At 48.3% G+C, this 60,948-nt stretch overlaps 2 protein-coding genes across 5 annotated transcripts; both read right to left on the bottom strand.

The window, feature by feature from the left end:
* Window positions 1-1,761: 1,761 nt before the first annotated feature.
* Window positions 1,762-29,956, bottom strand: LOC128270626 (protein crumbs). Its single transcript, XM_053008035.1, has 10 exons — window positions 29,902-29,956; window positions 17,297-17,437; window positions 10,788-11,999; window positions 7,272-8,002; window positions 5,055-7,198; window positions 3,495-4,645; window positions 3,309-3,433; window positions 2,982-3,226; window positions 2,748-2,919; window positions 1,762-1,992 (listed from the first exon to the last, which is right to left on the bottom strand). Exons 1-10 carry the CDS (start codon window positions 29,954-29,956, stop codon window positions 1,762-1,764), a joined length of 6,207 nt encoding a protein of 2,068 aa, XP_052863995.1.
* A 1,821-nt stretch (window positions 29,957-31,777) lies between these two features.
* LOC128274821 (uridine-cytidine kinase) lies at window positions 31,778-37,956 on the bottom strand. Of its 4 annotated transcripts, none has more exons than XM_053013137.1 (7): window positions 37,765-37,956; window positions 37,560-37,625; window positions 37,132-37,468; window positions 36,969-37,066; window positions 36,832-36,880; window positions 34,602-34,721; window positions 31,778-33,209 (listed from the first exon to the last, which is right to left on the bottom strand). In XM_053013137.1, exons 1-7 carry the CDS (start codon window positions 37,879-37,881, stop codon window positions 33,187-33,189), a joined length of 810 nt encoding a protein of 269 aa, XP_052869097.1. In that variant the 5' UTR covers window positions 37,882-37,956; the 3' UTR covers window positions 31,778-33,186. The 4 variants fall into 4 exon arrangements, with proteins under 4 accessions (XP_052869097.1, XP_052869096.1, XP_052869098.1 ...); XM_053013136.1 differs by having other exon boundaries at window positions 31,778-32,458; XM_053013138.1 differs by lacking the exons at window positions 31,778-33,209; window positions 34,602-34,721 and adding an exon at window positions 35,073-35,344.
* Between the last annotated feature and the right edge of the window lie 22,992 nt (window positions 37,957-60,948).

The raw sequence follows: 60,948 nt of genomic DNA, 5'->3' as shown, positions 1-60,948 counted from the left end.
GACGACGATCTTCCACACGAGAAGCAGAATCCTCCACTCGGACCTAACCGAATACGGAAAATGGTCAGGCACGGTGCGGGATTCCACGGTGGACACGGTGGACACACGGAAAGTGGTAGACGCAACGGGTTGTTAAGCGGGTGGAGCCTGAGTCTTGGAGAAATATGGGTAGTCCTTGTCTTTTATTTCCTTTCCCCTGTTAAACCTATAATCAAACTCGCCCCTGGAGATCTACAATACACAGAGATACACAAGTTATGCCTTTTTTTAATGAAAAAATAAAACGACTTTAAAAACACACCTGCGGTTTTGATTATCCACGATCAGCACGATCAACCGAAACTTGAAAGAATTCGTTATCTTTTCGTTTTCGGAAAACAACTACACGGTTCGTTCGAGAGGAAGAGAATCGGTTATCAATTCCGACTTTTATTACTTTGTTTTGCACTCGATTTCGCAATTTTTCTCTATTCACTATCATCCTATGCTACGTATATTCTTACGTTTCTATCGTTTTGCTCCATGCATCGCATCGCACCGCATGTTTTCTGGGCCTACAGAACACTGTCGTATAAAGAATGGGCCCCACTTTCGTTCAATGCAGTATAAAATGTCCATCACTACGCTGCGGTCACATTGTGATTGTGGAGTGTGTGTCGGGTAGTTTTGGTAGTCCCCCCGAGGAATGTTACAAGTTGAATGTTGAATTACCAAAATATGGTTAACTATTGTATTGGTTTTCAGCATATCAGTTAGCTGCTTAGTATGCTAGAAGTTTCGGTTGGGGACTGCTACTTGCCATTGGTATGTCTATTGGTATTTCTGGTCATTACTCACACGTACGTACGTTCGCCAACATAAGCTCGATTTTCCAGCCTTCGCGGGCGTGGAATTCACGGGTTAAAATTTCTAATCTACATGAGGAAAGGCCCCTGCTCTTTCTCTCTATCTTTCTATCATCTGTGCATCGTGAGCATCATTGAGGATAATTAATGAAAGACGGAAAGAGATCCATATACTGCCAGAGTGTTTTTTCTCTTTCGTTCGATAAAATAAAATTTTGAAGGCACAGTTCGAAGTTAGTTCGCGATCCTCAGCAAATACCACAAACATTTAGATATCGATCTGGAAGAAGATGATTATCGGTTTCGCAGTATCAGTGTGCTTTCTTGTTTATTACTCTTTCCTGCGTCGTTCTCACTTAGTCTTTTGCAGTAGTCATTTGTCTCCGCGGTACGATCGGAACGAGATCGCCCGACGAGCCAGAGTTTCTTGATCATCTTGTCGTGTGGATATCACAATATTGTTATGATTAGTGGCGAAATGAAAACGTAAGATAAAGATAAAAAGTACACGCCCGCACGTCCGGCATGGATGTGGAGCAAAAAACCGAAAGCACCTACGCCACGCCGCATTTAACCGGAACTTCGCAATAACTTAGCCTAACTTTATACAATCGATCCCGAGCGGTGCCGCGGTGACACCGCGCAGTGAGTGAGTGAGTTGATCAACCTTTTCTCGATCGTTCGTCAAACGGTTAGGTGAGGATGGATATTACGAGTCACCCATTCCTCCCCTCCCCGTAACGAATGGAACTGGCATTCGGCAACCGAAATTTGCCTTATCTAGCTTATGCCAAAAACCGAGATACATTTGGACGGAAATGTTCAATTTCTTTTGCGCAAGGAAAGAAACGCTCACGCTCAGGTCAGTGCGAAGGAAGAAAGAGAATTGGTGTCAGATACGTTCCGTCTTCGCGAATTAGATTAGTCGCTCCTCCGGGGGTGGTTTAAGCACGTTGTCCATCTCCAGTCTTGGGTTGCAGTACTCCTGCGCACTCGGGCTGTAGGTGCCTCGGGTGGCCCGCTTATTGCGCGCCATCACCAGGAACGTGCCAATCAGTGCTCCGGCTATCGTCAGTATGCCGATCACGACCGGTACCACGATCAGGACGATGTCGGCCCCGGATGCTTCTTCCGCTTCGAGTGTGGCCTGTAGGTGGTCAGAGCGAACATTGGGATCCCATTATGGCGAGTGTTGCGGTGGTTTAGATTAGATTTTAAGTTTTGCTACATTTCGATTCATGCACCGCATGCAGATGGTCGAACAGGAAAAGAATGAAAATGCATCTATGGTTCTAAGGCAGGTTCTCTATCAGGAACATCGTTTGAGTCCTTTTTTGAAGGTTTACGAAATTAGTCGAAATTAAAGGTTTGGGTTTAGGGTTTTTTAGGAATGATAAAATACATGTTAGTAAGGTGTTTTATTAATAGTTAGTTTTCGTTTCGTTGACCGAATTAGTATTGTGTTAGAAAATCAGTTATCATAGTAATATTTGTAAGTAAAAAAGCAAAAAAACCGTTACAAAACCATATACAGAGCAAAGCGGCGGTATTCGTTTGTTCTGAGAAACTGTCTGGTGCGTGAGTTCATGGTTTTTGAATTCAGTTCCGTATTAATTTTTGGCAAACGAATAACGGATCTGGCCGTAATAGTGCGTGCGTAAAGAGGCTGATTAGAGTAAGAATAGGACACTCCCCACAAAGTTATGAACATAGTAGTAAACCGTATCCAGATAGCTTATCTCATTGAGACTGTTATCGGCCTAGGGTGTGAACGGGAAGAGATGAGAAGAGAAGAGAGGTGAGAAAAGCGGTGACGATGATGTCGCTGACATGAGACGAAGCAGATTTCCATGACGTCCTCTCCTAAAATACAAAACTCCGAAGCTCTCACGACGCTCGTACCTGCTCGGAACAGTTGAAACCCGTGTAGCCGGCGGTACAGTTACAGAAGTATCTCCGTTCCTTGTCACAGTCCTCCACGCACGTGCCACCGTTCAGGCAGATGTTGCGATTCTGCTGGCACGGATCAAACTGGGCACAGTCCTTACCGCACATTCCTTCATCGCAGCGACACCTGTAAACGATCGAGGTGTTAGTTGCGGTGATTGATTCATCCACTGGCGGTTCCATTCTCACCGGAAGGACCCTCTCGTGTTGATACAATCGCCGCGCCCGCCGCAGCTTATCCGCTCGAGCACACACTCGTTGATGTCGTGTTCGCAGTTTTTCCCATCGAAGCCCGTTCCGTTGCAGTTGCAGTGGTACTCGTTGATGAAGTCGATACACTGGCCACCGTTGAGACAGGGTGCCGATTCGCACTCATTCAGTTCCGTTTCGCAGAACGTACCCACGTAGCCCGGCAGGCAGTTACAGTGCGGAATCTGCGGGCGAACGAAAAGAAGGACGGCCCGATTAGAGAGGAAGGACGGTTCCGGAAGGACGTCTCTCTGTTGAGTTACATACCGCGGCCTCCGTTTCGCAGATGCCACCGTTTTTGCACCGCTCCAGCTGGCAGTACGGTACGTCACACAGGGGACCGGCAAACCCGGCGCTACACGAGCACGTAAAGTTGTTCCCGGTGGTCATGTCTGTAAGCAAAGAGCCCGGGGTCAGGGGTTAAAGAATACGTCGTTTCATCCTTTCACTCACTGTATCCATCAATGCAACGCGATCCGTTGCTGCAGGGTGCATTTTCACACGTCACCAACCGGAACACGTCACACTGCGGCCCAGCGTACTCCTCCGTGCAAGTGCAGGAAAACCCGGCCAGCAGATCCACACAGACACCGCCATTGTGGCACGGGTTCGAAGCACACTCGTTGATCTCGATCTCGCACAGCTGGCCTTCGTAGCCTTCGACACACTGACACGTGAAGCTGGCCACTCCATCGACGCACGTCGCCCCGTTGGTACAGTTGGCCGACAGACACTCGTCGATGTTCTGCGAGCAGTCATCGCTCTCGTACCCGGCCGGACAGTCGCAGGCGTAGCGTTCCGAGGGGTCACTGCAAACACCACCATTTTTGCAGGACTGCTGGAAGCAAAGGATGCAACCCTGGTCCGGTTGGCTCGAGTTGAGCGTAAAGTGGGCCTGTGTAAAGTTAAACGTGTCCGGGTAGATGGCATCGTGCGGGAAGTACGGCAGCAAGAAGCCCCCGACACGCGTCTCCCCGAGGCAACCCTTGAACGATGAGCCCTTGTCGATGCCACCGCTGACGACCGAGTTGTTCTCGATGTGCGCCATCTCGGGCATACCGCCCAGATAGATCTGCTGCCGGCCGGAGAACAGATGCCGGTACGCGAAGTAATCGATGTCGAGCGACAGGCTCGGCTGCGGGTCGATGGCCGTCTCCCAGCCCTTCCAGCCGGCCTCCAGTTTACCGTCCTGGCTCACCTTCACCAGCACCGTGTGCCAGTCGTAGCTGTCGTCGTCGTCCTCCGCCTCGTACTGGAAGCGGTGCGTTTCGGGCAGATCGTTCGACAGCAGCCACGAGATCGTCACCAGCTGCCGGATGGTGGAGATTTCGAAGTACATGTCCGCATCGTGCACGTACAGCAGGGTGCCACCGAACTTGGTGCGGTACGAGATTTCGATCGTGTCCATGCTGGTGTCCTTGCGGTCGGCCTCGTCGAACGAGAACACCAACGGTTCCTTGTCCTTGTCGTGGAACGTCATGTTGGAGATGCACTCGTACCCGGCGTCCAGGTTCTGGCAGGTGGCATTCATCGGACACTTTTGTAGCTCACAGAACTGTATGTCCTGACAGTATTTGCCCTTGTAGCCCCGAGGACACGTACATCTGTGTGTGGAGGAGCAAAGAAGCGAAAGATCAGCAAACGGCCGTTCTAAGGGAAAATATATAAGCAATGGCCAAAAAGAATTCCTAGCGGAGATGACACTGAACCGAGCTAGCAGCTAACGGGGGAAGGGGGAGTTTAAGGGGCTAGACGACACGGGCTAGAGGTACTGTTGTTACCTAACCGTGGTAAATCTATTCCAGGCATGTTTGATGGCAGAAAACGATTCCACGACCTGTAGCCATTTGCACTGGCTTTAACGCGGTTCGCATGAATGCAGCGAAGAGAAGAGAATGAAGAGAGCCAGATTAATGCGCTTAAGCTACCGGAGCCGGATGAGACGATGAGCGCAAAACCGGAAGTTCTAAGTCCCGCCAAAGAAGGAATACGCCCTCAAGGTGGCCGACTTACATGAAATCGTTCCAAGTGTTCTCGCAGTACGCGTCATGGTAGCACGGCTGGCTGCGACACAGATCGTCCGAAACGATGCCCTCCAGCACGGAGTTCCGATCGATCGTGACCTGCCCGAAGGGGGGCGGCAGCTCAAGCCCCTCCTCGTTCAACGGGTACAGCTCGACGATCATCGCGTGCGATCCGTTCGACACCTGCACGTCCTGGATGATGCCCTTGAAGTACTGCTTCTCCGAGTCGTCCTTGTACAGACTGTTGATGGTGTCGGCGTGCGGCGGTGGTCCTCCCAGGTACAGCACCTGGGCATTCAGCTGCCCCGAGGTGGACAGTGTTTTGCGGAAATACTCCGTCCCGTTCAGCTTCACTTGAATCAGGTTGGTCGAGGTGCGGATCACCTCGATCAGATGCAGATACCCGTTGTCCAGTTTGTTCCCACCGACCGTGTACCCCTCGGGCGTATCGTTGAAGATCATGCGCACCAACAGTTCACCCTTGGACAGGAACGCGGCCACGTACGAGTCGTCTCCCGGGGCTCCTCCCTGGTTCGTGGTGCTTTGATTGTCCGGATCCGAGCCGAGGTAGAACACCTGGCCGGTCGGTTTGCGGGTGCGGATGAACATCGAGATGTACAGCATCGAACGGATGGCCCGCCGGGCCGAATCGCTGACCATCACCTTCACGGTGGAGTTGGTGGTATTTTCATGCCCGAACGTAGCGGCCGTGATGTTGTACTTGCAGGTATGGCCCAAGTGCGGTCGCTGACAGCTGCAGGCGAACGTGTGCCACAGATCGGTGCAGTGGCCGTTCGAGTGGCACGGATTCGGATCACACTGCGGTGTTCGGGGGCAACCGGTGTCGATGTTGTGAAGCGTCGTAAACTCTTGCTCCTGGCCCGGCAGCACCCACTGGCTGTTAATGACCACATCCTCCATACAGCCGACGAAGCTCGGCACGGCCCCGGCGATGTGTTTGAGGTACGGTTGGGCCAACGTCGGTGTCGTCCCGCCAAGGTACGTGATCGGGAAGGATGTGTTGCTACCGTTGGTCCCCTCGTACGAGTTGATGGGATAGATCGTTTGCTCGTCGTTGGCCGATAGCACCAGGTGCGAGGAGTTGATCGCCACAAACACCTTCTGCCACTTGCTGTTGTTCAGTTCCGAACCGATAAACACTCCGTCCCAGCGGTTCAGCAGGGCAGAGTGAAGGTTCAGACGCCCGTTGTTCAGCACCAGAATGTAGGATGTAGCACCGTTCCCGAACGCCAGGATACCGTTCGGGAGGGTCGTTTTGAAGCGCAGCTGTATGTCGTATCCTTCGACTCGGGTCGTGTTGACCACCAGCAAACTGCGGGCCACCAGCGACATCGTCGTGACCGTATCGCACGTCTTCCCCTGGAAGCCCTGCTGGCAGGAGCAGTTGAAGATGTGCTGCGTTTCGTCCTCCAGGTACGGAACGCAGGTTCCACCGTTAAGGCACGGTTCGTTCACGCAGCCCGTCAGCTTCACCGAGCAGTTCTTGCCGCCCCACAATCCATCGCAGTCGCACGTGTACATGTTCGGTCCATCCATACACGTCCCGTGGACGCAAGGCCGGAACCGGAGGCACTCATCGATATCGGTCTCGCAGTGGGCACCCTCGAAGCCGGAGTCACACTCGCACGAGTAGTTGCCGATCCCGTCGACGCACACCCCATTCCGGCACGGGTGGTTTTCGCACTCGTTGATGTTCGTTTCGCAGTTCGTCCCGACCGTGCCCGGCACGCAGATGCACTCGTAACCGGCGGCGATCGCGTACGAGAACGGTTGGCCAAAGTGCGCCGGTAAGCCGCGGGCACCGGCGGCCGCGGCCGACGACTGGTACAGGGTGTAGTTTGAGCGCTGCAGGCAACTGCCGCCAAACAGGCAAGGGCCACTTTCGCACTCATCGATGTCCTCCTCGCAGTTCTTTCCGGTGTACCCCGGGAAGCAGTTGCACTGGTAGTCGTTGATTTTGTCCACACACTCGGCCCCGTTCGTGCACGGGTTCGATTCGCACTCGTTGATGTTCGTCTGGCAGTAGATACCGGAGTAGCCGGTCGCATTGCAGTCGCACTGGAAGCCGCCGAGCTGATCGATGCACCGGCCAGCGTTCTGGCAGGGTTGACTCTAAAATGCCCGGTAAGAGAAACAGATTAATACCGGGAAAGCAGAAGCAGGGAAAAGGATCGTCCCACATTACCTCACAATCGTCAATATCGATCTCACACAGCCGCCCCGTCATGCCGGGGATGCACATGCACGTAAAGTTGGCCACCTGGTCGAGGCACGTCGATCCCTTCGAGCACGGGTTGCTCTCACACTCATCGATGTCCACGCTGCAGTCCTTGCCGGTGTACCCGGCCGGGCAGATGCATTCGTAGTCGTTCTGCTTGTTCTGGCACTCGGCACTGTTCTTGCACGGGTGGCTCAGGCACTCGTCGACGTCGAGATCGCAGTTAAGCCCGGTGTAACCGGGCGTGCAGAAGCACCGGAACGAACCGGGCGTATTCTGGCAGATGCCGTTCCCGCAGATACCGTCCCGCTTGCACTCGTCGATATCGTTCTCGCACCGCTTGCCCTCGAACCCGGACGCGCACTTGCAGCCGTATCCCCCGGTTTGGCCCTGCGGATAGCACGACCCGTTGTGTAGGCACGGCGACGACGCACACGGATTGTCGCAGTTCATGTTCTCCGGACACTGGCACTTGCCGGCGACGCACCGGAACGGTTCAGCACAGTTGGACGGATTGCAGTTGCTTCCGGCCGGAGGGTTACCGTTACTGCCACCCGTTTCCCGCTCACACCGTGGCCCATCGAAGCCGGCCGGGCAGAGACAGGTGGCCGATCCGTTCGGGGCGCAGCTTCCGCCGTTGAGACAGGAGCACTCCGAGTCCGAGTACGGCAGCGCGATCGGTGACTCGCAGCGAGTTCCTGTGGGTGGGGGAGGGGTCAGTGTGAAACCGGGTCGAATGAAACACGGGCTGACGGGCAGGCTGGCCACATGCAATGCGGTTACTGCGCCGAGCGGGGTCCCCGTGGAAAGCTTTTCAAGGTGAGTTATTTCCGACACACGAAAAGCAGCGAGAAGCTGCGCCGGGTTGCTTTGGCAAAAGCTGGGGGGGACATTGGCACGCGTCTGAGTAAGGGATGGACACAGCGAGGCTTAGCCACGGTAAATTCACTCCTATTTCTATGTTTGTCGATATAATTTGGTAAACAATGCCTTTAATTAAAACTCATAGGACCTGAGCAGAAACATACGTTCCGTTGATATTTACACATGTTTCAGGAATTGGATTGGCGTTTCCTTACAAAATGTCGTCAAAAAAGGGAAAAATGTGCCACACGTTTGTTTGAATAGTGAACAAATGAACCGGTTGTAGGGTACAGTTTGCATTCCGGAGTTGAATTTTTCACAGCAATACAGACCGATATCAACTATCCTTTTATGATAAGAAGTGCTTTCGCTGAAATGATTTGATTCGGAAGCCACTATGTAGAGTGGACAAAACAGTCTAACAATTCATAGCTTCAAGCTAGAAAAATCAGTAAGTTTACGCCACAAAATACCTTTGTAGAATAAAGCATAAAAGATATAGTGGCTAGTGAAACAAAGTTCATCATTTGAATATTTGAATAATCGCTCTTTTGAGATGTTGAATGGTAGTTTAAAGGTCCAAGAGCAACATTATGATTTTTACATGGTATTTCATTTAACCACGGGTACTGGCACTTTCATTCGCGGCATATGTGAGTTTAAGAGGTGCGAAAAGAGTTAGTTTGAAGTTTTCGGTTCTTCACATTAACTTTTTTCGTTTTGCCCGATATTACAGCGACTGGAGTAAATTTTAAAAATAATGTGATGCTATATGTTTGATATTCAAAATGAAAAATTAACGGAAACGCTCAAGAAAGAATTGATAAGAAATTATTCTGTTGCTCAGTTTGTATAAAACTTAAAATATTATAAGCCAAACGTAAATTGAAGAACGTTAAATTGTCTTAAGTATGAGTTTTAATGGTAAAAATCACAGGAATATTTAAAAACTAGGCAGCAATTGGATTAATAACTCGATTGAAAAAACGGTAAATAAAAATGAACTTTGTGTTTATCGTATTCAAGCTGTTGGGCGTAAAAAATCAACACCAAAACGATTTGCTAAAAGTATAGTGAACATTCAAACTACAAAATCTCTTCAATCCATCCTTCAAAATATTCAATCAAACCGTCAATCAAAATACAAGTCCTTTCTGTGCATGTCATCCAACATAGACTATGAAATTTAGGTAAATTTGGTATTGTTTTCAATAAGTTGCCGAATCTAATCATACTAATGTGATAAAAAGGATAGCATTTTGCCATCGGCATGCTTTGAAACCTCTCTGGAAACCTTGAAACCTTTGGGCAAAAGTGCTCTGGACTGATGAATTTTTAGTAAGACTGAACTACAGTAATGAGGAATGGGGCTTTTCTCCCACATGGGGTCAACATCAACATCAACATCAGGGAACAAATTACAACGAAATTATAGTCCAGGGAAGTTTTTTTTCTATGAAACTGGCAAATTGAGGACTTTTCCTGTTCGTGTTGACTCGAAAGCTCACTAAAAATTGAAGAAAGAAACAATTCGTTTAGGAAACCGTCTTATTGGTCAAGATCTCACCGTGCAACAGGATAATGAAACAAAGATGATTGTTGATATTAAGGTTTTGGACTATCCACCCAAATGCCCACAGCAATCAACCATTGACAACATGTGGACATTGATAAACCATGGTGTATTAGTTCAATTTATCAAAACAATCTGGTCCACAAGAGTACCTGAGGACTGTAGAAAGAACCGCGTAACAAAACCACGCCGTTTTGGCAATGTTTTCTGAGTGCAAAGGAATGTTTTGCCAAAACATAACGCATTTGTTCTAAATACAAATTATCATGTGTATCAATGGTCCCTAAAACGCAAAAAATATTTACACGACTGAATTGATGCTTTTGACTGACTCGAAATACATTGTGATTGATTAACTGATTCGAGAATTTAATCGACCAAAGCTGAAAGAAGAGTTCCACGATCCGAACATGATGCCAAATGATCGCTGTTTTAGGATGCCCTTGTTAGTTCGCTTCTCCGCCGTGTGTCCATCCCGTCCAGCTAAAGACCCCAAGACCCGGCTCAACTCGACTCGGCACAGTAACAGCATTGTTGGGCTGAGGACGACCTCAGATGGGGGGGGACCTAGGAGAACCTTAAGCAGTAGTAAACGGTTAACAAGAGAATATGGTAGCCAACCTGTGTATCCGCTAGCACAAATGCAGGTAAAATTTTGTTCGAAACCGGCGCCGGCTACAGTCGGCGGGGCGCAGCTGGCGCCATTGTGGCAATAGCTAGCGCATGCATTTGGGGTTTGGGCCTTGGATTTCTGTGCACTTGTGCCGGCGGTAATGGCGGTGTTGGTGGTGGTGGTGGTTGTAGTGGCGGAGGTGGCAGTAGTGGCGGTGGTGGTGGTGGTGGTGGTGGCAGCGGCCGCAGTTATTTGCTCTACGCAAAGCCCTACCAGCCCTACAACGAGCCGGAAAGAAGCCGATGGCAGAAAAACCGGGAATGCATTGGGGGGGAAAGAAAGGGTGGTGGAGAGAGAGTTTGTTGTAGGTGTAATTTAGAATTTTGAACGTGGGCGGGAGTGGCGTGGGAGGTAAGGGACAGATGTGGCCTACCTGTGGTTCCGGGTTTGCAGACGCACCGGCCTGCGATGCACTCCGAGTCGGATGGACACTGGCCGCACCCAGGCTCCAGTTCGCAGTGCTGGCCACCGTATCCGGGCACACACCGACAGTCGTAGCCTTCCCGCGTGTCCACGCACGTTCCCCCATTTTGACATGGCTGGGAGATGCACTCGTTGACACTTAGCTGACAGTTGGAGCCGGTGAAACCGGTTGGGCAGTCACAGAGGTACGCGCCGTAGGTGTCGAAGCAGGTGCCACCGTTCAGGCACGGGTTCACGAGGCATTCGTCGATGTTATTCTGGCAGAGCGTTCCGGCGTACCCGGTGCCCTTGCAGTCGCAGGTGAACGCGTCGACGCCGTCGATGCAGCGGCCCCCGTTCAGGCACACGTTCGACTTGCAGTCGTCCCAGTTGATCTCGCACCGCGCCCCGCTGAAACCCTGCAGGCACTCGCACTCCACACCCGGGGTTCCGGGCGCAACCCGGCACGTGCCATTGTTGGCACACGGATTCTTCTCACACAGCGGATGCACGCTCAGTTCCGTCTCGCACAGGGCGCCAGTGTACCCGGGGGCGCACGTACACCGGAAGTCGCCCTTGGAGTCCTCCGCACAGGATCCACCGTGTTGGCACGGGAACGACTGGCACGGGGGGCCCATGTCGATCTCACAGTTTTTGCCCTTGAACCGGGCCGTACACTGGCACTCGTAGGAGTCAGTGCGGGAGATGCAGGTACCGTGCTGCATGCAAGGATCGTGCGAACAGTAGTCGACCGGGACACCGACCAACACGTCGTGGTCCGGGCTGCAGGGACCGTTGGCCAGCGGGCAAGGGCCGAAGACGACCGCCTCGGCGTTCATGGCGCTCGCGTTGAACACTAGGCCGGGTCCGTGCAGCAGACAGCCGGAGTACTGCTTGCCCAGGATCAGGACGGCTGCCTCGTTCTTGATCTCCTGATCGGCGATCAGCGGCGCGTTGTACGTCTGGTTGGCCAGCAGGCTCGGTTGCTTATCGATGACGAGATACAGCGAACCGAGCTGGTACACCAGCTCCAGCGTGTGCCACCGGTTGTCCAGCAGCCGGCCGATAACCCGAGCCTCCAGTGGAGCCTGCGCCGGCGTTGACAGCACGATCGACACCCAGTCCGGCAGGACGGACAGCAGCAGTGCGTGGCCGGAGTAGCGTTGCGAGAGAATCTCTCCACCTGCGAAGCGATCGGAACGGGATTAGTCGAGGGTCGGTTCAGGAATCAGAGCGCAGCTCGTGCCCGGGCATTGTATGGTAATACGGGCGATCAGTTGACCCACTAAGGCCCACTGTCACTGTCGGGACAGACTTGACGGGAAACAATTGGCCCAGGAGATCGCCGGTGATCGGAAAGCGGGCGGGATTTGAATATGCGCACCAAGCGTGTCGAGTCCACCGACAGGACCGAGGAGCACCAGACCTGACAGCAAAAAGGCGGTCAGCGGTTTAGTACGACTATTTACGACCCTCTACGCCACCACTCTCTCTGTGTGAGGAACCGGGCAATAATAGGAGAACATATACTCCTCTCAGGGCACAATGGAAGTTCCCGACACGTTTTACGGTCTCCAGCGCCCGAGAAGGCATTTTTCCAATTTATTGATTTACAGCCACTAAGACGCCCTGTTGGCCATCGCACGAAGCGGATTAGCGATGGATCGCCCGTTTGGCATTGGCAGGCCCATAACACCACATCTCGCGGGCCATGCAAAACATGCATGGAACTGTCCGTTTTGGTCCATAAAATCTCTCCACACGCGGGGGAAAGCCACCATTAAGCGGTTCCGACGGTGTAGTACCTAGCGCCGTGACACCGTTTCTAGAGGGAAGCCCAATTTGTCATACCTCGGACGGACGGACATCAACGCCGCGCGTCGATCCGGAAGAGGAACTTGCCGAGTGACAGCGCGATAATTGGCACAGCACAAACAAAAACATGTTGCCACAGAAAGTTATGTCGGGGCCATGTTGAAAGCGTTGCCCCGGTGTGGTCACCATATTGCTTTCGGTCCCACAGAAATGCACTTATCGCGCATTTGTTGAACGTCCAGAAACCGTTACACTGAACACTTTGTACACATAACCTCACATAACGGGTCGTGAAATCCGGGGAGTGGCCAGCGCACTAAAGTGTCGCGTCCAAAAAGCGGTTCACTTTTGAGGCGCGACAAATCGTCCAAGAATTCCAGGGTGTGTCAGGGAAAGCCAACCCAACCGATCGGCCAGCGATCGGCGCCTACAATCGGGGCCTACGTGAAGCAGATCGCTGGGGAAGCCACAAGCACACGGGTTAACCTAAATGACGACGATCGGGGTCACTGGCGATGGCACACCGGAAAGCGGGAAACTAGTGTTTGATTTGAGGTTGCGAACGATCGCGGTAATGAGATCGTGTGTGACGTGGCGCCCTTCCCGACATGGTGACGGTATCGTGGACCTAATTTAAGAACCCCTCCTTGCTCCTGGAACCCGGCTATCCCGCCTTCTTACTTCTTGATTTTGGGCCTGACCTCGTGTTGGCCACGGCGCGTCTAGAAATCCGGTTTCTTGCCCGAGACGCCTCGTTGCGAAAGAAGGAGCCGTAGGATTGCGCCGTGAGTCAGCAGCAGCCGAGGCCGACCCGAGTGGCAAGTTTCGCACTCTGCCCACACCGCTCGGCGCCGGTGCTAAAGGAGTTCTCGTGGCCCTCCCCCTTTACGGCAGCACTCGCGACCTTTCTCTGGCCCCATGAGCCCCACGCACGTGAGGGCTGAATTGCAGGGCTTAGCACCACGATGCGCTAATTTGTGCACCGTGTGCGAGTAGAGTGTCTCACACTTGGGTGCCGTTGCTCTGGCGCAACATAAGTACCAACCTTCGGTGCAATCGATCGCAACCGAGAGGGCGCATCCGATGCCAAAACCGGCGCATGTGGTGGCGGCAGCATGACTCAATGATGTGTGTAGCCCGGTGGGATTATGACAAGCATCTCAAGCACCGAGGGAGCGAAATTGATGGACGATTGCCGTTACCGGCTGCCTGAGCTTGAGCGCCCTTGCGCGGTGCGCGTGGAATTAATGGCCGATGCAATGGCTGCACGCGGCTGCCTCACAGACGGGCTGGTCCCGAGTGACATTCCGATTGTGCCATTCTATTTAGCCGAGCGACGGGCGGGCAGCCAGTTGCAATTCATACAGTACAGTGCAGTAGTTTATGCAGCACTGTAACTGAGTGAGAGATTCCAGGAAAATATGATAAATTCAACGATAATCGATGCTTTCTATCCAATCGAATAACTAGTTGGTCCAATCACGGTTTATTAAAATAGAATAGAATAGACAGTTAGTAAATGAGCTGAATTTGTAAAAGACACGCATTTTTATATAAGTTAGTCATCGCAAGTGTTGTGGGAAATTTTGCCTATAATTTATGTGAACATGCTGATTTTGAACATATAAAAACGCAGCAGTGATTAGATTCTAAGCAACAAAACTTTCCATTTAAATAAAGTATAGTCAAACCTCAAAACCTCAAAATGCTAACTCTCCAGCAAACCTAAGACCTGTTCGATGCTTGCGTTTGAGCAACAATGGCCCCTAAAATTTTTTGGTACGAATACTTCACAACTATAGGGTGGTCAAATAAGCGTTCTCTTTTCCATTTGGTTATACAAAATAAACGGCTTAATATTTTTCGATGGTTGAACATTTATTCAAAAGGTTCATTCATTACATTTATGTATAAAATACAATTTTGATTGCAGAAAACAGGAAAATAGGAAAAACTTTTTTCCAAAGATGTAGGTCTTCAACTCAAGCTTCGGAAAACCCACATATTGTGCAAGAGAAGCCAATGCACCCAAAACGAGTGACTGTTTGGTGCGGATTTTGGATGATTGGTTCTTCGGGGAAATTGAAGCTGAGAACTTGGACGGCATTTGGTATCAACAGGATGGCGCTACGTGCCATACAGCGAAAGCCACAATCGATATTTATGTTATGCAAACAAACCAGCAACTATTAATAACCTAAAGACCCAAATTCATGTTGCTATTGCCGAATTAGGACCAGCTACAATCGAAAATATACTCAAAAATAGGTCGACCGAATGAGCTACTGCCAAGCTCCAGCTCCAGCACGATTGGGGCAAAATTGTTGTACATAAAAAAAAGAATCAACTTTTCAAATAAAAGTTCAAGGCCGTTTATTTTTTATAACCAAATGGAAAATAGAACGCTTATTTGACTACCCTATAGAAGAGCCGTATATCAGGAGTAGAGTCCACTTTTTTAATGTTATTTCGCCAATTTTGTTGCTCTGGACCGGCCTTGTTTGTGTTAAAAATTTAACGGTTAAGACTACAACGATTCGGTAAACTAAAAAAAAGTGAGTAGATAGACATACGACCAAACGATTAAACCGGAATCTCACAAAACTTGTTACAAGGTCCTCAAAAGCAAATGGTAATAATGAAAAGCATGTTTAATGCTTGTATCCGTTTAGAAGAATGTATCCAACGACATAAAAAGTTAATCTAACACTCGCAGCTCACAACGTCAGTAACACCCGATATGCACATCAGATACTAACCAGATGGCCGGCCAGTCGGCTTTCGGCCCAATGCAGGCGCAATGTATCGAAGCAGCATAAAAACCGAAACTTCAAGCTGCATTCCAGCGAGCGATGTATGAGTCAGCGCAAGTCAGCGGCGTGAATGTTGCAGCTGCCGCGCACCACGTAAAGTAGTACACGTCAGGGCGCTACCGGTGGTAGGGCGCATTCCCCGCTACGCAGAGCTATGCCCAAGCACCGTGGCGTATCAATTATGGGTTCCCTTTTTGTTATCTGCAACGACGTCGACGTCTCCATCATCATCGACTCTGAACGAACGTTGTGCGTACCGCGTACTCTACTGGCCGACTATTGTCTCGGTATCTCAAGTTGGGATCTTAAAAACATCTTCGACCGTCAACTCGCGATCTCCGGCAGTAAATGAGAAAGCTTCTGTTCCTGAACGGAGCCTTTTACCGTTTGGGCTGCCGCGGCGTAAGTCACCGGAAATGACTAGCTTCGTTCGGGGCACATGACATTTTTCCGCTCTATTAACCGCGCCTCTGATATCCATCACCCATCATCATTCATCGACAAGTGACCGGGAACCGGGGTGTAATTGTTTTTTTTAGTGCCGACGCCGCCACTGCAACGCCCAAAAAGCGAAACGTTTTCCCGAAAATAGAAACCTAGCCGAAAGTGAGAGGCGTTTGCGCGGCGGCGAAATGGAACACTTTCCGGCGGGGGCCTCAATCTGTGGGAGAGGAATGTTATCGACGGCGCCCAACATGGTGAAAGTGTGCGCCATTGGCCTAGGAGGGAAATTCAATTATTTCCACACCAAATGTCCGGCGCGCATTGTTCGGATTAAACTATTTTTCTCAGCCCAAAATGACGGTGTCCCGGTATCGCACGTCATTCAGTCACACTTCTGTCAGTCGAGGCGACCGATGGACCGACGTCTGCTGCTGCTGCTGCCGGGTGTTTCGTTGGGAATTTTGGGAACCTATGCTAACAATGTTCGACGCGGCGAAAAGGTTGGACATGGCGCGCCATTTTCCGGTGCCCCGATCCCGGCGCATTGTTTCGGGCTCCGTGGGAACCGCTTGCGATTACACACTGCCGCAGAGCTTTTAATTATAAACCGGTTCTTAGGCCGATTTCGCCCAACACAGTTGCGGTCTCTCGCCCGTAAGTGATAGCTTAACACCATCCGGGCAGAGATAGTAATGTTGATTGCCAAAGCACTGAACCCGTGCTGAATACGGGGCCTCCCCACTGGAGAAAGCACAAACATCCTCACCCAACTCCGCTTGGAGCTTCCCGCGAGGAACCGCAATCAGGTTGAGGGTGGTTTCGATGGTGCATACCGGTCGTTGGTGGGAATGGATAATAAACATTCAATCGCAAAACGCAAGCCTTTTAATTGAAGTGAAGTTCTGCGATTCCACCGCACTACCGTTACTTTAACCATTAACCGGTGCGGTTACCACTTGGCCGCCATTGCATCATTCTAGTCCGCGCCCCGGGGCCTGTGGCCGTCATCTTAATCGCCGACCATTGTCGAGTTGCGCGCCTGCCGGTCTTCTTGTTTTTGGTGGGCTGGTGGTTCAATTTTATGATGGCTTTTCCATTATTTAACTCGCCGCCCACTGCCACTGCAACGGTTTTCCGTGCGGCGTTCAAGTGGAACCACCCCTCGGTAGGGTCCGCGCTGACCACGCTGACGAATAGCCTGATGGGTGGAAAATGCAGGCACCCGCAGTAACAGCCCACTTCCCGTGTGGCCGACAATCACTCACATTCCGACCTCAAACTCGCCTCAGCGCGCCAAGGCCCCAAGGAGCCTTTGGAAGTTTCTAACCCAAAGGCCGGCGGGTCGGGTCATGTCGGTAGTAGCATAACTTCTTCATAACTCCTCTGGTTCGGCCCTGGCCTTACTTACCTCGACACGTCTTAAAGCTAATCGCCGAATAGCTCCATAGGGTCATTGGCGTTTTTAACCGAAGGTACGCGGATCCATTGAAGTAGGCTTCCTTTTCCGTCTGCACGGCCGTCACGGTTGGCGCCGTGCACTGAAGGATCGCTGAAAGAAGGAAAAACAGATAATGTTAGGCTTGCGGCGAAGAGGAGAACGTTTTGGGTTGGTCGGTGCGATTGCTCATTAATTTTGTGCGGCAATAAACCCCTTGCCGCTGCCTATTCGCGGCTCGTTTTGCAGAATCTCCGCACATTCTCGGCAGCGAATTCGGTGGAACTCGAAAAAAGCTCAAATTTATGAGTGAGCAAATGGTGCGTGTCGTAAACAACCCACAAAGGATAACTAGATGGCGTGAGAGATGAGGTCGAGTTTTTGGAGTGGAAACGAATTTAGCTTCACAAAAAAGTGTATCAAAATACGAAAACACATCTCAGCAATGTAGTAATGCAATGGAATAATGGAATAATGCAAAAGAAAGTTTAAAACGAACGCTCGCCAGTAACTTAAAATGGATAGCGTAAAGTGAAATCAATAACATGATCCCTGAGGCTTCAGAGGTCCGTGCAGGCTTCGGTTGTCTATATTTTGGTCACCAGCCTTTTTCCAACTAATGCTCCAACTCCACGTTGTTGGCAACATCGCCTAGTTACTCAAGCTATTGGTTACCCATTTTACGTTAACTTAATCACTATGTCAAAGAAGGATGTCTAGTGACGGGTTTTATTGCACTCGTCATAATAATGTAATAAGAGTGAAGGACAATTTTCCCTAAAAGAGAAGCCGCCCAAGGACCTTCGCTCGTGTTCGGTATGGACTGGCGCCTTGGCGTTGCGGGGAACCAGGCAACGTTAAACATCCAATTTATCTGTCACGCTTGACAGAATGCGGTGCTTCAGCAACTCCCGTGGTCGATCGTCGGGTTATTGGTGATCGTAAACCGGCGATGGCGTAACGTGATGTAAAAGTGAAAAAAATACATCACTTGTAACACACATTTTTTGCACCAAAAAACATTAACGATTATTATGGCTTCGTTCGTTACGGTAGCCCGTAGTAGGTTGCCTGTGTGAAGTGATTCAATGTGATCGCCACGGCGTTCGTGTGCCCCAAAAACTTTCGCAATGTTTGCACAGACGCGGACAATTTAACATTATTTTCGATGCTTTTGTCACGTGCTTCACCCATAAAGCCACCACCGAGAGAGCGTTTAATATAATTGAACCAATTGCCAAAAACACAACACAATTGGATACAGTTTCTAATTTTTAACCAATTTTCCCGTTTACACGCTCGGGGGACAATCAAGCGAATGCCGCCGCCCATAAAATTGAAGAAGCATGAGTTAGCAATAACAAAACTCGATGTTTAAGCCGCAACAACGCTAGTCGTGCCCGACAAAGGGATGGCTGGCGGCGACGACGAAGACGACGACGACGACGATGGTGATGTTCTGAAATGTGTCAAAGTACCGTTGCCGTTCTTTCACATTCACCCAGTCCCATGAATCATCATTCTGCTCTGCCTTCGGACCGCTGCTCAGAAGGTCCTAAGGGACAATAACATATCACGACCATCGCGGTGTCCATCAATCAACGAAGCCCACGATGAGCCACGGGGGAGAAAGAAAGAGGCTTGTGCTAGAATTTGCATGGACTGCGGCTGCTGCGGAGAAGCTGATTCTGAACCACTACACAATGTGTACCCCGCAATCGACCCCTTGCGAGTTCCATGCCACCATTAGATAGCTTTTTTTGCCGGTTTGGGTGTCTTGAGATTGGTTTTGAGGTTGCAACCTGCACGCAGTGCAGGGTTTCAGCAATTTCGCAACATTCAGACCCCCCCCGCCCGTCTTATGCAAACTCATTGTTTCCATTTTCCACAGAGGTTCCACCGCAGCAGGTGTAGCCCCCAGGAGTTATCAAACGTGGTGGTGGTGCACAGTTTCATGTTGATGAACGTTTTTCTTTCCGTTCCCACAGGTGCTGGAGCAGAACCGCGCGGAACAGCCCCAGGCAAGCCCCGCCTGGCACCGGCGGCAGCTGCAGAGCATTTTCATTAACATGATCGGCTCGGATGAATGTTGATAGTTTGTTGTGTAGTCGCCGCCGGCCGCGAAAGTGTCCGCCAGCCGGCAATTTGCTTCGAATGTAGTTGTTTCGCACCACAAATTCGCAGCCGCTCGGCGGAGTGAACATTATAGAGGGAAATTTCTACCTTCCGTCGGGAAGGCCAACATCCACCGGGCTTGTCCGGTGGTGCGGTAAGGGAAAGTGAAAACCGTCGCGTCACTTCGTCTGCACCGGGCCACGTTTGACAGTTGAAGACATTTTCCGGCACACAGATTGAAGGCCACAAAACAAACGAACGGCCGTGGGAAACGTGACAGGAAAAATTAGTGATTAATAGATGTTTTTTCGCTCCGGCGATAATCCGGATGCTGCGCCGACGTTCGTCGCTTGTTGACTTTGGGTTGAAAAGACGTTGAAGTCTTTTGATTCAATCATTCGACGATTGGTTTATTGAATTAATTTCAAGAAAGCGGCCGAGGTTTCAAGGTTCAACAAAATTGCCTTTTGGTCACGTCAAAACAATGAGTTGGGCGGATAGTAATAAGTTGAAACAATAAAATGATCGGAAACGTTCGACAAACACTGTAACGCGAAACATCCAAGCTTCACAGATCAATCTTTGGTGCTGCTTTAATCCGATCCGCTTCACTTTTAGCTAGTACCAATTCGTGACTGTCAGAAATCCCGAAAGCTACAAAGCCTTTCGGAAAGGTCCGTTTTACGAATGAAATATGCTTCACTACTGGCCCCGTGCCGAGCGCCTGGCTCTCGCGCAGCATTCCATCAAACATATTTTCCAAGCTGACTCATGGCACGGATTCGTGCAGAGGTCCAAATGACCCCAATGCGTGGGTGCGTCGACGATCATACTCACACGCTGGCGTCTCACGGACACAGAGAGTCTTTGCTGGCCGGGAGTTCAATCACGGGCGCCACACGAGTCTGTTAATGAAGAAACGCCGACCCGGGCGCCGAGAAAACGTTCTTTGCGGGCGTCTTAGAGTGGCCACCCACAAAAGGCCCCGCGAAGGTTTGGGGTCATTACCGTTGTGGTCACGGTTTTGTGGCTCTTACCGATACCACACCGATACGCACATTGAAAAAAAGGGTACGCGCAAAAACCTAGGCAAAATTCCGCCCCGTGATTTTCTACCGTGAAGCAGAATGGTCAAAATTCCGGCCGACCAGAATCGCGCGATCCTATGGTGGAGCTGGGCATTGTAAAATGGCCTCTGAATAGTAAAGAATCTTACAGCTTCGCCTATACCCTAACGGTGCCGCTTCGACTTTAATGTACACCCTCGGTGGAATTCATCATTCCGAGTTTAGGTATCGGTTGGCAAGTTTGGATTCCGATGGTACTCACAAGCATTGTTTGCAAAATATAAGTTCATACTTTTTGCACGACAGACAGTACTTCTTGAAGAGACTCGTACGGCTCACGCTACGCATAATAAAACGAACCATTCTCGAGAAGATTACCTTGCAGTGAATAACAATTAGTGCGTCAAGGATCCATTCAACGATCTACTGTTTAATCAGTAAGACGGAAGAAGGAACTCATTACGAACGTTGACGTTTTCGCCAGAGATTAACGCATTTGTGAATATCGATCTGTGATCATACTGTGTATATTTGCATATTGATTTGATTGAACTACTCTCAAAGGTTACGAAATGCAGATGAAGCTCCTTAACTATGCGTTTAACGATGGAAGTTGCAACGAGTACAAACATAGTTAGAATGTATCGAGCAAATTTAGAATGTCTGGTGAGAAGACGCGTTGGCTACTTACTGGCCACTGACTGCAAGCGGCGGCCGCGTGGCCTACATTCTAAATGGCGGATCGTTAATCAATCTGATCGCGCAATCGCTGCCGCCGGAGAAAAACTGCTAGCTTTGTGTCACTGCGTATTTGCACACCCGAGCAATATCGCGACAGCGATCGAGCGACATTGACCGTGTCCTACCGCCGCAAACACACACACACACACACGTTCCGGAACATAAACCTTAAGAAAACCTTCAGCCGCCCCATCGTGGATGCAGTAAAATTGGTAGAAAGTGCATCACGTCGTACTTTGCGTTGGGCCGATTTCCAATGCCACCAGTGAAATGTGATACGGAAGGTCAAATGGTTCGAGGTGAAGGCAAATTAATTCCACCGTTCGCTTTAGCGCGAGAGGAACTCTGTTATGCTACGGTCGCAGACGCAGCCGATGAAACATGAAACAAACTGCACAATTCTCACTTCATTCGGGCAGCGGTCGGCGTCGGCGGGCGATAATTGCATAATAAGATCGCTTTTCACTTTTTCTAACCTTGGTCGGTGCCGGAATGGATTGGATTGGCGAGAGACTTGCTGTTACCGCGGCGCACACCGCGCAAGAGGAGGCAAAACCGAAACTAAACGCAAAGCAAATCGAATGTTTCTTTTCGCTCCGCGCCATCGGGTGGCGGCTTTGGCTTAATTTTCCCTTTTCTCACTTACATTTTTTGGGCGCGCCTCGCGAGTAGGAAGTGAGCTTGTGATCGGGCGAAGGGAAAAACAAGATTAATCCCACAAAAGAAAAAAAAACTTCGAGCTCCACTCCAACGAAGCCTGAGGAGCTGTGAACCCGGGCGCGAGCGCGCCGTAATAAGATTATTGGGGAAACACCTTTACGTGTTCCTTCTCGAAGACGCCTCGGACGGCAAACCGCGCGCCTGGAACGAATCCGTGGCATTTCGCCACAGAACTGAGTACAGAAAACTGGAGCCGCGAGCAAAAAGTAAACCTCATCCAGTTACGACGTGCGCAGCGAAATGCGCTTCTGCGGGGAGAAAGCACTGACCTTGCCGCTTACGGCCGGCACAGGAAAAAGGGAAAAATCGTTTCGTAAAAATAGTTTAATTTGCGCCCAACATTGCGTGTGGCTGCAGTGGAGTGATATAACGCGCGCCGTGACTTCGAAGGGTTATTTATGGACAGGTTGTCTCTGGTGCCTAGCGGGGATCCACAGAACTTATCGCACAAGTTGTGCCCCCACAAATTTGTTCGTAACATGAAGCTTTAAAGATACATTTGGTGCCTGGTTACCCCTTTAAAAAGCAAAGTGAATGAAAAGTAGAAACATAAAGCAGTTTGTGCATACCGTTGTGACACACTTTTTTGCCTCAGATAAGATAACGGGCTCCTGCTAGTTGGACAGCATTGTGGGCCGATGAGTACAGCCCCAGGCCTGGTGTTGATATCAACTTTGGCATGGTCAGGAATTCGTCTGTTTTTTTGCTTGCAAATGGTTTGTCACTCAGCCCGCGACCCGCGGAACACCAGATAACGTTCCAGATTTAATAGCCAGCGTAAAAATTTATGCCACCTCATAAATGAAGGCAATATATACTCGATGCCAGTGCCGGACGTGCCATAAATGAGCCGCGGTTGAGCTTAGTGTATCGATAAAGTGCCTGATTTCAGTTTGAATGGCGAGCTCATGATAAGCAGATAGTCCTTATCGGTAACCGCGGAAAGGGTGTTTTCAGTTTAGATTTTTATCTGGTTAAAGCGGCCACTGCAGGGCCTATTTGTAGTTGTGTGTACATTCGAAAATCTAATCGAAACGCAGACACCGCGGCGCGCATCGGATCGTAAAAACATTTGAGCAAAAAGCGACAACAAACGCGCTCAGCCAGTGTGGACTTGTATCCAATTAGTGTACGACCGGAAAAGGCTGCGCCAATGTCGAAGGCGATCGCGCCCGACAGAAGCCTACACGTTCACGTGCTCAGATTCGTCACATTCACCGGAAGCGCAAGAGATTGTTTAGAAAAAAGGCAAACGGAAAAAACAAGCCGCGAAACTATTTGAAAAAATTAAAAGCTTCACGCGGCGCATTGGCTGTTTGTGGCTGCGTATTAATCATCGGATCGAACCGGGTGCCCGGGGTGCCCGGGGTGCTCAGGGCGCGCGCGCGCAGAGAAACAAGACATAACAAACATCGAGCCTGGACGCAAGAAGGCGCAGACACGAGAGGAGGCAGTGGCAACATAATTACGTGCTCGGCGAAGCAAAACAAATGTCGTGGTGCATCCGTACGCCGACGGCGACGACGACATTGCGTGACGCGGGTGAAGAAAATCTCGCGAAGCGTAACCTGGCCAGGCACCAACCTTAACACCAAACGGCAGCAAACGGAAGGACGGAGTGCCCTCGACACAACGTGACGAATTCGGCCAACCACCAAAGGCTGCGGGTGTGACGGATCGTCATCCCAAAGGTGCCGAGGTTCAACGAACGAAGGTGCTGCGCGTCTCTTGAGATTAAGAATGTCTCGTTTCTGGAGAACGCAACGATTTTGGGGAATGAACTTTGACTGTCGGATTGAAATCCGCAGCCAGGTTATGATGGCTGTAGTCTTTAACATCAGCTTTATGCTCACCCAAACAGAAGTTGCGACGCTAAGATCTCAAACTCCATTCTTGGTGCTTCTTTGCAGTAGAAAGGTAGTACGATCGTAACATCCCGTAGCTTCCTTCTTTAGTCTCGTGATGAGAGATCATTTTCGAGAGAGATCGAGCCCATTCGACTACCGAATCCCGTTGAATTGTAACATGCCCTTGCAAGAACAGGGAATAAGATAGGAGGCAATTTGCAACTAATGGTGCGATGTTGCTGTCTAAATTCTCGGTATTATTGGGCTTTACCAAGCCCCACGGCCCCTGGCTACATTGTAGCGATGCACCTTCGTGTGTTGATGCTCGTGTCATCGTTTTAATGTTTGCTTCAGCAGCATGGCACAGCCTCGGCGGTGATCACGTTCCAACGGGTGTAGTTGAGGAAGTCATTAGACGAGCTGTTAATGGAATGCGCCACTGCAAAGCGTTGCTAATGATGGCGGCTCTGCCCAGACAACCTTCGAGGCAAACGAAAATCAGGCACGAAAACATGTTTGGTGGGCGATTCCGAAAGCCCGCTCGGGGGAGGAAAGCGTCCGATGAAGAGGAAGTCGTTTCTGGGTTTGTAAACAAATGATGCCCTTCCTTTCTTGCGATTCGGTGGCTGGCTGAACGCCGTTTGCGGGAGATTTGTTTTCTAATTACATTTTACGGTCGGTCGACGAGGTTGAACACTATGCATGTCGTTTAACGGATTCAATCCGACACGTAAAAAATAAGTTGTTTAATCAACATCGACAGAGGAACGTGATGGTTTATTTTTTAAGGTTGGCAATCCTCTTGTTATTTGTGTGTAATTGGTAAAAGTTATGGTAATATGACGAATGCTAATGAAGACGATTCACTGATCGTTTTTATCAAGCAGTGATTTGAATTTATTTTAATTTTGGCCTCTTCTCTGGCCTCATTATTCACGAAAAACTTAACTCGCACAATTTTTATTTACCGCTCAAATGCATTGAAAGGCAATTGTGAGCTAAACATTATAATCTTATTTCACCTTAGAAATGCTCCACAATGTCTGGCCATGTAGTGGTGCGATTCCCATAGATATACGAGAGAACAAGATTGCCCCATTGACCGACCAGAGTTGGTCAATCGGATTAGTGATCTATTTATGGATTGAATCTATTTGCTACGGAACGGTATGGAACCGTGTACTGACAGCTGCAGTCTTACGTAAGACCGCAAAAGTGTGGCGTCACACGGGGACATGCTGAATGAATGATTGACGTTGACGTTGAGTTTCCAGCGAGTGCTTTAGAAAGAGATTCGTCGGTGCAAGTGTTTTACGCTTTCAATAACGCAGTTGAGGCGATCATTCAGGTGTCAACGGAGATCTAAAACTTATGACTACCACTTACGCAACTTGAGTCGAAACTATTATTCCAGACCCATGGAAAATCCCATACCGATCCATCATAAGCATCATGAATCGTCCCTCTAGAAACCTTCAAAAACCATTTGGAAAGAAAACTCCAATACCAAACCACCATTCCGACTGCACTCTGTAAAAATTGACGCATAAATACAGATATAGTTCCAAAACTCGTAATCATTAGCAACCAGCACGTGGCCAGCACATTACCGCCGATTAGCTTTCACACCTCACAAGAATGTCATTACCTCGAAAAGAAGGGGTCATTACGGGGTGGCCAACTTTGGACTCTACCGCAGCATAAATTACACTTTAAGTGTTTCCCGGCATGCGGTGGCCCTAGCCGTGGACATTACAGCAGCGATTGGCGTAGAATCGGCAACACGGCCGCCTCGATCGAAATATGTTTTTTGGTCCAGCCCCCGGATGGGAACTCGTCGGGGGGTCAATTTGTAATCGCTCGCCCACGAAAACATGTACCTCAACGGACGGCCACGAATGGTCACGTGACGGGACGGATTTTTCGAACAGCGTGTCAACTTGCGTACGATATTTTCCAACCAATTGCAAACGTGTTGGAGTGAGTGAGCGGTCTTTTTGTACGTTCCTTTTGACCCGCTCCAGACATAGGAAGTGAGCTCAGGCACGAGTGCCCGAGTTGGCATCGTGCCAACGGTAGCATATGTTGGTCAACCGGCGATAAAATCAATACTTCAACGAAAGAACTGTGAGAGTCGGTGGTGGCCGATAGGTGCCCGCCTGATGCTGAACATTATCCACTTAAAGTTGGTTCATGGTTTACGCGTCCAGTCCCGTTGTGAGGGTCGGTCCAGCGTGTGACAGAACTAAATCAAAGCTTTGACCAAGCGCCATGAGCCACAACCAGTGCCAGTGGTGCGTATCAGTTTGCATTTCCCGCCGTTGCATGTTGCAACGATATGTGGTGTGGCACCCACATCGACACGGGGCAATGAGGACGACCCAGTGAACCGGATCCCAAGGGAAACTTTAGAATCTTTTCAACCATAACCCCGGGTGTGGCGTGTGTCGGTCCCCCCGGTCGCATATGAACCTGTTCGAATGGTAACAGAATATCGGCGAAACAGGTTGACGGCAGGTTGTTTATGAGCACTTACACCGCTGCGGTTTCCACAAACGACGCGAAAGTGAGTTTTAAAGTTTGCCTAACAGAACTTTCTTTACATCCATAATTATTTCTAATAATTAAGATTTGAAGTAAAATGGACGTGACGTGTCCATGGTAACGGGATGACAAATAACACATAGTTCGAATGCTACAAGCCTTTACCCGGCCGGATTTTTCCTACTGATAGGTTTGCCCATATTTGTTGACACCGGAAATACCATCTGTCCCTGAGGGCGGGCAAGCAATTGCCCTTTGTTTACCGGTCGCGGTTGCTACTACTCCGCCGCTGGAGACCGTGGAGACCTGTCGAGCCGTAGTATAAATAATAAATTTCAAACATGGTCCAGACATGACGCATCGCCTACCATGGTAACGCTGGCGAGGCACACTACGTTCGCGCTACTTAGAGCATGGAACTGCCCGCAGCAAATGCGCGTAGCTTAACAAGTGCGTCACTAGATAGACGACGATTCTCTGTAGGAATTAGTCACCCAAGCGGGTTCCGGTACGGTAGCCGTACGGCTGGAAAAGAACGCTTTTAGCAGTTTAATTAGCCAAGGTCCGGAACCACTACCTCAAAAGCCACCGGCCACATCCATTTCGTAATTTGATACGAGCGTCATAATTAGCATTATGAACTCCACACCCGCGAGGGGACCTTATTGTTGCTGTTTTAGCTAAATTCTCTTAAATCCTCAATTTATTGTTATACAATTTCTGTTAAAATACAGTACATACAATGCAAAGTAAAAAGTATCACAAAGTGCAGCAGCACAACTTCGCTTCCATCGCATCGGCACCCGCGCGCTTGTCTCTACCCGAGAGGATCGTGTTTCTTTTCCGTGCGCCTTTAACCCCAAAAAATATGGAACGAGAAAACGAGTTATCGGGGGGCTTGGCATCGTATCATTCCTGGCCGTTGACCGAACCGAGGCTCGAAGCCGCACCTGAGGGTTCGGAAAAGAAAAGAGAAGCATGCCCCAGATTAAGAAGCTGACGCCGCGCGACGTCATTTGCGTGGTCACCGCGGACCGAAGGCAGAACACGCAGCGTGAAGGTCCACCACAAGAGTTGACACTCTTCCCGTTCCTCGAGAGAGAGTTCCTTCGTTCGATCGATTTCGGGCCACTTGTGGTGGCCTCATTTCTGGAGGAAATGGGGAGAAAGGTTGTTGGTCGCGCGGATCGCGATTGGCGTGTTCTGCAAAAGAATTTCGCAGAGCGTAGCCGAAACCCGAACGAACGAGGACAAGAACTGGCGAGGCAACGACGAAGCGAAAAAGAAAGCCAAACATACGCCGCGGATTACGGCATGTTACCGAAAAGCCTTGTCACCTTGCTCGGGACCGGATCGTGCGTTGCTGAACATAACCTCAAGCGGGGTGCAAAGTTATGCGGTGCAACCGTGCACAATACGCAACGATCCACTACATAATGTGTGTGCGTCTTCAGGTGTTCTTCGTGCTGCTCCGGGAACTACAATAAATTTCGGTACGTTTCGGTCGCAAAGAAAACATTCCATTGTAAGCAACGTTTATTGTTTGGCACATCTGCACCAAGCGATGGTTGCACATCAAATTCCTCACAAAGTATGCTCGACGAGGAATCGTTCGCCTTTTTATTTTTTCAGTTTCCTTTGGGCGGACTAATTGTATTATGTGGGACGGTGGACGTCGGTGCGAGACACATGAGCAGTGCGTTTGGGACATGTTCAGCTCAAGCACACATCGTTTTCCGGTCCTGTAATGGATACGTGGATAGCCAATTGGCCAGCAAAGGAAGGCCAATTCATAGATATCCACAGAACAAATTTCTTATTGAAGCATCGGCTTATGCAGCCATAGAAGCTATGGAGCCTTTGGTCCTGCGAACGGCTTTTAATCGAAAGATTAGAGCAAAGAAAACGCTCCTAAAACAAAGGGCATGGTTGGATGGTTCCACTAAGATTAGCATTCCGAAGCATACGATTTGTAAATGACTTCATTCCAAGTGTGAGCCGCCATTTTCTCATGCAATAAAAAAGTCTTAGTTACTGACAATAAAAAACGCCATTGCTAACAGAAGTGAACCGATGTGAAAGGAAGTTCTTTCCCACAGCCACTCGCCCTTATATGCTCCCCAGAGTTTTCTTGCTTTGGTTCGGACGATACCTGCGCGAATGAGTTTATTTAAAAATGTAAATTTTACTGCTCTGAATACGTTTATCGCAAGTGGCTTCCAGTGGCATCCCTTGGTGCGTTCTGAACGGTATTCCTTCGGGTAAAAAAAACCTTTTGCGCGGGCGCGTTTGAATGGCAATTCGGTTTTTGGGAAGCAAAAGCTTCCAAATGCCCTTCCACACACTGTGCGCCATAAACAAACCAATTAGCTCCGCCTCGGGATGGGTTTTCCTGCAAAACGACGCTAGAATTCTCGAAGGCGAAAGCCGGGGGAAGCGGAAACGAAAAAGACTAATAATATTGTGAGCGCTCAGCGCAGTTCGCAGCGAGGCCAAGACGCGGCGCAAACGAAAGACTTCAATCGGACGGCGACAGAAGACGAACCTCTGCCCCGTTCGTTTCGATGATTGTCTTTGGCCTCGCTTCACACCGGTTGGGATGTTCTTAGAATCTTCCACCCGTGGGCTGTCTTTCTTCGCTGCGTTGTGCGTCCTTTCTTACACGCACACCCTCTCTTGTTTTTTGTGCCCCTCCATGTTTTTCTACCGCCCGCGGTTGATGATGATTTCTAGTTTGGAGTTTTGGTGTTTCTATTTCACTCGTGTACATGCCTGTGCCTGCCACAGCCTGTGGCTTTAACGATCATTGCCATCAGCGTACGCGAGAACGCAAGCCACGGTCACCACCACACTGAAAGAGGAGAACTTTCTTAACGATCGCGTCTCGGACGAAACTGCAACAACGTGCGTTTAACGCGATCGTGCGCTCATCTTCGGCGGTTTGTGTGTTGGACCGCGGGGCACAGGTATGCTCTGCGAGGGTGTGCGTGCCCTCAGCGACACCTGGCTTCTCGTCACATGCGTCGATCGAGGCACTTTCTGCCAGCATAATACGACGATACGAACCTCAATTAAACCATCTTCCCATGACATAGGTTTGCATACATTTGCCACATCGCAGCAGAAGTGTCTACTCCTGCTCCTTCCGAACAGAGGAATAAGCAAAACAAAGCACCCTCCGCCAGGGAGCATTATTGCGTGTCGCGACATTTCGTTGTCTTGGAATCTGATACCCAACCCTCGTGAGGATCGTAGTAATGGTGCTGGGTGGACGTGTTTGAGCGGTCCTACGGATGACTCATAAAAACCGTGGCTAGACGGTGACCGCCGCCACGGCACATCCCCGTTGGCGAATCTCACCGTTGGTCTGTTTGTTTTTGCTCGCCTCCGCACACACGGTTGCGGTTTGTTGATAAAGCTCTCTTCGAATGAAGCGATAAAAAATAAGCCTTCTGTTTTGTGAGTATGTTTCGAGTATGCTCCGTGTCTCTGTCCCTCTCTCTCACTATCTGAAGCCGCGAATGTGTTCCCTCGTTTCACTTACCGATGACAAACAACCCGAGACTGGCCGGGCCGACCAGCAAACTGCGGATTCTCATTTTGCTCGAACCACCGCAGGCCACTGTTGCTGTTGTTGTGTTAGACTTTCACGCCACGCGATCGCGATCGCGATCCCCTTCTTGCACACTCGCGATATTCTCTTCTTCTTTTGCCCGCCTATTTTTCTCCTATTTTGCACCCCTCGCCGATTTCACGCCGATACACGATCGAACCGCGCGTTCGCACCGATGTTGCTGGTTGCTGATCGTTGTTGTTGCTGCTGTGCCGCCACTATCGGTGCCCGCAACCCGGTGGATCGTGGTGGTGGCGAACTGTGGGGTGCTCACACACCACTTTCTCGCTCCTTCCGAGCCTGGGAGCGGGTGAAAGTAAAATTTCTCGCTAAAACTGCACCAAACCAAACGTCGGTTCTGCTGACCGAGAGGACCGGGGTGGTGGTATGCTGGCAACGTGAGAAGGGCGGCTTCCAGAGCCGTACCGTGGTGACGATGGGACCGGGAAAAACATTGAACGCAGGGAAAACACTTATGCTGCCGGGCTGCGAGGAACTAGCTAAGGCTCATTTGGAAAATATCAACACATACACACACCGGCACCTGTGTTGGCACCCGTTCTAAAGATCACACAGGTAAGCGTAAGCGCACACACAAATACACACAAGGACGCGTTAGGGTTGACTCTCCGCCACCGGGGGTGGGTGGCCACAAAGCGCGGTACGCACACGCTAATTGAGGCGTAAAGCGAGGCTGCGGTGGGGTATGCAGGGGCCTTTGCGACTTTTTCCACCCACTTCGCCACGCACAGTCACAGTTGGAGGCGCGAACCGGGGGGCCACTATCACTCGCGATTGGAACCACACAAAACAGCCCAAGAACACCGGACACGTTTCTTGTATCTCATTTTCGTTTATCGCCACCGAGCGCCAAGACAAAGAGGCACACCACCAACACACGACAACCGTTGCCGCGGCATAAATGGGAACACAAAACAAAACCGGAAAAAAATAACACAAACACACTGATCCGTGGAGGGCGGACCGGGACGGTCGTCGCGCGAAGCTAAGCAACCGAACACGGGCGGATCGCGGTCCCACGGTCCGTACGCGACCAGCTTTCGAACTCAACTGACTGGCGCACGCAAACACAGGGCCGGAGCGCGAAACCCGACGATGCGTCGACCCAACACCATGACAACCGGACCAACACGCCGACGACCGCGAGGTGGCCACCTCGCTGTTGTTTGCCGTCACTGGTGGATCCTCCCGGTGCGTAGCATAATTCTATCCGAACACTGCCGCCACACTGTCCACAGGACGACGGTGGTACCAAGGATCAACAATTCTGGAGACACCAAATACAAAAACGAAACAAAACCCGGGCCACGGATTTGAGGGCTGACCAGCCACGCCGAGAGTGCGGGACAGGTATGCGTAGCTGTGCGGCCACGTGCGCGCTGGTATTGGTGTCGGTGGACAGGTGGTACGACGCTACGGTGCAGGGTCCGGCCGCTCGGAGACCGTTGGAATTTACTTCAAAAATTAAAACATTTACACTTTTTAGGGCAACCCAATGAACGCAATTGGGCGTAAGAATTTTATTTAATTCAATCGAAGCCCCGCACGGGTTGGGCGCGCGCTGGTCGAATATTTAAACGCAACATCGAAAAATTACTCAACAACCTGTGGCGCTCCGGTCTGCGGACTTGTCTAGAGCAGTTTCGGTTGCGGTTTCGAGCGCGCTACGGTGTACAGTGCTGTTCCCGTTGGGCGCATCATGATGAATCTTCAACGTTAGAATACAACATCACCTCTTCGGGATTGCTTTACCTGAAAACGGCTCAACAGATGACTCAAACTCTAGTGCGCATTGCTTGAAATTGATTTATTTCCGAACAGTGTAGAAACATAAACCATTGTAGCTTCTGGTTGTACATCGGCAACTTGTACGTACGGTGTTTGGGGATGTTTGTAATTTTGTGTAAAGTACTTCCTCCGGTTCACACTACTAAACGGCCGAGGGGGAGCTTGGGGATTGAAATGAGATTTGAATTTGACGTTGGGAAAAATCTCTTTCCGCAGCGTCACTATTACTACATTGCAGTTCCGTCCGAAGCACCTGAAGCTTCGCTAGTCCCCCGTTTGGTGTAGTCCAACCCGAAATGAGTAGGTGCAGTGCCTGTTGCCTTACTACCTTACACAACAAAAAAGACGCACATCAATCGTACCCTAATCGTAAACGATATATTGCTCTTCACTGGTTATTGTATGCTTAAATCACGCGGCCCCGCGAGGGACGGTCCGCCAAACGGTCGCCATTTGCATTTTAGTGTGCAGTGTAGTTCTACTGTGATCAATAGCACTGCGCGTTTGAATTCGTTCGTTCTCGTTCGTTCGTTGAATTTATGTGTTTGCATGGTGACGCTACAAAACTCTTGCTTATCACATTCACGTTGCTACTCTGCGTTTCAACTGTAATCGTACAGCACCGAATAGAGCTGTCTACTGATTACCGAGGTGGAAATTGTTTGTAAATTTTCTTCGGCTGCGAACGATACGAAATAACGGACGAATCAATAGGGCTTTGAAGGGTTCGAGAAGGGTTGCTTTTTTGTATGATCTTTCTTGCACGTCCATTGCAGTCAAACGTTCGCTTTTGATGGTCATTGGTTTGATGTAGGAACTACAATACGCACACAAATGCAACTGCCAAATTGCTAACAAATTACGTGGGGCTGTCCGAGCGTCGAGAAGTGAGACAGTACAATAGTGACAACGAATATAGCAACGAAGCACAGTGAACTAAACAAATGGCACAACGACACTTTCCTTCTGGAAAGCGATTCTAGTAGTAGGCTCATCTACTTCACTCAAATGGTCTTCCTGGCCTACTTATGATTTTTAACGATGTTTTAAATGAACAAACCTATGAACTCATTACCTCTACCAGAACCAATTTGTTGTTCCGATTATAAAATTAGTGTATAATAGTTTTTGGCTTCATGTTTTTGGTTCTTCTTGGGGGATGAGGTACTGACCAAAGTACGGGCAATTTTGATTCAACCAAAATCACCTAAGACGGCTCAGCCGTACGCGTTTGTTTCGTAGTTTCAAATTTGTCCTCCTGTTACAGATGTGTTATCCTTCCTGTTACTACACATGCTTAGGCACCCGTACAAATGATTCGCTCGATTGCGAGCATTTGCTCGCAGAATTTTGCTCGCTCGAGCAGAATGATGGCGAGCATTTTGCTAACAAACGTACTCTTGGGTTCTAGTGGAACACGAAGTAACGAACTAGAAATATCAGATTTGGTACAAAGAAACAAAACGAAACACAGTTAATAATGTCCTCATTGGAAGCGGTTAAGGAAAGTAAACAATCAGAGGCATAAAACAAGCAAAGAGAATTGTTAAACCAAAACAATAACACAATTAAAAACTAAGATAAAAAATGTTGAAACTTAAAGAAATAGTTCAAAACTAAAAAAAAATAAAATGGCAACAACGGTAAATTATCAGTAGCCTACTGCATCCTACCCTTTGGGTACACGGCCGAAATTAAATGGTGGGGTAAATATTTTACGAAAGAACAATTTTCCATACACGGCCTCGCCGTTAGTTGTCTGAGCGCAGTGTTGTTCAATAGATCTAGCACTCGAGTTACGTTACTGCAAAATGGAAACTTAATACTAGTGACTTCTTAATGATTACGCTAAAACCTTTGCCCTCAAGCCATTATAGTGAATGAGTTGTTTCATTTTCTTGGGTGAAGCCTTGTTGGTCTATTTTTTGTTCAAGTTGTGCGTGGATTTGATTTCGCATTTCCTGTACGTGCAACGACAAAAGTCTATGGTGTGGTAATGAGCGAAATCATTATTGTATGACCCTTTAAGGCATTTAATGCAGCAAACCATGAAACTGTGTGAGGCACTATGGAAAAATCGTGCTGAATGAAAGGCGTTATAGAACGACATTAACGTTACTGAATCAGCATACTTTTCAATAGAGTGTTAAAGTAAAATTTAAAACCATTGTGTTCAATCCGTTATGCGGTTTGTTTGGAAACGTTACTCAACCTTCTCTTTAAATATTTGTTTGGCTAGGAGTTAGTTGCGGTCAAACGGATTAGAATCAGGCTTTGTGTTTCGTCCTGCCTTTGTTTGTGAAACTGAACAAATTGCAAAACACCTGCCATATAGGGGTATTTGATGGTATTCTGAGTGCATTAAAACGAGAAGTATAGTTGATAGCGTCCTCGACGATCGATTCGGTGTACCAATGTAAACTAATTTCATTCTGTTGGGCTTGGGGTGATGATCTGACTTGTTAGTTTTTTCTCTTTCTCGATTTTTGGATTTGTGCAGATTTGCGTGAACGTTTAGTAAATTAACTACAATTAAATACACTTTAATCGAACAGTTGTCTACCGAAGCTTAATCTAGCAAAGAAATTGCCAATGGCTAGAGAAAGATAATGTTGTTTGCTGTATTTTGTAATGTTCAACGAATCGTGTTGTGGTCGAGAAAAGGTCGTAACAGAATGAATGTTTTCATGATTTGAGTTGTCTAGTAAGAAGGTGGACGAACGGGTACCATGAACGGCGCTTGGGTACACGCGGTACGACTGCACACACAGTGACTCAGTGTGGCCGATAGTGCGCTTCCGAATCGTTAAATGATGGCTTACCTCGACCGCTGGCTAAATTTAGCGCACTCGTGCCACACGTTGCCAGCTGAGGACTATGCTCGCTACGTGTACGATTATTCAGGAACTCTCGAATATGCTGAACAATCAGATCAATAGCAACTGGAAAGACGGAAAGGAAACAAAGAAATGGCTTAGTAGAACGAAACGGCAAAATCAGGTAATAATTTACTTGTTTTAATCATTCCCATCAGAATATTTTGAAAATCAACCACGGCACGGCAACCAGAAGCGCTCTTTCAAAAACTTCTGAGTCAAATTTACCGCAACCCAGCGAAGACGTACTACAAATACGAGTGCCTATAATGCCTCGATATCTGTATACGGATCGCCACCGCAGCGTGGAGTGCAGTAAATTTGCTTTGCGACAGATGCTACGAGGTGAATGAACACGACAAACGAAAATGAAACACGCCGGAACGGTGAAAGGGTATTTGAAAAAAGTCCGTTTTATTGTGCCACACACTTAATCATGCCTTAGGGTACTTGTTTTATGATCGCCATCAGTTCGATAACTTGTTTGCATACTTGATAAATATTTTCGTTTCTTATTCGTGTAACTTGTGGTACCTGACCACGCTAGTGATCAGACACTGCCTAACATTGTTTACCAGTCCTGTAGACCGAGGAACCACACGATTTGGTCCGTAAACGTAACCCACTATTCGATGTTAAGTACGTAAGTGCTATTTTGTAACGATAGAATTTTGGTTGGTATTGGTTTGCTGGCGGAGAAAGGAAAAAAATCCCAATGAATAAGGAATGTGTCCAGCCCCTACGTGAACAACATGACACGGGAATGTTAGAGGAAGCCAATTGATTGGTTATCGAACTATCGCGAACAGCATCTGTTCTTTTGGTGCCAAATTAAATGCTTAGTGACGTGTGCCTGTGGGGGCGCCGACCAACGAAGATACATGTACCGTGTAGGGTAAGTTGTTAGTAAATGATTTTTTGCTTGAACGGTAAATGTGTAATCATCACAAGAAGGTTAAAAATATTAACTGGGCTGAAGAATTGACTATATATAAAATCGGAACTGAACCGTAACAAATTTTACCGAGATTCTGTTCAAACCTTTAATCCCAAAAATATGTTTATGAAATACGTCTGGCATGAAATGCTGTTTAAAGTGGTTTAATATTTAACTTGGAAAGCGATATTCAACTGTGCGGGAGCAGAGGTATGCAAATTGTTCAAAAATATATCCTTATGCATTCTTTCAGTCTGATTATTTGTTTCAGCTTTAGCTCTTTTATATGTTTTCGAGGCAGATTTAAGTTTGGCAGTCACTATTAAGTCCTATCAGCTGCGTCGCACATGAATTTCTTAGCCGCGGGGTAACTTTGTATGTAAAGAAAATAACTTCCGTGCAGTCTTTTCATTTGGAACTGTAGTTTGGCATGCTTTTGATATTTTGTTCTTATCGTCTCTATTCTTCCACTTAGCTTTAGCGAATTATGTTCGGCTAAGCGGAAGATGACGTGCTAGCTTTTTGTGTATCAACGTGTGTGTGTGTTTGTGGTCTTGCAGGCAGACTGCACCCGAAAATCGTCTGCTAGTTAGGCTTGATGTTTGCTTTTTTGTTTTACACCAATTACAGACCAGCGGCACAGGACACCGGTAGCCACCGGTGCCCTCTTGTGGGGGATCCACACAAGACCCACCATACGCAACCCACGCGCGTTAGTGGCCGTTTTGGTTGTAGCCGCCACTCGGATGCAAGATCTCGTTAATGTGGTGCACTATCAGATCGATCGCCACTGTAAAATGGTAGAGAAAAAAGCAAGAAAAAAGAAACATCCAGTAGAACTAATTTGCTTACTCGAAGACACATGCCGCGATCGGACGGAAAGCTATCGATAGTTTGCTTGTCAACTTCTGCCCAAGCGCAACAGTACATGGGAACAAATTGGGTTTGCTCCAGGGCAGATTTAGTTCAAGAGTACACTACATTCGCTTCACTGATGATGGATCCATTTTAGTAAAAAAAAAATCTTCAAATATATTAGATTCGAAATGTCCGACACCAACGGAAGCACAAACCACCCGATATTGTTTGTTAGCAAATGCCGTTCACCTTCAGGACCTTATTATTAAAAGTTGTTAAATTAAAAGGTATTAAAAGTTGTGTTCTATTAGATAAACTACAGACCCAAGTACCCCAACATAATTTCTTTTCGAAAGCGAAGGTTGTTGAAGAGAAATTTACCTGTATTATCTGCTCCTCGTGGTATGACAACATCCGCGAATTTTTTAGTCTGAAATGGAAACGTTACACCCAAGAGAGTAAGCATAAGTGCCAAAGCCAAGCGTTTAAGTTCCAATCGCGCAGTGACATTTTCTTACCGGCGAACAAAACTCTTCAAACGCTGGTTTCACGAAAGTCATGTACGCATTCAGAACCTGCTCCAGATTTCGACCGCGCTCGTTAATATCACGCGGAACTGAAATGCCAATCGTAATATGTAAGCAGGACGTTAGGTAGTGGCCAATTTCTTCACCTCCTCACCTCTACGGGCCAGCCTGGTATCGGAATCGGTATCGACGAACAGCTTCATATGAAACAAGTCACGTATTGCGGGAAAATAGAACACGAGAATGCCCTCGAACAGAACCACATCGGCCGGATAGATAGTGATTAGCTTCTCTGGGCAGACCGCATTCTTACGGTAATCATACTCGCTAATCTCCACTTTTTTCCCATGCAAGATGCTTTGCAACGTCTGCAGCATAAGGTCCTCGTTGAAAGCGCTCGGGTGGTCAAAATTAAAGAGCCCCTTCTCGGCACGAGATTTTTCTGCGTCGGTCAGCTCCCGGTAGAAGCTATCCTGACTTATGGTTACAACCTACAACAGAAGAACAGGCAAAGAAGCAACCGTATTGTGGTTAGCGTTGGATTACGTAAATGCCCCCCAAGAATAGGTTTTGTTTGCTCACTTGTCGTTGTGTGTGATCCATATCAGCTTGACCCAATTGTTCCATGATGCGTTTGCATACGGTCGACTAGAAGAGGTGAACGGAGAAATCCAAGAGTGCGTGTTTTATCAATCGTTAGCGTGATTGCAGATGCCTATTTTTGGCACCACTTCCAAGGCCACATTTTTTTTTATTCTTTATTTATTCCCGACCGACCATTACTCACCTTTCCACTTGCAGTACCACCGGCGACGCCTATCACGAAAGGCGTTTTAACCGTGTCCGAGCTGCCGTTGGTTCGTGCACCGTTATTCACGCCATTAAATACTTCGTCGTCACCCATTGCAAAGGAAGAATTGGCTAATTGGTGGTCTGCACACTCGTTGAAAACGGAAAAATACGCAATTCACTGCGTTGTTGGTGCGTGGTATTGAAATAATGATTGTTCTGACATTTGCGCTGTCAGTTTGTTTGGGGACGATGAATTGTTTTGGTTCACTCTCGTGTAATTGGTAAATCAAGGTTAGTATACATCGAAAATCATCGAAAATCATCGAAAATCATCGAAACTATGACAGCAGAAAACGTCTCTTAAGCAAAACAAGACTTGCCGATCGTGATTGTGGAAGGAATGTGCGTTGAGGATCGTTTAAGAAAAACAGTAGCTGATAAATATCTTTATGTTAATTGGTTTGTTTAAAGAAATACATTTGTAGTGCAGCTTTGTGCGATGAGTGAACCTGGTGAGATCAGTTCGAATTCTGTGTTTATATGGCCTGGACTCGTTGCAACTCCGTTGGGCACAAACCCCGCTTCAAAGAATCCGGTCAATCCTGTGCCAAATCAAAAGAAACGCTTAACAATTACACTGAATGCCCAACAACTCCAAAAATGCGTTCCTATCGGGTAAATGAGTGCAAAAATGTGAATGGTTCTCTAGAGAGATGGTAACAATACTTTTCCAACTTTCACTCTTCTAAATTGTAGGAAACCGGTAGTTATCTTGCCGAATACTTGGAACAGCACCTTGCCGGTGCCGGGAACAGCCAAATACTTGCCGGTGTCGGAACAGCAAAATGTAACTGCATTGCCGTCGCTTTCTTTCTCGCCGACGGTGACACCAACGTTGCCACCGAAGTATCAATTGATGTTTACGAAACAACCGACCACTCCTTGTTCTGGCCAGAACCCAGTACAATGCAGTACACTGAGCGCACCGATATATCTACATCCGAGCAAAGCTCTCTTACAAGACGACATCTTTCAGCCTCAGACATCGTTCATTCAGACCTCAAAACCGAGCAGTGCTTCGAGTATCCCGATTGTCACAGGGGTCAACCAAATCGTGAATCCGGCTAATATGTTATTCACACCGAAGACGGATTTAGCAACAGGAAAACAAGATCAGTTACGATTCTTGAGTTCTTCAACAACATCGCACACTATCACTCTGCCTATCCAGTCTACGACCGATGGTAGCCAAATCCTGACATCGGAATATACACCAATGGCCTCGAATGATGCAAATAAAACCAGAGCACTGGAAAAGCAAAAACAGGTTATCGAAACAGTTCCATCGACCTGTGGGACTCAAGTACAGCGAAGTTTTATGGTTGTCACGAAGGATTCGGAAACGACAATGGGCTCGTTCTCAATCAAATCGCCCACAAGCCATGGTAGCGAGAAACAGCTCGATACATGGCATGTCCCGGAGGTTTTAAATACAACCCCATCACCGGTACAGCAAAAGCAGATCCAGTTATCAAACAGCCAGTTCCAGTCTACAAGCGATGGTAGCGAGACTCCGAAACAGGGTGATATACCGTATGTCCCGAAGGTTTTAAATAAAACTCCAGCACCGGTACAGCAAAAGCAGACCAAGTTATTAAACACCCAGATCCTAAAGCAGGAAAATATAATCAGTGTTCCTATAAAGAATCCAGGTAAAGCAGGATCGAAAAAGGAAAAACACTTTATCGTTACAGTTCCACCGACCAGTGGAACTCAAAAGCGACGACGTTTAGTGGTTATCACGAAGGAACTGGGAAAAGCAAAGGGGACGGATTCAATCAAATGTTCCACTCCTACCCCACAGATCCCTAAATGGGCCAGAAAAATAGTGAAATCGGGCAATATCATATTAACGCCGATAATGGGTAAGCCCAAAGGCAAACAAGTTAAGTTACGCTTATCTAGTTCTTCGATAACTCCCAACAGTTCCACTTCGTCAAGCGACCCAGGTAGCCAGGTCCAGCGACGTTTACTGGTTGTCACGACGGGTGCGAAAAATGCAAAGAAACGTTTACTGGTTCTCACGAAGAATCCGGAAAAGGCAAAGAGGACGGAGTCAATTAAATCTTCGACTACCCAGCCTAAAGGCGGGATCCTGAAGGAGGGTAATCCACCGGAAGTCCCGAGGACTTTAAATCCGACCCAAGGACGACCAGTAAAGCAAAAGCAGGGAAATCCATCAAATTCATCAATCAACCAGACCCAGCGATGGGCTAACACATTGAGTTCTCCGACAAAGAATCCACATAGTGGAGAAACGACGAAAGAAAACCAACAGCTAAAAGTCATTTTACCACATTTATCATCACCTAAAAGCTTTGATAATGAAAAGCTTGATATGCTGGAGAAGTTGACTAAGCTGCATTCCATGGTGAAAGATTTTTCAAATGAGGTAAATTCCTTAAATGAGCGTTTCCAGAGTCAACTTTGGCCACGGGAAGCACAGAAGCAGCGTGAACAAAGGGCCGATCTACCTACCAAAAAGCGGAAAGTTGCAAGAGAACAAGTTGAAGCCACTGAAATCCCAACTGTGTATGAAGACCCTCCGATGGATTGGTCCAATGAAGACCCTCCAATGGAAGACGAAATCAAATGGGAGCTACATGAGCAAGAACTAGAGACACTATTAAAAGGGAAACTAGAATCTAGTGTCAATAATCGGCATCAGCAGGAACAAGATCCTTTAACGATAAAAACTGAACCAGATAACCAACAGAATGTATCGCTGCAGCGAGATTCGTTAGAAGTAACAACTGAACAACATAATCATCATCAGAATATACCGTTGCAACAAGATCCGTTACCAGAGAACACCCAACCAATTATTGGTAGTCATCAAGATGAACCTTTGCCACAAGATCCATTACTAATAAAACCAGAACCGTTTGTTGATAATTGTCGAAGTGTATCGTCGCAGCTAGATCCGTTCAAAACCAATCTAATAACAGAAGACGATACATTTTTATTACCAAGCAATATACTGCCGAATAGCCAATTACTATCATTTGGCAACCTTCTGGATACGCCGTCTGAACATGATCCATTAACTATAAAAGAAGAAACGAATCCATTGGCAGACGCCGCACAACATCTATTGGAAATTAAAACAGAACCGGACGAGTAGATAGTAAGATATATCTTCTGCAATTTCTTTAAAATGTACTATTTATTTAATGAACTCTAAATCTTATTTTTACCTTTTCTGTTTTTTGCTCAAACTATTATTTTAATAGATGTGGATTCACTAAACGTACACATGACTCTTGATTGTACAAATAGAACGATAAGTGCTCTTTTCATTGGGATCGTAACATTCATTCAGATTATAACATCCATGAAGGATAGTTGTTGTTGTGTTGTTGTTCAAGTGTTGTTTTCAAACAAAAACTATTTTCAAAAAGTTCAACCAAAGAAACAGTTTTTTGCCAATAAACCACATAAGTTCTACTCCTTATTAAGCTCTAGTTCTGTTACCTGTAATAGTGATTGTAATACTTGGTATTCTATGCCGAGTGATTGTAGACAATAATAGCAAAATAAATGGAATGGATTCAAAAATAAATAAAAAACGAATACTTCCTAGTGGAAAAAATAATATTTGGATAATGTGAGCTTGAAAAACGAAAGGAACCGGGCTACCGGACAAACCTGACAAAATTGGGAGTAGTGCAAACATTGTTTATTTGCAAATTAATTGCAGTTTACCCATTTGGATCGTAAATATTAGATCAATCTGCAAGCATCCGTAGTTAGGCGCCATCGAGTATTTGTGCAAAACCAATCAACGTCTCTTGTCGGCGCATGTCGTGCATAAGCCTTGACATGATCCCGACAGAAATGAGGGCATCCTCTCGGCGAAGGCCGCAAACGAATGATGACTTCATTCCGTCAGACGGCGGTGCCAGGATGTTGACCGACCGATCTTATGTTTTGCGAAAGTACCGCGCATCAATGGACGCGTTCGCGTTTTTAACCGAAACGAGGCCACGATTTTGACCCTCCCGGAAGAGAGAAGAACTGCACGTACGTACATCGGAGTTGTTTTCACTGAATGTGGCAAGTACAACATTTAAGGATTGAAAATAGGTTAGACAGAAATATTGATTTATTGGATTTTACCTCAAACCTTGTGTAATGGGCTGTCGTCTGGTGCACTGGGGTACATGTCTGCGACTGGAGAATATTATATCAAGCCGCTAGTTGATGTGTTTCATACGGACACTGGACAGAGGATGGAGAGGTCAGGCACAGTATGGTACATCTTGAGTTTAGCTTTTCGATCTGTTAAGCTGCTTAAAGTGAGCTTCTCGCTGACGTACTATTATTCCAAGCGTCCGACGCGATAATCGTTTGCCTACGAGAGCGCGTAAATAAGACTTGACTAATTTACGCCACTCCACGCATAGCCGCCGCCTAATGGCGCGCTTGAATCCGCTTATCTTAGTCATTTTCGGCCAATAGTTTTCAACACTTTATCGGCGGCGATGCTTCCGTGTGAGGTTGCCGACAGTCGGCAATGTTGGTGGCTAACAAGCTTTGATTTATAGTAGCAGCCAATGATTTATCGTGTTTAGGTGGCAGAGGTTCTTCGGTGGTTTTGGTTGGAAGAAAGAGCTGGAATCGTGGAGTGTGTTGAGATTTGTGTGTGGGGTTTACCAGAGCGGAGGGCCACCTATGAATAAGTGGGGCACGGATTTGTATTATTTATGGAAAGAGTAGCACAAAAACCGTTGCGCTTTCGTGATTAACGCCCGTCTTCTGGGCATGTTTTGGGCAGCTCGTCCGAAAAACGAAATATTGCTTAATTTTCATAAGCACCAACATCATGCATCATTTTGATCCGTGTCTGTTTTGAAAACTACCAAACTCAAGGATTACTTCAAGCAAGTAGGCCAATAAATCAAAGTGCATTCTTTCTAGATTGAACCAAAGCCAAACACGAACACGAATCAAAGAAGGCCGAACACAGCTGAATGAATCCTCACGAATTCATCACAGCGAAAACGGTGAAATTTGGCTCGACTTCGAGGCCTGGCAGACACTTGGGATGGGCCGCTGACATCGCTCAGGATCGACCATGTGTCCGGCGACGATTTACAAGTGTTGACCATTTGTAAAACGCGATCTCAAGTGCTGTGGCAGCGTCGGGAGCGTGCAATGTCGAACAATGGCACTGAAGACGATCGGATAGCGCCGCTCCGCGACTTCTGCCACAAGGAGTGACCGCAAGGATGTGCCGGAACAAATCGAACAAAGACACAATGCACCACACAACCTGCTGCTGCGGCTCGGCGCTGACCCCTTTCGGCGAAAAGAATGCGCCGCAGGTCTTGTGTTTCTTATCGGATGCATTTCATCGTCAATTAGCAGGCAATTCAAAGACGTTAGCGTATTCATCGTGGCCGCGGAGTGAGTGAGCACCAATAATGGCGGTCCGTGGTTTGGCTGTGGAGACAAAAATCGCGGAAATTTGGGACGAGCCACCGGAGAGGAGGACGAAACAAATGGACGACACAAAAGGGACACCAGAATCGCAAGAACTCGTAAGGAAGGTGTGCGCAATTTGCAGCTGCAGCACAGGTTATAAATTTCATCGATAACACCTTCCCGGGGGCCGAGATGGGACCTTTAAATTCTATCTTTTTATTTTCCGTTTCCGTGGGCTGTCTGTAACTCCCAGCTTTTGGACTGGAAGCGATTGATGTATCTGACGTCGTCGTTGGTAGAGAGATTTAACGATTTTTTCGGAATTTCACTACAAACGTTACCAAGAGCACACCTCCTACAGGTAAGCGCACCGTAGTTGTAGTTTGATTTCGTGTCCTGTCGCTAAGCCCGCCCCGAGAACAAGCTCGTGAAACTTTATTTGGGTTTTAATTTATCGGTAGCGCTCATGACGACACCCTGATTCCCGGTAATGGAAGTGTGAAACGGTTCTCGGCCGCGGCATTTCTCGTCTTTTCGATGCCTTTCGATTATCCACTTTTTTGCAGCGCCATAAAGCATTGACGGAATTGGTTCAACGACAGAAAATTATCGTTCCCGGCCACGGATGGGGATGTATTTTAGCAGCTTTGCTTCGATGGTAGAACGTCGTCATCCAAACGGTTGTTGCCTTGTGTTTTTTTTTGGCTTCCGTTTCGGTCAACGGGGCCTTAACGGGACGGGTACAACCGAACCGAACCGGGGAACCGACCACGCCAAACGACGAATAAATGTTTTTTGATTTGCAATAATTCACGGCTTTGCGCGGACCGCGACCGTATCGGGACGCCCGGATGGGTTGGCGAATTTTTCTCTCTTTTCATGCTCAATGTCGACGCAATGTTTCTTCTTGCGTTCCGCCCAACCGTTTGGATTCGAAGGCGGACGCCGGTTCTACGGGCCGGACGCCGGTCCACGGCCAGCCCCGGACCGGGAGCTTGAAATGTGCGTCGTTGAGTTTTACATTTCTCGCCGAAACACCAAACCTCTTTCGGAGGTGTAGCTCCTGTGAGAGGTGCTAAACGAAGGACACCACGGCGTCCGCGAGAAATGACCGTTTTCACACCTCATCCGAAACGCATTGCCTCCAGAATTCGGCGTTTTTTTATTTCGTTCGCCGGCCTACGGGGGTTTGCAGTTTTGGGCCGCACACAAAAATCAGATTAGTTAAATTTATGCATGATTGTTTGCGCCCGGGTTCCCGCTACAGAGGCCGATCCGATGCTGGGTGGGGAAGCTTGAAAACGATCGGTGAAAAAATTAGGGTTGTGTCCGATCGTTTTTTTTTGGGAGTGCGCACAGTGCCCTGCGGCGTTAAATGGTCAGCGGCACGACTTTCTTCGCCGAGCTTCGGTGCACCAGCATTCCGCTGCGCTCACTTGGCCTGCTGCAAAACGACCGATGAAATGAGTTTAATGAAAATCCAATTTACGAAAATAGCGCCACCGAAAGTGAATATATTTTGTTCATAATTATGTTTATACGTTTGATACTTTATTACAATCAAGGGTCCGCACGGAATTAAACCACAACATAGCCCGCGTAGTTGCTGATTCCACAGAGGTTCTTACCGCGGGCTATCCGCATATAGCCCTGCTCACCCCAGTTTCCCCACCAGTTCTTCAGAATCCAATATTCCTTGGTGTAACCGACCAGCAGCATCGCGTGGTTCACCTTCGAGTTATCGCAGGCTGCCTCATCGTCGTAGATTCCAGAACTGAGAGCGGGCGTAAGTATGTTTAATTCAGAAACGAAAATGTCATCACGGAAACTGAGCCAACGTACCTGTACAGTTGGAACGACTTCGGAGCGGCATTCAGGCTGACGGGCAGGGGACCTACCTTCCACAGGGCGTACGCCAAACCGTCCTCGTTCTTGGGCATGATGGTCCATTCGCTTATGTTGGCGATCGCATAGTCTTTGTTGAAGGCGCACGCTCCTTGCTGAAAAGGATTCCAACAGCAAATTAAGTTGGTTTCAACTAAAATAAATTATAACGCGGGACACAAAGTGTAAACAAATTATAGGATGATTAATGGTAACGTTGGAAGGGCACCAAAGGAATCAGTAGATTTTGCAGCCCATTTGGCAGATGCTTGAATGCTGGTGCTTTTGGGTTTCGCAATCAAAGTTCCGTTTGTAGAATCACTGACTCTGATGGATTTTTGCTCATAAAAAGCTGAAACGAAAATAAAATCTTTCGAAAAGTATCAATTTCAGTCTGACGGAGCGGCATAACGCTGCGTTTCACTGCGCCCGCTGCGCGAGGGACACTTTCACCGAAGAGACCCGGCCTGGCCTGATCCTGCCGGTCGGCTGATTGATGCGCGTGGTGCGGGATTGAGCATTATCCGCCTGTCATCGGATTGTGTCCGTGCCGTGCGCGGATCCTGTCGCCGGCGATGACTTTGCAGCGGCACAGTTAACACCTGGTCGGCAGCCGGAGCGATACGATCGATGCTGCCGCCACCACCGCCGCCATGTGGCATGATGATGCTGCTGTTTATCCGGGGTTTCGAAGACCAATCGCGCGCACCGTTCGCCTTGGGGTGTGTCACTTCACTCGCAAAACGCAGTGCATCAAAGCGCACCGAATCTGCATTGTTTGCATTGCATCGCAATGAGGTGTGCAGGCTGTCGCGAAATGCCACATTTTTCGGTGCGTTGATTCGTTTTGAAGAGAAATGTTTTATGCACCATTTTTTGCCCCATTCAGCCACGAGCCAGAGAAACCAGACGGATGTCCCATTGCCACGTCAAGATCGGGGTCAAGTGGCATTTGCTCGAACACTTTCTTGTCACTTGTTTTTCTGGAGAAACCGGGAGGGTCTGTAGGACCATTTTTGGTCATTTCTAATCTAGCCAGTGAATTTTCAACCGCACAGGCACAATGTTGCGAGCATCGAACTAAAGACTGTGACGATGCCGTCCGAAGCGACACAAATTCAGCAAACTGGCTGAGCCTGAGCCAAAGGTACGAAGTTACTGGTTCGAGGTATGTTTACCATTGATCGACCGCAAAAATGATTACCTTGCATAACTGCATCGCGTGTCATGGGCAGTGTTTGCCACCTTAATTGTGTGGGTTAGTTAAAGGTGCTTCGTTGTTGGGAGTATTTGATTAATGTGCGTGATAGTGGTTATGTGTCGCCTAAGGGCACCCAAAACTGGGTAAGAATAGTTTGCAAAAAAAAAACTATTCAATTAGCTCGTAATGGTACATGCCTACCATTTACACTGGAAGGTAGCTCATTCAACGGCAGTCGGTGGTACTTCATTAGGCGCAACATGTCGCCCGTAGGTGGAGCCATAAATTCTGTTCCTCGGGAGCTCGAAGCGTTCAATCGTAAAATACATTCCAAACCGTTAGAGTTGCTTCTACACACCCAAGTTAACCCTGCTACTGCTGCTACGTAATGGCGGTGCTTCTGGTGACTGACTTACTTTAATGGCAGTCCTCCGCGCAGGTTGCATTTAAATAACCTGCCCATCCTGGCAGTGCATAGCAGGACAAGTTGGCCAAAGTCGATAGCCTCCACTGGTGCTAAATGGTGCATATTTTATCACCTTTAAGCTTGGGCGCGCCGGCGCGCCCTGCAACCGTCCGAGGATCGAAGTCACTGGCGCTGGCGCGCGAAATGAGAAATGTCCTGTCCCGACTTTGAAGATGGCGACTACCCGCGTGCAGCGAGACCATGATTTAATTACAGCGTCGATTAAAGTGAAAAATCTGCTACACTTTTTATCCGGCGAATGACGTCGGCGATCGGCTCTAATCGTTCGCGGGGTCGTCCGGTCGTCCCGGGCCCGGTCAGCCCTATTATTAGTGCCCTCGGGGTTGCCGGACCAATTCCCGGATTCGAATGCCCTTCGATTCGAGTCCCCTTTCCCGGGGCAGTGTCCACCGTGTGCAGCCTCTTGATTGCTGGTCCTGCGGCGAATGTGTCTCCTGGACGCGTTGGGGTTTGCGCCGGTTGAAGCTCGGCCAGTTGATCGAGTGCGCTCGGCTTGCCTCGTAGAGGACCCGCTTTCTACACTCTTGCGCCGCATGCACGGGCGGTGGCCTCGGTGCTCGAGGATGTGTCGGGTGTCCGAGATTAAAGCACCACGATAAGCAGATTATGTGGCCGTGCGATGCACACGAGTCGTTCGACCAGCACTTATGACACTTGAGCGAGACAACCGGACTCGGACATCGCCACCGCTCAACTTGCAGCACCATCGGAGCAGCGGCCGCCGGTCGGAAGTGGAACTTGTTTCACATAACTTAACGCAGCCGTGGCCGTGGCTGGGCACAGGAGCCGTTTTTCGCTGAAAATAAATTATTATCACTGTCGGCCGGCTGTCCCGGCCGATAAACCGCAGACGGGGTCCACCGTCCAGATGGACCGTCAGTCCTTTCCACCGGCCGGCCCGGTTTGCAGAACCGGGCCGCCTTAGGTTGGCCAAGCCGCCATTCCGAAAGATCTCAACGCGGCAACCAACAGCTTCTCGAACACTTTAGCCCCGACAGGTCCGGAACGCTTGGCTTCGGTTATCTAACATTAATTAACATATAAATATTGATCTTTGCGGACCGCTCGCTGGTCGACGATCTTATCGCGCTATCGGATGGGGCTACCGCGCCACCATCCTGCCGGGAGGGCCGGTGCCCTGGTCACCTCTTGAGCGACCGTAATCGATGCGTTTGAGAATTAGTTCACAACCTGCTACATTGCGCCGGTAGTGATCCTGGTTCAATCGGACGGACAATGTGTTTCACACTACGGGTTCCGATGGTGCTTCGCTGGCCAAAAGTGGTTCTCACGAATTTCTCATGGAAGTTTAAATTGTGCTGAAAAGAAAGAAAAGTGTCCCAAAATGATTCTGAAACTACTGTTATGGATAAAAAAAAGTATCAAAAATATTTAATTAAAATCGTTACGTACAAGAGATCATAGATAATACTCATGCTTCGAGCTTCTTGTGGCGTCTAAGCGGAGTAGGAACCTCAACGTAGTTGTAGAATCCTCCGATGTGCCATTTTGACCACTCAGACCATCCGCCTGTGCCATGGCGTGGTGGAGAGCATGGGATAGCAACATTTGCCCTGACATGCGCAGGGCACCCTTCGATCGCCACCCAGCCGCAGTGGCCGCTGCAGAATCTGATGGCCAGCGCCGGAGATCGACCAGCCACAGCCGATGGCGGGAGGGTGTTTTGTTGATGCAGTTTGAGGTTATCTCGATACGATAGACAGCAGTGTTTGGCCCGCATGTTACACCGGTCTGCGACAGCGTGGTTAGCACGGATCTAAACACTGTCCACCGTCCATTATCGTCCGGCCCATCAGACGTCTGGTCTGGTCGGGCCAGGAACGCGATGTAATTAATCGATGAAAATCGATAACGAAATTAGTGTCAGCTCGCTGGCCGACCGGGCCCGGGTGGAAGAAAGTTGCACCAACCTCCGGCCGGTGTACGCTAATGAAATTTTAACGAGCTCGTAAAATTAAATAAATAAGTCATAAATAGGTGCCAACGCGGCCCCCAAGAGTTAAGAGCACGCGAGAAAAGAGTTTTGATCTAAGCTAAATTAGGAGTTAAGAACTCTGTTTTGTTGTTGAACATGTTTTTTTGTTGTCATCATTTGAGAGATTTTGAGTATAGAGATTCTTTCATCTCTTTTAGTGGATTTATTGCTTTATTGCTTATGTATTATTTGTTGGTCAGTTTTGAGTTATTAGTTGCTTGATTCTTATGATAGAGGTTGGTTTCTTTAAAATATGATAGTATAATTTTGATAATGTCTGGTTGGTAGGTCGTTTGGTATGTTGTGTTTTCACTCGTCCTCCTTCGGTTATTATGTGCCCTTGGTCCAGCAGATCATGCTTCACATTCTAAGCTTTCATGTCTCATTTTACTTTTAAATCAACCTAGGCAACTAAGGAAACGCAGTCCGAATCCGATAAATCAAGGCACCTTTTTATGGTGATCGAATCGGAGCATATTTCATAATAAAAGCAATCCACGCTAGTAGTAAATCATTGTCTTACGCTCCGGAACACGAGCCCAAGCTTGTTGCAAATTTGTTCCGTTTTAGGTAACGCAGCTTCGCAGCCCCCTGCCGAGCGCGACTGAGAATCACACCGGATCGGCCCGCCATCAGCCGAATGCCAAGTGATTTAATGACTTACAGAGGTGCGAGCCACGCGGCCCCGAAATCATCGCTCGCCATCGACATTTGTTGGCTGGCACAATTTAAATTCGACCATGTTCATGTTACACACGCCTGGCTAGCCGCGTTTGGCAGAGCGAGGCGCGCCGACCCTCGGACCCGGACAGCATGTTCTACATTCGCCGTTCCGCCGTGCCGATCGTTTCCGATTTCGAGGGAAATTTTCTAGCACAAAACAAACCGCGGCGGCTTCGGCGGACCACGGACGGACCGAAGCCTTCAAAGAACGGGGGGAGCATTCGTGGAAGAATCTTCATCTTCGCCTGAATGCAGCGAGTGTGCAGTTTGCAATACGAAGCGCACACCGAAAGCTGATCCGCTCGTTCCGATACTTGCGGCCAGCGATGCGGCGCAACGATGGAGAGCAACATAAATAAATGATTTTAATCTACATATGTGATACAATTTATTTTAATTTTTCTCACCAACAACTGGTCTCTTGTAGCCGCTTTCTTGACTGGACGTATTGGACGGATAACATGCTACAAGAAGATTGAACCGGTGGAAGAAGTGGGCCCATTTCACTGCGATTGCGTCCTCTGGCAGGTGTGGTCTGCGATTGTTAATAGCTATGGAATGCCAAACGATGCTTCAGTTTCTTTCACAATTCCTAAACCACAATCGTTAATGATTGGTGAAGATAGTTTTCCAATAAAATTTCAACACACTGCACGCGACATAGTCTGTGAGCGACTTAAATCCCCGGCCAAATGATGCAACATGATAAGTAACGATTCATAAAACAGAAACAAATTCTCGCTTAGTGCATGTCCGGCCATCCGGGTTCGCGATGCTCGGCATCGATGAATTCGGCAGCCATACGAGGTCGATGGCGAAATACGAGAATTGCAACAAAAAACGCCTGCCCATTCTAACGATGCGATTTTTTTTGCCACAACATTAATGCCGGAATTAATGCGTGTCTCGGACGCGGACGAGGCGTCCCCAGCACGGGCCGCACGGTCGGTCGACAAGCGTGAAATTTGCGTTCGAATATTTATGGCCTCGTAGCGTGTCCGGCGTGTCCGGCGATTTTAAGCCGTTGGGGCGATCGAAAATCGCGAGGCGTTGGCAATTAACACTCCATCGAGACGGTGTCCCCCCCAACTGGCACGGAGTGGATCGGAGTCCTTCGGTTTGCATCCTACGGGAGCAAAAAAACCGATTCATGTTCAATGACCCGACACGGATGACCAACGTTCGCGATCCGTTGCACCGATCGGAATTTGGAGTCACATTCCGGTAGATCACACACTGGACGTGGCGGATTTGCTCATCATCCGCCGAGCGATCCTCGTAGGAAGCAAAATAATGATTTCTTAATTATGCCTGTTCTGGATTGGTCCCAAGGCCTCCACCCATTAGGGTCTTTGACACTGGCTGATTGGCACTGACGGCGTGCAATTTTAACGCTTTTTTGCGCCCGGAGATCCGAACTCAGATGCAACTATTTCGCTTGGCGCCCACAGAGCTCCGAAACCGAAAAATCTGCATCTTCGTCGCGCATTAATTAGTTCATCGACCGGTTCGGTGATGACGCCGCCATCCGCCGAGTGGCTTGCTGGGAAAAGGCCATATTGGTGGGTGTTTGATTTGGGTGACGCTGGCTTTTTTGTTGCTACTTTGCGGACGCATAAAGTCTTGCACTAATTGCACCCATCCCCTCGACTCGGAAATTGGGCGATCGACGATCGGTTGCAGTGTTTATGCGGGGCGCGCACGGAGCGAGCACAGGATTGTTGCAACACTCGCGCCGCGCCGCACATTATGCGTCGCTGAAGGGTCCCCCGATTTGGTCAAATGAGTTGCTCATTGCGGCATGATTTGCGCCGAATAGGGCACGCAGCACGCCTGTCACGCGATGGACTGTCTGCCCGGCAGAGAGGATGCCGTTCTTTTTTACTTCTTTTCTTTTGCCCACAGCTGGGGTTTCGATTGATTTCGAGTTGCGGTCTCGCCGTTTATGTCGCTAGATTATTTGGCGCAATTTTATGCTTTCTCACGGTGCCGAAGGTGCGACAGCAACGATGGGTGAGGGTGTCGGAAGGCCGACGAGGACGTTGCGCCAGCTGAGGGCAGACTTTGAGTTTAATCTCACACCTGCTGCCATGTACGGCAAGGTTCATCGGTAAGATCCATCACGTCGGCGGGCGGTTCGTTTTAAGAGAGTCTAGCTCGGGTCCCCACCTTGTGAATACTTGTGAATAATTTTAATGAACTAACCTCTGCCAACTACATTGAACGAACACAACGTACGAGGAATCAATTGCCGTTTCGTCGTTTGGCCCCAACTCACTCGGCTAAAACGAGCCGAAGCTAAAAATTAATTAAAACGTGTCATCTAGCGTGATGCTGCGTGATGACAAGTGATGAAAAACGGTTACCTTACTACTTCGCCGGCCACCATCGAAGTGGCCGCCCCATTGCACCCATTTGCGGTGCAACAAAATTGTGGCGCGTATTTCGTTTTAATTATTTATGAATGAAGTAGCAAACTCGTTTGCCGGTCGGCCAGGGGAATACATTTAGCTGGGCCGCTGCGCGCCGCTCACTGCAGCAAATATAAAACTAATTGCATTTTCTCACTCGCAGCGGTGCATCTCACGGGCGCTGCACTTCGGTCTTTTCATTTCTTGTATCGATCGACGGCCGCGCTACGTCGGCTGCCTATTGAGTTATTTATGATGGAGCTATTAATTTTCAAACCTTTCCTTGCCGCGCATTCTCGAATGTGTCTTCCCGAAGAGATCGATGGCATCGGCTTCCTGGGGCCCTGCTCCCGGGGATCAGGGTGAAGCCCGGGGATCGCGGCGGGGAGAAACGTTTCTTTCATTCAACACACCAGGCAGCCCGGTGGCCGCGGCCCTTGCCCGGGGTCGGTTTGAGTGGTAAAAGTTTGATGAGAAACTGTCAGCCGATAATTGCAATCGATTTGATGGCTTTATTAAGTTATTACGGCAATTTATGGTTGCCCTCCCGAGTGCGATCCATAATGCAGTTGCGTACTGCAGCGGGCGCGCAGTTGCAGTGCATTTATGCGGCCCTGGCACTTACGGACCGATAATCGGTCGATGTTTGGCGTTGTGCCGACTGTGGTCCGTTTGTGGTGTGAAGAATTGGTGTTAATTGATGATCCTCAGTTGCATTTGCTAATGGTTTGCCGGAATCCGTGTGTTCGTGATGCTACTGATGCGTCTGGCGACTATCGGGTGCGTTGGTGACCTTGTTGCTGCTAATGTTGCAAATTGATTATGTTGTGCCCGGCGGATGGTTGTGAGTCCTCTTCGCGCTGGTCAACGTTTCGTATTTACAGTCGGTCGCAATGATGGAAAGTTAAGACATTATCAATTGCAGGGCAGGTGTTTCATTTGTTGCTAAACAGTTTATTGCCCGGCAGTACCGATTCGTAGCTGAGAATAGGCAAAGACTTACGGCAGGCGAAATCAATAGAGAAAGCTTTGCATGTTACAGCTTTGAAAATTGGTCATCGGTCAATTTATGGGACTTATTTCCAACGCTGTCTCTAGTGTAGAGCGTTATTTTAATTGATTGCAAAATTGATAGAATTTGTTGAACAACAAACATAAGCAGAGCAAGTATTTTGTATTGGCATTTCTATCTTTTTGTACGAAATATTTACTTTGTACTTTTATTTTATAATTTCCTTTTTATTCTATTAATCTGTTTTCTTTCACAATACAATGCTCTAAGTTAAAAATTAAGGAATACAATTCTTTTCTTATTTTTTATCAACCCCTTCCACCAAATGAATCTGGATTTCTGTGGGTCGCTCCAGTCAAACACATTCGATCTTTCTGCTGATAGGTTGGAGCCTCCGCCTTAGTCGCTTTATTTGTGCAAAACTGGTTCTACTCTCCAAACGGCACTCCTACTTTGGGGTGCATTGGAGATTTGAATACAAATAAATAATCATTAGCATCGATTGATTGTGGTGTGGAGTCTTGGCCCGGAACATCCTACGACCCTAAAAAGAGAGAGAGAGGGAGGCCCCTTGAACAAACAAACAGCTCCGCAGAGCATTCCTAATGCACACTGCCGCCGTGACATATCGCGCGTGGTTGTAATCCAATAACTTTTAATTTCTGTTTGCTTTCGAACCATTGTGCGGCAGTCAAAATATTTCACCAGACCCACCCGGAATGCAAATGGCGGCTTCCAGCCGCCTGCCGGCAGTAAAAGCAGTCCTTGTGCCGGCGCTCCCTTGCCCGCGCCGGCCACCCCGGTCGAACGGCCACTTTTACGGCGTCCAGCGGCGCGGGCCGCGGTCGTAAAAAGTCACCGGGTCACCGGAATCGACAAATCAAAATTTAATAATTCGCCCGACACCTGGCCGATGGTTGCTGCCGGGGCCCGCCGTTGGCCGGCCGAAAACTCGTTTCCATATTTCAAGCCGTGGGCCGGTGGCCCCATCATCGAGTCGACGCCTTCCATCGCTTCTTTCGCCCCGCTCCACCGATTTTGTCTCGTAAAAGTCGTAAGAAGATTCCACCGATCCGTCGCCGGGGCGCCCGGAACGGTTCGGGTTCGAACGAGGCCGACCGGCTTCTCGCAGCGGGGCTACCGGAGTTTTATTTCCCAGCCCCGGCGGACCCCGGGGCCTCCGGTCAGGCGGTGGCGACGTCCAAGGAGTGCCGCGCTAAGACAATAATGGCTTGAATATTGTTCCATAACATATAAATTAATCTAGCCGCGTGAGCGCATCCGCCGACCGGTCGGCACGCTGGCCGCGGCCAATTTGGTGTCCAGACGACGACGACGACGACGTCCTTTCTGCCACCTGTTGCGCGCCGAGCGCAGGACTATTTGTCGTAACATATTTCGCTCATAAAACAGCTAAATCAAAGAAAGAGCCGAGCCACGCGAGGGTGTCGTGTGTCGGGGCGTGCGTGGCTACTTCGCAGATATTAGATCGGGCTTTTCTTTTTACTGCGATCGCAGTGTTTCTCAACCGGAGCTCTTTGGAGACGCTCGACCGGCTTGGTTTAAAAGTATAATAAATGTTTAAATCATTTTAAATTATTAGGTTTTCTTCGCTGTGTCGTGTGCAGGCGCATGACCAATCGTGCAAAGGATCTATTGTTGTAAATTGAAATATTTGAATATTAAATTCAATAATATTGACAGTGTTTTAGAATTCATTGAAATAATTACTCAGTGGCAACCGCAGATCTTCAACCAGCTTGAGAACAGCTGAACGCCGGCTGAATCGTTACGCTGCTACGCGTGGTGGCTGGGGTGGTAGACGTTTGATCCTGTTGTTCGGCCCCGATTGACTAACCGATGGCTAGAAATATGGGTTTGATTTGTTTTAAGCACCACGTTACGGATCGGTTTTATGGCCCATTTATGAGACCGTTCCGATCACCTGGCATTTGGTTCGCAACCTGGCCTCCGTCGCCTGCTGCGCCCGCTACGCGCTGGTATTGAGGTGCCAATATATCAGGTTGGCTAAAAAGAAATCGACGTTTTTCACGATAGATGCCTTTAGTGATCGATATCTCGTGAAGTATCGATCGTACAGTTTCAAGTTTAGGCTCATTTTAAAGCTGATACTTTACACTTCAAAAAATGCTTCATTATTTTTTGTTTGTTCCATTCGTTTGTGAGTTACAGGGTGTTAACAATGGAGGTCAACGCAAGAAAAATTCGGTATATTTCACAGTTTTTGTCCGATAAAGGTGAAAATTCAAGCTAGGCCGCTGAAATTTTGCATGGTGTTCATGGTACCGATACTCTAACTGCTAGCTGGGTTAAATTTTGGTTTCGTTGACACGTTTCAGTTATTTTTTATGTTAAAGCCTAGGCAGACACGTCATCGAAAATGTCGATAAAATCACAGAAATAATCAAAATTGGTCGGCATGTTAGTAGTCAGAGCATCGGTCAGGAGCTGAAGAATAACTATCAAATAGTTTTAAGCCATTTGCGCAAAGCTGGATCTTGAAAGAAGCTCGATGTTTGGGTACCACCCTATTTACACCAAAAAACATGATGGCTCAAATTTCCATCGGCGAAGTTTTGGCTAAACGGAATGAAAACGAACTATTTCTTAAACGGATAGGTACTGGGGATGAGAAATGGGATACATACGACCATCCTCTCTGAAAATGATCGTGGTCTAAGCGTGGTGAAGCATCTTAACCGGTGGTCAAACCAAGACTCACGGCCAGGAAGGAACCGTTTATTATGAGTTGCTCCCGTGGAGCCAAGCACTGAATTTCAGACCTCTACTGTCAACAACAGCACTGTTCGAAGCTAGCAATTGACCAGAAACGACCAGAATAGGCCAACGGAAGAGGTTTTGTGTTCCATTAGGAAAACGAAATGTCACGCACGTCTTTAATGACTCACCAGAAAGTCCGAGATTTTGTTTGGGATGTTTTAATGCATCCACCGTATAGTCCGGACTTTGCACTAAGCGATTGACATCTTTTTCGCGCATTAAAAAATTTCCTGAGTGATGAAAAACTGAGATTAAAAAAGGATTATAAAAATGGATTTCTCGAGTTTTTTGTCAATAACGACTAATCCTTTTACAAAATAGACATTATAAGCCTACCTTTGAAAAGACAACAAATTTTCCAACAAAACGGTACATATTTGACGTAAATCGGACCATTGGAAACCTGTTGAATATAGTTTTGAAATTCACCCAAAAAACGTCGATTTCTTTTTAGCCAACCTAATATTAGGCCATTCCGGTTGACCATGCGGCAAGCGGTTTCGATGGCAAACACAGAAAGAAAATCGATGTAGGAAAACGAAATTCAATTTTTTGTGGAGATTTCCATTGCCACTGGACTTTATGGACTAGAATGATCCCACTGAAAGGTGGGTTAAGGCTTCGGTTTACAGTAGTGTTGAATGAAGTACTAACCTTGCTCCACTGGCATTTACTACCATTGAACAGTACTCAGTAGGGTCTGAACAAGTTTTGCTCCAAAATGCGCTTTGCTCTAGTGTATTTGTATTTTTTTTAATAACAGGAAAGATCAGCAAAATTACTTGAAACGGTCAGATTTGAGTAATAGACACAATTTTGGGCTTAGAACAATCAGGGCCTACTGTGGACAAAAATTAAAAGTAATTGCTTATAACTCAAATATTCTTTGTTAATTTTTCTAAATCTCTGTTTTTTCCTTTAAAGTAATCCCTGCTCTACCTAATGCACCAATGTCAGAAAACTTCTTTTTGGAACAGACATCAACACAATCTTTGTCTAGAATCGGTCTCTTGTTTTAGGCCACTAGCCAGAGTTCCCATGAAGCTAAATCAGGCGAATACGATAGCTGCGGAAGGATAAGTTCCCCACAAAACTCAAGACTTTCTACAAATCCGGGCTTTTTTGACGGTCCGTCCTTGCGCAGACAACGCACAACACCTAAATAGCATTCTTTATTGCCAGCTGGGTCGGTTTGGAATTCATAATACATCACACTACGATAATCAAAGACAACTGTCGCCCTTTTTATTCCACCACAGTAGTACCTCTTGTCTACCACCGGATTGCTCCGGCGATCGATGAAAATTCTGTTTTTCGCTCTCTCCGACACCGCGGTGGCTGCGAAGCATAACACACAGCGAGCGCCATCAGGCGATGTTGAAATATGTGCCGAAGCCAACGAGAGACAACGAGAGAGAAATAGTACGGACAGGACTACAATGAGCGCCTGCGAACAGCGATCCCTATCGAAAGCGGACACCGGGGCCGATCGATAACGATCGCGAAATCGCGTGGCCAAGCGGTTTGTGTGGTTGTGCGGATTGCGCAAAAGTTTCACCCGCAGCCAAAGCATAAGTGCGAGGGGCACGGGTGAACCCCCCTCCCGCGACGCACGGCCAAGCAGCCATGCAATCCATTTCGGGACATCGATTGCGATCGCTTTCTTCTGCGAGACCAATCGGGCCAGGCGGATACGCTGGCGGGGTGCCCGTACGGAAGAGTGATGATACGGGGCACGATCCTCCCCGGTGCGTGCCAAACCGTGGCATTGCTTGTCTTAATTGGTAATTTCAATTTGCGCATACCTGCGTCGCGTAATGCGCATCCATATATCACTGCCAGCGGCTGCTCTACAGGCCGCCGCCATCGCCGTCGCGATCCTATTTGGTTCGCTCGAACATTCCCGGCCCCCGGCGGACATCATCGTACTCGGCTCCGGTCGACTCCGGCTTCACTTTTTGACACTTGATCAATGCCGAGCGCCACGAGCGGCCTTTATTCGCCGAGAGCAGCCTCAATTCTGTGTGCAGGCGCTGCAGGTGTTATGCTGGGTCGATTCGATGCCAATGGCCCAATGGACAGAATGGCACACAAAGCCACAATGTAGGCGGCGGTGAAGGAGCAATAGAAACACACGCCACGTTTCTGCGTAACGCGCGGCAAACCGTTGGCAATCCGTTCTTCGCAGCATAAATCCGCGCAACACTCGCGCGCGATAGATGGTGCGATAAAGAATGCTTCAGGATCGTGTGCGGATGTGTGTGCTCTATGTCGTTGCCAGGGCGAGCCCGCGAGCCACACCGTGCCGGCTAGTCGGTCGGTGGTGTAATTTATCGATTGAGATTCAAATCAAAATATATTGCCATTATTATTGTCTTAAATATGTGCATATTATTCGTTTGCCGATTGGTTGTTCGCGTCCAGGCGACCCCGGCGTACAGTGATGTGCTCGGTATGTGGTTTGAGGTCCCTCTTTTTCCATTTCAGCAAGTTCCGCTGGGTCGGTGAAGAGGACTTTTGTTTCTAATTTTGCTTCTTTACACTTAACATCTTAACACCGGTTCGTTTGCTATAGAGGTTCAATGTTTCCATTCCGCTGGATTATGTTTCTTGATTGCTTGAATATTCTTATGCTACGCTTGTTTAATCGTTTTATTTTTTCTTCTTTTTTATTCCATTTTGCCTTTTAGTTATTATCTTTCGTTGTTACTTTTGCTTTTACGATTGCGAACATAATTTTTGTCATAATTACTATTGTCCTGTATGAAAATAAACCCTAATTTAGAAAGCAAGGGAAAGTAAGCAAATAATAAAGTAGTAGAATTCATGTTACTACAAATATGACCCAGGAAATTATGACAGAATGTAATAAGGGCACGTCGATAGTTCCAAAGTTTCACCACCCAACTGTACAACACACAACATAACAACTTGTCTGCAGAAAACCTTGCGCCTGCGCTCGTTAGCTCTAACACTCGGGCCCCAGGTTGGCCTACAGAAGGCATTAAGGCCGACGGCTGAAGGCTGTGAATAAAATGTATCACGTGCAGTCGCCTTTTTGTGCACACTTTTTTCTATCTCTCTCTCTTTCCTTGCACCAGAAATGCAGCTCGATTTGGTTGATAATCTCCTAACCACCCAATCACCGGTCAACCGCGAAGGCGCGTGCCTCGTGCGCTGGTGAGTGAATGAAACGCGAGGCGTAATGATTTAAAAATACATTTTATCCAAATCGACGCCGGACGGTAAATAAATCGCGCGTTTTTATCGCTGGCGGTGCGGTCCCTTGGGGGGGAGGATGGGGCCTCGCTCCTGCCGCACCGGTCGGTCGTGGCTTATGGGTGTGTGTCTCGTCGAAGCCTCGCTTAGGCTTCGATGTTGATGTTTGATTGCGATCGTGGCGAACGCGATGGGAAGCGATCTTGGACGGGGCCTTTTGGGACTCGGACTTGTGATTCGCGGGAATTGCGCCTTCTGCGCCGACGGGCGTCCGATCGGAGCGGGGGAATAGCGCTCACGAGCCCGGCCCATAAATCAGCGGCGCTTTCAAATCTTGGCGTTCGCCAAACTGCAAACGGCACGAAACATGTGTACCTACTCCGGGGCAGGCCTAGTGGGCTCTCGCCCCACAAAAACGAAGCAAATTATGCCCGAATGGTACCGGTGTGCACGGATAGCTATGGAATTTAGTTGTCACGGATGGACACTGGATGGACGCCGGTCGGCGACTCATCGTGGGCCGATCCGATCCGGCCCCAGCTCGGAGCCGGCGATCTTGATTAATCGGATCGAGCGCCGGCCGCTAACAAATGGTCTTGTACCGTTTCGTGAGGAATGGTGTGTGGTGAGGTCCACAAGTCGGTGTTAGAGCGTCTCCTAATTTTCTAAGCCTCATCTACAGCACTTGATGACGGGCTTGCGGTTGTCGGTGGTCATGCACCGCGATACTAAAATCCTAAACACCTCTTACGGACACGTCAGGTGCAATCGCTGCACGTTTGGCCGGTGCGCCGGGACTAGTCCCCGGGGGCAGTCCCCGAGGAGCCCACTTTGAAGCCTAACGGACCCCCTCATTCACGCATAATGGCCATCTGTTTTAACCAGATCAGATACCGGCCGTTTCGCGAACAGCGTTCAGCGTCGCACCGCAGCAACGGTCCGCAATCGATTTGCGTTCGACGCAATTGAAATCAAATCAGCCACCATCGATCAGTAAAAGTAAGCTCCCGGTGGGCCCTCGCTGGACGGTCGCCTCGCTGTAGCAGTGCCTCTATTGATTTGGGTCCACTCGCTCCAGGTGCGCGGCTGAAGACGCACTAGAGTCCGGACGGCCGAGTCCGAGGTGGCCACAGCGAGCGTGCGAGAGATTGCATCTAAGGAATTTGTCTGCCACCGATTGAGTTCGGCCGCAGGTCCTGCCGGGCTACACTCAATCACATCTGCATACCGGGGTTTGCTGTTTGCCACTTCGCGGTTATTAATATTTATTATCCTCAAAAGTACACACACAAGCTGGCTTTCGGACCGGCGGACGGGACGGAGATACGGAATCTCTTGGCAGGGGTAGTCCCTCTAGTACTAGGTTGTTCATTTAATTCGGAGCCTCAAAATCAAGAAAAAATCGAGTATCGTGCTGTGATTAAATTTTTGAAAGGTTTAAAAGCAAAGAAAAATTATGAACGAATGTTGAAAGTGTATAAGGACACTTCACCTTTAATTAGGGGGTTAAAAAGGGGGAGTAGCCTTTAAGACGATCCATGTAAAAAACGTCAAAACACAGACACAACACCTGAAATCGTAGAAAAAATACAGGATGTCGTATTGGAAAATCGCCGAATCACTGAAAGAGATTTAGTATAAGGCCTAACCGTCTCTTTGAGCAGTATAACCATTATTTTGACTGAAGTATTGGGTTCCAGAAAGCTATGTTACGCCAGCATACGCCAAAAATGGAACAAAAATGCATTCGAATGCAAGTTTCTCGGCAAAATTTAGAGTGTTTTCGAAAGAATAAAGTGGAGACTCTGGTCTATCACGCGCCTGTTTTTGGGATGCGAATGAAATTTTGTTAGCGGATTACTTGCATCCTGATAAAACAATAAATTTTGATTATTGTTGTAACCTTTTAGACCAGTTGTAAGAGAAAATTCGTTAAAAAAGACCCGGTTTGAAGAAG

Source organism: Anopheles cruzii, chromosome 3 (assembly GCF_943734635.1).
Source record: "Anopheles cruzii chromosome 3, idAnoCruzAS_RS32_06, whole genome shotgun sequence".
Taxonomy (NCBI): domain Eukaryota; kingdom Metazoa; phylum Arthropoda; class Insecta; order Diptera; family Culicidae; genus Anopheles; species Anopheles cruzii.
Note: the sequence above shows the minus strand (reverse complement) of the source record. Positions and strands in the feature narration are given on the sequence as shown.

Bases quoted from the DNA above. Each gene is read 5' to 3' on its own strand.
- LOC128270626 (XM_053008035.1), bottom strand. From the start codon at position 29,956: ATGAGAATCCGCAGTTTGCTGGTCGGCCCGGCCAGTCTCGGGTTGTTT. The intron at 3,227-3,308 runs GTATGTAACTCA...GTTCGCCCGCAG, and splicing joins TCTGCGAAACGGAGGCCGCG to ATTCCGCACTGTAACTGCCT. The intron at 2,920-2,981 runs GTGAGAATGGAA...GATCGTTTACAG, and splicing joins AACACGAGAGGGTCCTTCCG to GTGTCGCTGCGATGAAGGAA.
- LOC128274821 (XM_053013136.1), bottom strand. From the start codon at position 37,881: ATGGGTGACGACGAAGTATTTAATGGCGTGAATAACGGTGCACGAACC. The intron at 37,469-37,559 runs GTGAGCAAACAA...CTTCTGTTGTAG, and splicing joins TGGATCACACACAACGACAA to GTTGTAACCATAAGTCAGGA. The intron at 37,067-37,131 runs GTGAGGAGGTGA...TTGGCATTTCAG, and splicing joins TACCAGGCTGGCCCGTAGAG to TTCCGCGTGATATTAACGAG.